Source organism: Squalius cephalus (assembly GCF_949319135.1).
Source record: "Squalius cephalus genome assembly, chromosome: 20".
NCBI classification, from domain to species: domain Eukaryota; kingdom Metazoa; phylum Chordata; class Actinopteri; order Cypriniformes; family Leuciscidae; genus Squalius; species Squalius cephalus.
Window position 1 is genome coordinate 33,037,279 of NC_137141.1, and position 72,089 is coordinate 33,109,367.

The following is a 72,089-nucleotide window of genomic DNA, read 5'->3' on the forward strand; positions in this document are numbered from 1 at the left end:
TAACGGAACCAGGATCCGAGTTTATCCCATGATTAAAATAAAAATAAAATAAAATAAGATGGTGCCCTATTTTGCATAAAGAAAACAAAGCCAGTTTAAGTCTTTTTGTATTGTATTTTCATCGCCATTAAGCACATTTTCCCCTAAATTCTCATTACTGTAATGTGACTGGCTCTTTAGTTTGGAATTTATTTGTAATCTAAATAAAATTCAGTGCACTAAAAAAAAAATTTGGTGTAAAATTAACTTTCAGAAATGTTATGAATAATTACAAAGAAACGGCAAGTAACACATTGGATTAAATCAGAGTTTTGAAGTGTTTCACTTTAAGCCAATTGTTAAGGGGTTCCAATTGTTTTATGCATTTAGTTTTAATTAATACATTTTTTTAATTACTTTTTTATTTTGATTACATTTCATTTTTTAAACAGCCCGTAGATATACTTTATCACTGGGAAAAAACTGAAATAACCCATTAAACATGAAAGCATTATGCCATTTCATAAAGACATTTCTCCTTATATAGAACCTTTTTGGCATAAAGGGTTCTTTAAAATTGAGTCAAGAACCCTAGAGTTATATATAGAATCCCATTAAACCTTTTTTTCTAATGAGAAAGACTGAAATAGTATTTTCTTGTGAATTTACTCCAATTTACACCTTTGAAAAATCATTTTTTGCAGTATACATCAAATGCTACCAAGACGTATTACTGTACAATTACTTAAAGGGTACATAACATGCACAGTTTCACCTAATCTCATGTTAATCTTGAGTACCTATAGAGTAGTAGTGCATCCTTAATATCTCAAAAAAGTGTTTAGTTTTATTATATTTAGAAAAGAAAAATACAGCTTTCCGATTCTCTCCGGAAAAAGCCGAGGTCCTGGAGGCGGAGCTATAGAGTCAAGCGGTAGTGCTTGATTTCTAGCAAAAGACAGAAATCTGATCCAGTTGTACTTACATGAATGGGGTACTTTATCACTGGGACCGCTCCACGTTTTAATAGCAAACGATTTGCAAATCCAGCGTCGACCTGAGCCTTGTTAATAAAACATTCGTCACTGAAACGACCAGAACACACAACCGCACTTCCTACACTCCGTTGCTGCCCCGGAAAAACAAACTGCATCCACTGTTCCTGTAACACTGGGTTCTTTAGAAAACTGAACACGGTAAGCTTTCCCTCACATCCAAATACACACTTTTTTGAAGACATTCTTGAACAAATCCTATGCAGCGCTGCCGATGATTTCCTGTTGAAGCGCGTTGATGTGCGCGGTCTCGTTCTCCTCTGGTCGACGTGCTCGCGGGCGAGCTTTTCCGAGAGAAATGCTCATATAAGGAGTTGCACTCTGATCTACGTCATTAGATCCACGATCTAAAAAAACCAGCCGAAACTTGTACCAACCCGGAAGTAAGATTTTCAGCATAGAAATTCTCCGTTATTCGTCCAAAATATTTTTTTAAAACTTTGCCCATGTTTAGCATGCGAATCCATCTCTTTAACAGTGTAAACAACTCTGAATACATGAAACACCATTGTACCCCCCCTTTAATTTTTTTGCAAGCATCACTATTACATTTGCTTAAAGTTTAGTGTGTGTGTCGTTTTGCCACTTACAATCTGTTTTTATATTTTTATGCAAACAGCCACAGTAGTATTGCTATAAAACTGTTACCTCTTAATTTTGCTCTGGTTATTTGAATGCAGTATTTTTGTTCGAGTTTGTCCTCTTTACTTCAGGCGAACTCGAAACCAATTACAGCGTTGCTTATTTTTCGAGGCAGACCAGCATATCCATGCAATAGTATTAAAACCTTACACAAATAAACCAGAAGACACTCGAGAAGCTCTCGTTTGCCTCTCTAATGGTTCCACTTTTTTTCCATACGAAAGCAAAGAGTGTTTCACTCACAGCTTACATGACTTTTGCTTTGTATTTGGACACATGGAAGTACTTCCAGGCTAGGAAAAACAGGAGAAAGTGAAGTGTTTGTGAGGTCTCGCAGTACATGTTGATTTCTGTGAATGTGTGGAGGGCAGTTAAAAATCCCTCGGCCGTCTGAATGGAGAAGCTGAGCATCAGACGGGCCCTGTTTTGTTTAGTATCGTGTTCGTTGATGGGATGCTTTGACCTTGTTAACTGTTCCATGAAATGTGCCTTTGGAAGCGTGTAAACCTTCTCCAACAGGAAAACCACTGTTAGACAACAGATCATTCATTGTGTGTAAAATGGCAACGCTAGAGTCCGATAATCTCTCTTTTCATCTGAATCCTCAGCTGTGAGCAAACAAAGCTTGCTTGAAGATGGCGAAGACGTGAAGTCAACGCAGCAGGAACGCGATTGGCTGGAGCTTCGTCTCTCGCCTTTAGTTCCTGTTCATCTCTGAGTGAGTGAAAAGAGACTCATCCAAAGTAGAGGACAGTTCAAGACTTATTCATTTAGTACTGCTTTAAAGTCTGGGGTCAGCGCGACTATTATTATTTTTTAAGAAATTAACACTTTTACACTGCAGAAAATGCTTTTCTTACTTAGTATTTTTGTCTTGTTTCCAGTCCAAACATCACACGTTTCTTAAATCAAGATGCATTTTTTGCAAAATTATCTGCCAATGGGGTAAGAAAAATAATAATAATACATTGTTTCTGTTTGAATTAAGATTATTTTTCTGACCCCATTGGCAGATAATTTAGCTTTTTTTTAAGAATCAACTTGCTCAATTTTGATTAAATCCCCCGGAAAACAGGACATAATATCTTATGTCATTTTACCCATCTAGTAAATGCTTCTTGATTTAAGAATTTTTTGGAAACTGGAAACAAGACAAAAATACTTAGTAAGAAAAGCCTTTTTTTGCAGTGTATTCATCAAGGACGCATTAAATTGATCAAGAGTGACAGTAAAGACATTTATAATGTTACAAAATATTCTATTTCAAATAAATGCTGTTTTCTTTTGAATCACATTTCCACACAAATATGAATCAGCACAACTGTTTTCAACGTTGATAATAATCATAAATGTTTCTGCATCAAATCCTCATATTAGAGTGATTTGTGAAGGATCATGTGACACTGAAGACTGGAGTAATGATGCTGAAAATTCAGCTTTGATCACAGGAATAAATAACAGTTTTAAAATATAATTGCATAGAAAACTGTTATTTTGAATTGTAACAATATTTCACAAAATTACAGATTTGTATGTTTTTTTATTCACAAAAATGCAGCCGAAACTGAGCACAAGAGACTTCTATCAAAAACACACACAAAAAAAATCTTCTGATCATTAGTTAAAATTAAATATCTGTTAATTTTTAACATTTAAAGTCAGTTAAAATGAAGTTTTATGGCTTTTAGTTTGTTTTGGGCTCATCTATATGCTAGTGTACTGCTAAAAGTTGCAGATATATGCATTTATAATCTACAGCATCCTCTTCCCAGAAAATCATTTTACACTCAGTGCATTTACAAATCAAAGTCTCAATCAAATGCAAGTAGCAAATCATGTTCATGGCTTTGATGCATGGCTTTATTTAAAAAAAATACCCTTTGGTCTATCCTGCCATAACTTCCTGTTTCAACAGGAAATAAGTCATAAGCCATTTCGTGATGTTTTAATTCACTCCTATAAGAGGCCTAATGAATTCCACTGCATGTCCCATGGTGCATCTGAACCTAAATGTATGTGAGTATTTATCTACGTTAAATTCAAGTATAGTGCATTACAGTCTTGTGTTGAAGTCATGAAGCTATAATCACGTCGCCTCTGATGGAAAGTGTTCGTCTGTAAGGACAGCATTTGTTAGTGTGGCTCATTGGTTGATAAACAAACAGTGGGATGTTTGAAAGCTGATTAACCAACAACATGTTCTTGTAAAGAACAATCCCATAGACTTGCACTGAATATATCAAACAGACTCAGATAGCCATAATGCCCTGTAGTCCATGAAGTTCTGCATGCACGCAGTCGAGTCCGGTGAGCTTTGGCTCCTCATGTCATTCGACTTGGTTTTGCCACCATACACTCAAAGGCACAGTACAAGGAGTCTGAGCTGCACGGTAACAGATGTCACATGTGTTTCGCCGAAGATCGTGAACTGTTAGTAAACCACACGAGCATTCCAGCGAATCCAGCTGCTGAAGCCAGTGAGCAATTCTCAAAGTCATTTATTAGCGCATGTGGGATTCATTATCAAGGAATTTGTTAAATGGAAATGGAAACCGGTAGCAGTTGAATATGCGAATCCAGCGGGGTACACCGCTGTTCCTCTAGTTTACATCACCCGCTCTGTGTGTTTTGGCTTCCATGTGTGTTCGTCTGACCTTTGTTGGCGTAGCGCGTCGTGATACTCCAGGCTGAGTGTGTGTGATGTGGCTTTGGCTTCTGCATTTACTTAGCCTCATGATGTTGCAGACCTGTTTGTTTTTCTTTCTTCTGTGGAACACAAATGGAGAAAGAAAGAACACACTGCTCTTTTCCATGCTAATGATGGGGATGCGTGCTGTCAAGCTCCAGAAACTCCTTAAAACGCTTCATGCAACTGAAGTCGTGTGGTGCTCTGTGTGAGGAACATTGCACATACGGTACAAGACATTCACTTACGATATATTGTGCAAACTATCCCTTTAAAATCTTGTTACAGTATTTCCAGACAGTCCAATAAAATTAGAATTAATTTCTTTCTTAAATGGTGTCTGTGCATATGAACCAATATTTCTTCATAGCATTATTAATATTCTATTATAGTTGTTTTTTATTTAAATTTAGTTCAGGTTTTAGTCATTTTGTTCTGTGTTTTATACTTTATCTTAAACTTATTTTATTTCAGTTAGTTTCTCATGCAACTTTTCTAATTTTTTAGTTTAGTTTAAGTTTTTCATCTAATATTTCTATTTTATTTCATTTTTATTTCAATAGACCATTTCACAGACTGATGATGCATTTTCACATTTATTAAAACTATCAATGTTTCTTTTTTTAAATAATGTAAATTTATAACACTATACTTTAATTACTTTGACATTAAATTACAGAAATCTAGTTAATGTTGCTGTATGAGTGTTTCTAATACATCTCAATATTTTTTTTCCCTCTTTTGGAAAGTCAGAAACACTCACTGATTTTTTATTTATTTATGTGCTACTGGATCAAATGGGAATGCAAAAACTATTAAAAGAGTTCATTAATGAAAAGTTTATGAACAGGTTTAGATTTGGTCTATATAACATCACTGAGATGAATGTCACATTGTAAAAAAAAAAAAAATCTGTCAAATTTACGGTAAAAAAACGGCAGCTGTGGTTGCCAGAAATTGACTGTAAAAAATACGGTAGCAACATTTTAGATTTTACAGACTTAACTTAAATGTACAGTAATAAACCGTATTTAATTATCTGATATAAAGTTAATTTACTGATCTATTGAAGTATTAATATTTGTTTTGTTACCATAGTTATACACTGATAACCACCAATCACAGTGGTGATGAAAATCACATGATGAATTAAAGCTCATCACAAGCAGCGCTTTCACAAGAAAGTTATTTCTAATATATAGAAGCTGCACAACGTCATTCACACAAACACTGAACACCATCATGGTAACACACATGAAATTTTAAAAATGCAATAAACATTAATTTAACAACATTAAATGTAACATAAAACCCTAATGTCATAACTGATTCGAAAAAAAACTAAGAAAACTATGTAGAAACAGTTATTTCAACAAAAATACAACAAATGTGAAGTGTAACGCAGGGAATTGTGGGAATGTCAATTGGTTTTTCACTGTAAATTATACAATGACTTGTTCTTTTTCACTTCCAAAAACTGTAAATTTAATGGTATTTTACAGTAAAATTACATTAGATCTATCACAGTTGTTTACCGTATATAATAAGGAAGCTTTCTGTTAACCAATTAACAGTTTTTCACTGTAGCATTTTTACAGTTTTTGACCGTTAAAATCACGATATTTTTTACAGTGCATATCATCAGAAAGATGATTTCTGAAATACCTGGGTCTCATTACAGAACTCAGAGATGATTTAGAGCGAAGCGGTGCTCAGGAATATCGTGTAAAAATGGGCCGGGTCGTTCCTCGGAGGGGTTGGCAGAGGGTTTTGTTTGTTTGGCAGCAGATCCAGGTCTGTGTAATCGGACAGAGCTCGACACCTGCGTTGTAAATGTACAGCTTTACGTAAGACAGAGCCGGTCATGCTGTTGATCTGAGGAAGTGGCAGCGTCACACTTTAAAGAGCTCGCTGCAGGTGCACGTCTGCTGTCAGCTCTGACTGCGTTTAATGGCTGGTGTGTAAAGAGGTCTCTCACACACACACGGAGTCACTGACGCTGCACAGGAGGAAGGACAGACTCTTATACCAGCATACAACATCATTTGGATAGAATGACTTCATTTGGAGTAGTCTGGTTTGAGATAATGAGACTGGATTTAAATATTTAGTCAAATTCACACTGCACCGACAGACACAGATCAATGCCGGCAATCACTAGAGTACAGCACGACACTTATCAGACATTCAAATTCCCATTAAACATGTTCATTCGGCAAAAACAAGCTCCCACAGACTCCCACAGGAGTGACACTGATCCGACAACACCCGACGAAGTGTGTGTTTCTGTCTGTCGCTGCGTGTGAATTGGCCTTTAGGCTTTAGATGTACAAAAAAATTATGTCCGGAGGGGATGTTTGTTCTTAATGAGTGATTAAACCATCAAAATAAAGGAAATTTTTTTTTTTTTTTTTAAATATGTTAAATATGAGGGAAGAACAAAAAACTAAACTTGGTTAAAGTCTGACAAAAAATGTGGCCAAAAAAGACAGCTACAAGTTTTATTAAAGAAAATGCATAGCATACATTGACTACAACATAATCAGTTATTAATATTTTGTTGGTTTTCTCTTTTTTTTTTTGCATGTTCTTTGTATACTAGCCTGGCCAAAAATGATTTGGCCACAATTTATGTCAAAACTATATCCGCATAAATAAAATAGACTCCAAGCACACAATAGGCTCATCAAATTTATAACACATTTTTAATAATATTTGAATAAAGGTTGAAGGTCAATTTTCCTGTATACTGTATACTAATGCATGCATTCTGTATATGGCTCTGATGTATATGCATACATTTTTCATAGTAAAGAAAAATTATCTTAGAGATCTCATTAGAGATTAGAGATATTTTCCCATTTCTCCTAGACAGCAATAATATATTAAATCAATATTAAATGGAGATTTTTGCTGAAATGTCCTTCAGTTTCAGCAGACATCTGTTGATTTAAAAAAATAAAATATAATAAAACAAATTTCTTCATTTTTTTATATTATTATTATTAATTATATAATAATATTATATATTTTTATATTTATATTATATTATTATTATATAATTTAAGATATAAACTTATATCCATGCTTCTTTTTCAAAGATAAATACTGTTTCTAAGCTTTCTTTTCAGCTGATGTCATCAACATTTTTCACCTTCCAATCAATTCCTGATGGATAAAATCACATCCCACCCTATTCCCCCCCCCTCATCGAATATCCTATTTCACCTCTGAGCAATAACATTTTTCTCTAGGGATTTATTTCTTGAATAATTACCAATTTATGCAATAGTATGATAGAGATGGTTCTGTGAAATAAATCTCAGTTTCAGAGTGCCAAGAACGATATAACATTTTATAGTTACGGCTACTTTTCGTTTCGTTCTTGAAATCCAACACTGCCTGTCTAAATATTTTTGTACCTCTCATTCTGGTGCAGAGCCAAAGACGCCCAGCTGTGTAGTTTACGTTTATTTGTGTGCGATGGCTGATGGTCTCTTCCTCTGGGTTTGTTTATGCGCAATATTGCCCGAGAGCCAATGTCCACACGTCTCAGTTTTTCCTTGCAAACAGTCCCACCCCAATTTGTTTGTTGTTGTGGATACATGTTGTGTGTGTGTGTGTGTGTAAGTGTGTGTTTTCCTTCAGGGCAACAGCACATCTGCCAAAGTCTAACTCAGGTAATGGACTCACACATCATGACCTGAAGGCAGCAAGTGTATAGTTCATAATCAACCATTACGCCATAAACATATGCACCAGCTTTATCTGGCCTGCATCACTTTCTGTTGACACTCGTCCAAACCACTGTCACATCACATCACACGATAATAGCTTGTTAAGTGAATTTACTTCCTCGTAGGGCAAAACCGCAAAACAAAAGCCAGATTAGTGTGTCATATCAATTAAGTGTGGGAGAAGCCTTTTGAACAACCAGAGAGATCAATGAGCTGAATGTTTGTGTTTGTCTGAGTGTTTGCTAAGTCAAGCGCTACAGTAACTATTCCTCATATTTATGATTAAGTCATGTCGAGTCACATTCATTTCTATTGCACTTTATACAATACAGATTGTTTCAAAGCATCTTTACAGTAATCAACAGCAAAGTAACAGAATCAATGATGCAAATATGAGATTTGAATTCAAATGCAATACAACAGAAGGCAATAGTGTTTTAGGTCGAGTTAGTTCAATGTTGATTCAGTTCAGTTCAATAACTGCTGATGTTGCAAAATTTGTTTCAGTAAAACAAAGTCGATTCTATGGAAACTTGTTTCCGCCACGGAAAAAAAAAATTTGTAAAAGATAATTGCGACTTTTTATCTCTTATTCTGACTTTTTTTCTCACAGTTCTGACTTTTTTCTCGCAATTCTGACTTTTATCTAGAAATTCTGACATTAATCTCACAATTGTGAGTTAATATCTCGCAATTCTGACTTTTTTTTCACGCAATTTTGACTTTTTTCTTGCAATTCTGACTTTTTTCTTGCAATTCTGACTTTTTTCTCGCAATTGTGAGTTTATATCTCTCAATTCTGACTTTTTTTCCATGATATTCAGACTTTTTCTCACAATTGGGACTTTTTGAAATTCACTTTTTAATCACGCAATTCTTTTTTTTCCCAATTGTGAGGATATATCGTGCAATTATGACTTTTTTGTGATATATTTTCTCAGCAATTGCGACTTATAAACTCCAATTCTGAGGAAAAAAAGACTGAAAAGAAGTCAGATTTGCGAGATATAAACTCGAAATTGCGAGAAAAGTCACAATTCCCTTTTTTATTTTTTATTCATTGGCGGGAACAAGCTTCCGCACGATTCATAAAGCAGCTCTACAGAAGACAGTAGTGTCATCAGTCCAGCTCAATTCTTTTCAATTTTTTGGTCTTATCCAATAGTGTCAGAGCAGTCAAATTGATAAATGCATTATTAATAAGTATTAAGCGTCTTTTAAACCCCAACTAAGCAAGCCAAAGGCGACAGTGGCAAGGAACCCACACTCCATCAGATGACAGAAATGGAGAAAAAATCTTGGAAGAAACCAGACTTAGTCAGCTCAGTTCTCCTCTGGCCAAGATGAATGGACAGCTGCCATTTAGCAAGTCGTGGACGAATGGCTTATCAATGTATATAAGCTCAATGAAACTGTTTTGAGGTCCTAGCAAGTACTGGCTTGACTAGTGCAAAAAAATTTGCTATAAGCATTTGATGCTTTTTGTTCTTTGCCATGTCTATAGACCAGAAGATCACAGTGACTTGAGAGTACTGGACTCTTTTTGCTTGAATCAGTAAGTAACCATCAATAACATCCTAGCAACCGCATAGCAACATGCTAAAAATCACTCCAAACAACTGAACAGCTGCATAGACACGCCGTGGCAACCACCCATAACATGCTATCATTGTTTGCATGTGTGGACTTTCGGAACTCATTAACAACCACTTGCTGAATACCCTAGCAACACCTCGGCAACCATCCATAACACACTAGAATCATGATGGTGAATTGACAATCTCCCAGAACACCCTAGCGACTGCATTGCAATATGCTGTCATCAATCATGTTTTCTTCACATTTTCATCTTTCATTCATATGATAACATATGTTGCAGGACTGTAGTTCTCATTTGTTACGTTAATTATGTAATGTTTTAAAAACATTATTCATGACTTCAAATTCTTCTTTTTATTTGTTTTGCAGAGAATGTTTCTTACATCAAGCATGCCGAGTCCACCAGAGAAGTTCAGATGATTTAAACGTGCCTGTTATATTCCAGTCCCAGACTCTCAGAGGGATAACAGTAAAGCATTTCTTTACGAGACACTTTAATATCTTTCTTTAAAAGTCTTCTTTTTGAGTATGTCTGCAGTTATGAGTAAGCCCTATAAAATATTTCAACTAATTAAAGCAGTGCATCAACATGCTCATTTAATAAATTCATTCTTTTCTAAACGTTGGACTGCATGAACACATTCCACCTGCCAGACATGCAGACAGGCTGTGTCCAGAATGAAGTATTAGCTTACTTACTGAATATTGTGCAGTATATACTGTACGCTAGAATGTAATGATACTGTAATGTCTTGAATAATGAGGCAAGAACAATGTGTTAAAAGTCTGGCTGATATTATGTAACGGAGGCAAGCCAGTAAGAGCTCTGTGAGTAAACCTCATTCCCTTTGCCTCATGGCGTCCCTGCCATGTCGGAGACACAGGTTTGAATCCTGCTTGGAGAGGGTCGAGTAAGACTGGTTAAATTGGTGCCATGACCCGGGTGAGCGTGAGTGTAATGGAGGGAAGCTAGTAAGAGCTGGGCAAGTAAACTTCACTCCCCTGATCTCAAGAGGCATGCTAGCGACTGACGCTAGAGACTGCAGTCTTTAACGTCCTTGTTAGCGTGCCCGGCCACCTGCCGGAGACGCCAGTTCAAATCCTGCTCCGAGCGGGTCAAGTAGGACCGGTTACATTTGGTGCAGTGACCCGGATGGGAGCAAGGTTAAGTGGGGGTTGACTGTAACGGAGGCAAGCTAGTAAGCGCTGGGCGAGTAAATCTCACTCCCATGGCCTCAAGAGGTGCTAGAGACTGCGGTCTTTGGCGTCCTTGTTAGCACGCCCGCCTCCCATGCGGGAGGTTCGAATTCCGCTCTGAGTGGTTTGAGAAGGACCGGTTATATTTGGTGCCATGACCTGGATGGGAATGAGAGGAACAGAGGCAAGCTAGTAAGAGCTGGGCACATAAACCTCACTCCCCTGTCGTCAATAAGCGTATGCGACTGACGTTAGAGACTGCGGTCTTTAGCATCCTTGTTAGCACGCCCACCTCCCATGCCGGTGGTTCGAATCCTGCTCGGAGCAGGGCGAGAAGGACTGGTTACATTTGGTGCCGTGACCCGGATGAGAGTGAGTGTAACAGAGGCAAGCAAGTAAAAGCTGGGCACGTAAACCTCACTCCCCTGGCCTCAAGAAGCACGCTAGCGACTGATGTTAGTGACTGGGGTCTTTAGCATCCTGGTTAGCTCTCCCGCCTCCCATGCCGGTTCGAATCCTGCTCGAAGCAGGTTGAGTAGGTTCAGTTACATTTGCTGCTGACTTGTTCATCACTATTCCATGCAGTATGTTGTGGTTTTATACTGCACATCTTGGCAGAAATCATAGTTCATCCACATTTCTTCATCATTTTTTCTCAATGTCTTTGAGTCAGCTGGTGTTTTGGGGGTTTTTAGTGGATGCATGAAGTCAGTTCATCTCAAGTTCACACAGGTGTCCTAGCAGTGTAATCACAGGTGTAGATCATCAACATGTTCCACTGTGTGACACAATACTCTCTATCTTCATGTTCAATGCTAGAGCATTTCAGAATGTATAAACATCTTTTCATCAAATGTTTGGCTTCATATCTTGTGTCTAAGTGCGGCTTAAGTGTCCAAATAGTAAGGCTAGTATGGTAGTGTGCTATTCAGAATGCAGCCAGGCCTACGAACAGAACTTTAATATTTCTGAACATCTGCACATCTGCTGGTAAATGGGAAGAAAACAGGAATGCAAATCACAGCCGAACATCTGCTGACCAAAGGCCACATCCCAGCCCAAGAAGAATAAATAGTGTTGGCCGTAATCATCAACAGATATTGATTTTAGATGGATATCGAACAGACACAGCTGCGTCAGGCGGAGAGCGAGAGACCACATACAACGCTCTTGCTTTCATGTCTTATGGATTCATGCACTAAACGTCCGTGAATTGACAAACAAAACAGAAAGATCTGTGGGAAATGTTTCGTAAAACAACAGGCCCAGATGTTGGACTCGGACTCGTGGTAGTAAAACACCACAATGACTGAAAAAAAGAAGAATTCAAGGTTCCACAATTTTGATGTCAACAGATGTGTGCTTTTTCCTCCTTCCCTCCTCTTTCTTTCTCTGGTCTGAACGTTCCTCTTGTTCTGAAACTAAATTTACTCGAACCGAACCCCCTCCCTCGGCTGTGGCCTGCTGCAGCGTTGCACATGAAGTTGTTATTAATTGGACGCAGCTGTGAGTTCCATATCTGAAAACACGTACTGTCACCAGGCCTGTGCGAAAATAAATGGATAATTTGAGGCAATTGTCACTGAGTGTTAAAGAGACACAGAGTGTTTTCAAAACTGCTTTCCCCGCAATCATATTTCTTCACCTGGTACGACTTAAACGGTCATTTGAAAAACTCGCACATTCTTACACGTAGAGAACGAAAACAAAGAATTTGAGCGTTCTGTCTGATGAACTAAAAAATGTGGGCTGTATTTGAAATCACACGCTACACTGTAAAACAAAATAAGTTGTTTTCAAAGTTGTAAAAACAAAGATTATCAGAGTAGGATTTCATGTTTAATTCAATGCCATTTCTTTGTAATTAATTGTGAAACTTACTAACATTCACTAAGTGCATTTCAGCAGTAGGTAAGATTTGTGAATTGCATGCATGGTTTGCTAAAATGTGCAGTACACAACCAGCACACACTGTGTGTAATACTGTATCCCTTAATGCAGTGCACATGACTTGACCTTCCATTAATATCAACCACATTCAATGTAATGAAATCATGTGGCACCAATGTAGCACGATACTGTTTGCATTATATTTGCATACATATTGCTTTTATCCGAAGTGACTTGCCCTGCATTCAGGGTATATCGAACCCATGACCTTGGTAGAGTCATGCTCTACTTTTTTAGCTACAGGTTGTACATTGTATTCTTAAAAACGAGTATGCACTTTGCAGTATGCAGCGAGCTAGTATACTGCTCTGCGAAAGTCTGCGAAACACGTGGGAAGCCTTCAGAAGCAGAGCTGTCCCTAAACTTATGAAATCACAGCATGCACTGCTTGTTTTTCTTTTTCCCCGTCTTTTCTTCTCGTTTCTTCTTGTGGATGCCCTACGTGTCGAGACCATCTTGACGGCCGAGTGTTAGTGTCAGTCCAAAGTTGTTTTAGTGACCCTGAGTGTTAGTTTGAGATCAGTTCTGGTGGGTTAACAATCATGCCTGATCCCCGGGCAGATGACTACTGTGGGAAGTATGATGGAGTAATTACTTGCACATTGATATGGTTTTCCAGGCCATTACATTCTGTGCCACAGGAAGGAACTGCCTTGTTCTGTTTGCCGTATCGCCCATGCCAGATCTTTTAACTCGGCTGGTTTTCCATCAACAGTTGGGCTTGAAAGACCAATAAAAGAGTTAATCAGATGCATTTGTTGACATTTAATGAGGGTATAACTCAACAATCTGCGCTTCGGTTTTGTTTAATTCGTATTTGTTTAATCCCACTCTGCAGCATTAATTTGGAGCGCATTAATCGCATCCTGCAAAGATGTTTTCTGAAAAATGAGGAAAAGATGTTTGTCTCAATGCAGTAGTTTGAAATAAGAACGTGCTTCTCTTTACAGGGGAAAACCAATAATCAGACAGACGTTTTTTTCAGAGATGAGAAGCTAAACATTGCCCTCTCCTGGATATATGACTTGAATCATTTTCTTGATGATCCAGTAAGTAGGGAGCAGATATTTAGGTCCTACGTAGGAGGACATTATTGGAGTGAAGTGCATTTCAGAACGTAGGCAGCATAATTAGACGTTCTTCTAAGATATGTTCTTTTGGCCACAGCATTTTTAATGGAAAACCAAATGCCTCAATGCATTGAAACAAGCTAAAAAAATGGAATGGATGAAGCTTGAGAAATGTTGATTAAAAATATAATTCATTCAATGCTAAGAAGTCTAAATGAAATATGAACGATTTGGTTGGTATCTGAGGCTGCTGTGACCATGCACAGATAGTTATTTAATTTTATTTTTAGAGGTGCATTGCCAGACTAAGGGTTTGGGGTTCAAACAAACAATGGTGCTACAGGCATGAATGATATCGCATTTGCTTGTTGAAGAGAACAAGCATATGAGACCCCTGGTAACTACCCAGAACACCCTAGCAATGCCCCAAGAACCACCCAGGTCACCATAGCAACCACATAGCAACACCCTAGCATCATGGTGGTGAGTTTTGCATGGGCAATTACGCCCTGGAAACTACCCATAACAACCTAGCAACTGCATAGCAATGCCCTAAGAATGCATCGAACACCATTGGAACCACATAGCAACGCCCTAGCAACATGTCAGCGAGTTTTGCATGGGTAAGCACACCCTGGACCCAGAACAAGCTAGCAACAGTATAGCAATGCCCTAAGAATGCATCGAACACCATTGGAACCACATAGCAACGCCCTAGCAACATGTCAGCGAGTTTTGCATGGGTAAGCACACCCTGGACCCAGAACAAGCTAGCAACAGTATAGCAATGCCCTAAGAATGTATTGAACAAGATAGCAACACCCCAGCATCGTTACGAGTTTTCCATTGGCCAACATGCCCTGGTAAATACCAAGAACACCCTAGCAACTGCATAACAATGCCCTAAGAACATGTAGAACACCATAGCAACACCCTAAGAGCCCCCCAGGACACCGTAGCAACCACATATCAACACCCTAGCATCATGGTGGAGAGTTTTGCATGACAGGCATGTCCTGGTACACCTTAGCAACCGCACAACAACACTTTGGCGAACACTCGCAGCACTCAGTGAGATTTGCACAGGCAATAAAATCTAGTGAATTATGCTCTCAGCATTTCCCATATTCACTTTATATATTTATGTTCAGTTGTAGCAAAGAGGAAAGAAATCGTGCGTGAGATGTTGTCCCTTGACGCGCTCGGCTGTCTAGACACACAGGTGCAGATCTCTGGTTCTCCAGGCCCCGTGTGCAGAGACGCTCAGCCAGTGTCTTGTCACAGCGACCACAGCTTCAGCGGGACACACCCTGTCCCACACTGCCTTCCCCCAAAGGCTTTCAGTGTGCAGAAACCAAAGCTAAAGCCATAGACGCTGGGCCACAGCCAGAGGCTGTATTTCAGAAACAGACACGCAGACCGTTGCAGCTTTTCTCCTGCCAGATCACGGCTGAACAAATCTAAACAGACTACAGCTGAGATGCAAATGATACCAAGGGCTTATTTCACAAGCCAAAATGTTTGTAAAGTTTGATACTTGTGATTAGGGGGTTGTTCAAATATGTAACCCTGAGTATGAGAAATAGTAAAAGTGATTCTTTACCACTAAATATGAAATCCAATGAAGTGAAAGTAATTACTGTTGATCAAATGCAGAGGAAAAATAGGCACTAAAAATATCACATTATTGATCTGTTTATTTAATAGTGCTGTAGATTTTGATGAAAACATATTTGAGCTTACAGTTTATTCATCACACTGGAACAGTGTTATTTTAGTACTATTTAAATACAAAGTTCTGTCATGAAACTCTAGATGGCGCAGACTGATGGGTCCTTAACTCAGTCTGCTTGCAATCACATTATCTATAAGGCACAGCTGATTGGTTCCTGCTGTACAGTATGTGTAGCCAATAAGCTCCCTGCTCAACCTTCAAATACTTGTCAGCATTTGCTGTGGCAGTGCAGCACGCTTTCAGAAACCCTCCACCTTCCCCAGCTCCACCTGTAAAGATTGGCAGTAGCAAATCCCGTACTTGCTCTTCAGAAGCAGCAATAATCACCTAGCCTGGCAAGCCAGACCCACATCATGATGTTGGTTCTGGGAACTCACCATTAGCGGGACTCAATCCGAGGGGCGGGATAAACGGTGGTCTTTCAAATTCCCTCTGGACGCAATAGGATAGCGCTTCAACCAACCAGAGCGTTTTCCCACCAGAGGAGCTAGATTAAACTTTTGCCGTATCTGGTCAGCAAAACTACGAACACATCTTCCTTTTTTAAGAATGACTTAAGTGCTGTTCTTTGTTCTTTTCTCAAAGAAAAGCTTAACTCCAAGTTCTTCAGAGTCGCGGCCAAAGCTGATTGGAAAGACCGCTGTTCGCCAACAGCATCTCTTCTTTGTTTTCAAGTAGCAGGGAATTCACTCGGAACCGTCACAACTCTCTCGTCATTATGTTAAGCCCGCCCACCGACTCTATACACGATTTGATTGGCCTGACTAGAGTTTGGTTTTTCCAGCTCGAAAGTCAACGGAGAGTTGCTAGACTACCCTGGCTGCAAAATAAAATTTGCTGCCGCTAGGTGCGTCTAGATTTCTAGGCTAATAATTTCAGCAGCAATAATAATCAGCAGCAGTAGCACTAATAACAGCAACAGCAGCAGAAGTGTAGCAGATGCCTAACCCTAACCCATGCCAAACACTCCAAGAGTTGTCATGACTATTTCAACTTTCATTTAAGTTTTTTCAATTTCAATTATTTTTATAGTTTTGAGTTTGGTTAAACTTAAGGACACTGCACTGGAAATGTAAGGTCAAGTTTAGTACACTGTATTGTGGTATGCATTATCCCAAATGCGCTTTGGTTGAATGCACATTTTTCTCATATTAGATATTCCATTCCCACAATATTACAGCAAAATTAATTAAATTGCCATTGTGAGCATCTGCGTGCAGGGCTGGTGTAAGGAGAGGACACAGTTTCTTCTCTCACTAGATGAGCCACTTTTGTTTTCTTCACTTTGGTTTGTGTGTTTGAACAAGTGCCCTCCTCTGGTCAGACAAAAGCGCCTTGTTAAGCAAAACCTCTGCTAACTTTTATGGGTGATGCGGTCTTGGTGCTATTTGCAAACGCTCAAACAAATTAGAATAACAGCTGTGTGATGCGGGCGCTTTTGGGTTAGATTCTTCATGGCCACACAGTGTTTCAAAATGATATCCTTCAATGCAGCTGTATTTCTGCGGTGCGCAGGCGAGGTTATATTGAGATAACTGGTGACCTGCTGTGTCTGCACTAGTGATCTGACAGCTTCAGATGCGTTACTCAAGACCTGATCACTTCAAATGTTCTAATGTTACGTTTTGATCATAACTCTGAGAGAACCTTGCCAGAACGTTAGTCAGAGTTTTGAGAACATTCCCTGTTAGAGGCAATAATAATAAAAAAAGTTTTTGGGTCACACATAAAAATGTGTAAATGTCATTGCTTTGGATGGCAAACCATTAAAGCAATGGGTGGCAAAAAAATTCATCATTTTTATGCATATGCAAATTGTTTTCAATGTTGGGTAATATCTTCAACAAAGTATTACTATCTCTAAAAGGTATTGAATTACTTAGTACTAATAGCTGTTCAATCTCAGTTGAACAATACAAGGATAGACATGGAACAGCTCCTTTAATTATTTCAAATAAATAAAATAAAATTGCATAAATTATTCTTGAACTGACTAAAGTATACTTCAAGGGAGAAGGTTGCATACATTTTAACATTAGATGTTAAATCTTGATGTTAAATCCACCGTTGTTTTATATAGAACTGTAGTCAGTATACAGTATTTAATGCAATTACATCAGAAGTAACTGTAATTAAATTGCAGACAAATTAAGAGTAATATTTTACTTTTTCAAGGGAAAAGTAATTAAATTACAGTAATTAATTACTTGTAATGCATTACACCCAATACTGCTTGTTTTTATATATTTGTATCTAATGCAAAACATGATGAAATTGTCCACATACTTTTTGGGGCCACTATATTTATCATCTAAGTATCTAGGGTGCATGCAAACAATGCAAAACCTCTTAAAACCTCATAAACGGTGGGTTTTGTTTGATTTCGGCAGGAGTTCACTTCCCCTTTCTGGCCCCTGCAGAAGTAGGCGTTTCAAACAAAGTGTTAGGTGCTAATGAACAGAGCCCTGACAAAGTTTGTTTTCCTGTGGAGAGTCAATGCATATAATGGCTTCATTCAGGTCCTGTGGTTCAGCCATGGAAAGAGCCAGTAAAGAAATCCCATGCCTTGTGTGTGACCTTTCTGAACCTCTCACAAACCTATTTGCCTTTCGGGCCCCGTGGAGGGAGTATATGCATATTCATGAGAAAGCAGGGAACCTGTTTACAGCAAATTGACTATTACTGTAATGAAATAGAGGAATGTAAATGACAAGTACGGTGTGGTGATATGAGCTCTGAATTCCTGTGCATTCATAAATCATGAAATCACTTGCATTAGTTAAATAGTCTGTATATGTAAGAATTTTCATTTTAAACTAAATGAAAATGAAATATCTTTCCTTGGCAACTAGCTGAATTTTTATTTCAAGTGCAAAAATGTTTGTTTATGGTTTTAGTTTTAACTAGAAAAACCCTGTTTTTTAGGTGAAATATTCCTTTAAATATCCTCTTCGTTCTGTTCCCAGTGTCCGGACAGTGAAGAAAATAGTCCCTGTGCAGATTGGAAGAGTTACAAAACTGGTTTGGGTTTCTAAACATTGCATGCCTGGAGTAAACAGGAAGGATTACTGCTGTCATGCACGGTAGGGTTGTACAAACCACATGCTTTTGATGCATTTATTCAAAACTTTACACAAATGACTTACACAAATGTTTTATTCATGATGCTAAATCTGTCGTGCCTGAATCCTCTGGGCTCATTTGAACTACACAAGTCGGTCCAGTCACTGGCACACATGAAATCCCCCAGAATGCAACAGTTCTGCTCATTAGATCCTCGAAATGAACTCAGATCTTCTCAGAATGGATCTATTGACTTCCTTCAGTGAGCGACACCCTGCCAGAAGACAACACACTGTAAAAAATATCACATGCCAAATACAATCACACTGATTCATCTGAATGTATGTAACTTATTTATATATATATATATATATATATATATATATATATATATATATATATATATATATATATATATATATATATATATATATGTATATATCATTTTAAATATTTTGATATAGTAATTTATGTAGTTCAGTACTGTTTCTACTTTATTGTAATTTTTCTAGCTTTTATTCTAATTTAATTCAAAAAGTGTATTTAATTATTTTGTGTTATTTTATTTTATTGTTTTATTGTATTGTATTATTGTATTGTGTTTGTTTTATTTTTTATTTATTGTTTTATTGTATTGTATTATTTAATTTGATTGTGTTTGTTTTATTTTTATTTTATTGTGTTTGTTATTGTGTTTATTTTATTAATTTATTGTGTTTTATTTGATTGTTTATTTTATTAATTTATTTTATTGTTTTATTTTATTGTATTGTATTTTATAGTGTTATTATATTTTGTTTTTTATTTTTTAATTTAATTTAATTTTGTTGTGTTGTTGTGTTGTGTTGTGTTCACCCATGCACAAACTAATGCTCAAACCAAAATACCTGTAAGTGCCAATGCAAGGTGAAGTTCCTCTCGCAGTAACTCTAGAACATTAGTAACTCCTTTGTCACCCTGCAAACAGAAAGATTGATGTCCTGTTAGACATTAGGAATAACGTGCTTGTCCAGTAATTCCATGTTTACTGTGTTTTACCTCACAGGCAAGCGCCCACAGGACGGGTCTTCCTACAAAAACAGCCTTTGCTCCCAGCGCCAGAGCCTTCAGCACATCTGTGCCCTTACGAACCCCTCCATCCATGAAGACGTCCACCTTTCCTTCAACAGCCTCCACTACCTCAGGCAGAGCGTCGATCTGCACTGGCACACACCAGCACATTATGTTACTGATCAGAGGTTGCTCTTTCATTCTCAGGTGTACACTACCGGTCAAAAGTATGAAATAATCATGATTTTTTATTCCTGTTTTATTCCTAATTTATTCCTGTGATCAAAGCTGAGTTTTCAGCATCATTACTCCAGGCTTCAGTGTCACATGATCCTTCAGAAATCACTCTAATATGAGGATTTGATGCTCAAGAAACATTACACTACCATTTAAAAGTTTAGGGAAAGAAAGAAAGAAAGAAAGAAAGAAAGAAAGAAAGAAAGAAAGAAAGGAAATAGAGAAAGTAAGAGAGAAAGAAAGAAAGTGAAAGAAAGAAAGAAAGAAAGAAAGAGAAAGAAAGTGAAAGAAAGAGAGAAAGAAAGAAAGTGAAAGAAAGAAAGAAAGAGAAAGAAAGTGAAAGAAAGAGAGAAAGAAAGTGAAAAAGAAAGAAAGAAAGAGAAAGAAAGAAAGAAAGAGAAAGAAAGTGAAAGAGAAAGAAAGAAAGAAAGAAAGAAAGAAAGAAAGAAAGAAAAAAAGAGAAAGAAAGAAAGAGAGAAAGAGAAAGAAAGAGAAAGAAAGGAAGTGAAAGAAAGAAAGAAAGAGAGAAAGAGAAAGAAAAAGAAAGAAAGAAAGAAAGAAAGAAAGAGAAAGAAAGGAAGTGAAAGAAAGAAAGAAAGAAAGAAAGAAAGAAAGAAAGAAAGAAAGAAAAAAAGAGAAAGAAAGAAAGAGAGAAAGAGAAAGAAAGAGAAAGAAAGGAAGTGAAAGAAAGAGAGAAAGAGAAAGAAAAAGAAAGAAAGAAAGAAAGAAAGAAAGAAAGAAAGAAAGAAAGAAAGAAAGAGAAAGAAAGGAAGAAAGAGAAGGAAAGAAAGAAAGAAAGAAAGTGAAAGAAAGAGAGAAAGAAAGAAAGTGAAAAAGAAAGAAAGAAAGAGAGAAAGAAAGAGAGAGAAAGAGAAAGAAAGTGAAAGAAAGAAAGAGAAAGAAAGAAAGAAAGAAAGAAAGAAAGAAAAAAAGAAAAAGAGAGAAAGAAAGAAAGAGAGAAAGAGAAAGAAAGGAAGTGAAAGAAAGAAAGAAAGAAAGAAAGAAAGAAAGAAAGAAAGAAAGAGAAAGAAAGGAAGTGAAAGAAAGAGAAGGAAAGAAAGAGAAAGAGAAAGAAAGAAAGAAAGAAAGAAAGAGAAAGAAAGAAAGAAAGAAAGAAAGAAAGAAAGGAAGAAAGAAAGAGAAAGAAAGAAATTGAATAAATAATGAAAAAAATATATTTATAATGATATGCAAAATAATTCTATTTCAAATAAATGCTGTTCTTTGAACTTTCTTTTCATCAAACAATCCTGGAAAAAAAATCACGATTTCCACAAATACATTAAACAGTAAAACTGTTTCCAGCATTGATAAAAATAAGAATCATTAATAATAATTGAGCATCAAATCCTCATATTAGAGTGATTTCTGAAGGATCATGTGACACTGAAGACTGGAGTAATGATGCTGAAAATGCAGCTTTCATCTAGCCTGGCTAACGTCAGACCAAGTCTCATTTGAGACTTGGTCTGGGAACCACGTGTTCATTTTCTCGTTTTTGAGGTGTGGTTTACGAATGCCCAGAGCCATTTATTGGGCGCTATGAATGTCTATCAAATGCGCCTGTATGTACTGTAGCTCATAGCCAATCGCTTCAATTATACCAGATGCCGTATGTAGAGTGACAGAAATTCGACGAGGAAAAAGACGATGGGTCAAAGATTTATTTGTACACGATGGCGTTTAGCGAATATTACCGTTTGTGCAAGATAAACATGAGGGTAGAAGGTAACGTCGAGTCTGATATAAACAAACTGCTTCGGTGTCGTCATCGTCTTGCTGCTCCCTCCCCGTTCTGTGATTGGTTCCCTTTTTCAGGGGAAAATTTGGTCCATGGTGTCCAGACTGCCGAGCAGCGTGAATAAAATCGCGCTGCGAGCAAGGCAGTATGGGGAAACCCAGGCTAGCTTTCATCACAGGAATGAATTACATTTTAACATATATTCACATAGAAAACAGCTCATTTGTATTATAATAATATTACACAATTTTACTGTTTTTACTGTATTTTTCATCAAATAAATGCAGCCTTGGTGAGCAGAAGATACTTCTTACAAAATCATAATTATTCCAAACATACTAGTGCATTAAAGTATCAAAAATACACATCTGGTGCTTCTGGTACGGTGGTACTGGTACGGTGTCAGAAACTTCTAGAAGGATAGAGCCTCAGTAGATCAACTCAGCACTAATTATAGATCATAACATAAAACATAAGTGTTGGAAGACCAGGAGCAGATACACCACATCTGCGTCTATATTCAGAAATCTCTTCACGCTCATTTGAGTTCTGCGCTCATAAAACCTTAGTTTGGCATCCACTCTGGTAAACCCGTGACTGTATTTCACACTATCAAAGATGCAATTTAAAGGCCACAGAGGATAGTTTGCAAAGAGGACTTGTGGGTTGGAGGTCTCATTTCTTCAATAGACACTTACGGTGGCTGGGACGCCATCGAGTTGTCTTGCTCCGTGGTTTGACACAAGTATTCCATCCACCCCATACTTCAGAGCTTCTCTGGCATCTTCAGCTGAAACGGCGAGATTCACAATGAGCAGAACATTAATTACTGTGCTTCTTCTAAAGCAGTTTTGCGTTCGCTCATTCTGCAAGGGAGCTGCAATTTGAAGCCAAAATCTTTTGAATTGGCTATGGTGTGCAGTGCTGTCTTTATCTGCATTTAAAGAGGAACTATCATGCCTTTTGGTTTTTTGTCTCTACTAGAACAGGTTTTCCTGCTTGAATGTTGATTATTTTCCTCATATTCTCCATTGTTGCGGCTCCTCTCTTCCCAGTCTGTCAGTAACGCTCTGTTTAGTTCCTGTCTCTATGAAGCCCCTCCTTCTGAAAAGCACACTGTGCTCTGATTGGTCGGCTGGAGCAGTGTGTTGTGATTGGTCGAGCGCTTCGAGTGTGTTTGGGAAATGTCCCGCCCCTTACCATAACCGCCAGTTTAACACACTACTAACTAACTCAACCAGACCCCGTCCCTTTATTCTGCATATGAATTATTTAAATGAGGAATAGTGACGTGTTCGTTCCCGGAAGAAACACAAGATACAATGGAGGCGTTTCAGGGAGTTCAGAAACACTGACACTAGGCACGTTTCCATTACAGATTTGCGCAAAACTTTTGCGATTTTTTTCTAAATATCGATAAAAAACGATTGCGAAATGACGCCGTTTCCATTAACCGATGTTATGTGCCTAAAACGTCATTTTAAAAAGTCATTCCAAAAATCATGGCAAAGGACACTATTATTACTAGACATTATTATTATTAATGGAAGGAAACGTAGGCGTGTTATCCAAGCATTAATGGTAAGGAAAGACCCTTACAGTGAGCGGCACATATGAGGTGTTTCTGGGTTTTTCTCACTCATTTCTGCTTCGAGGTCTTGATTGTGGCATTTCTTTGAGGTTTAGAATTTAGTAATTTAGAAATTAGTATTTCTGTAATTCTTTTGTCTTTTATGAATTTAATAAAGAACTCTGTCTCGTATTCTGTCCAAACACACCACGCTTTCTAAGTCAGGTGACTGTAAATGTGCAAAAACTGTTTCCAGTGCAGTTTTGCGAAATATTCCTTTTTCGAATTGCCTGAAAAACCTCCTCATGCGAGCGTAAAAACTTTTTTGCAATAAATGGGAGTTTTTGCGAAATTGACGTGTTTCCATTAGGCGTATTTTCAATTCGCAATTTCAGTTTGCGCAATTTGAAGGGTAATGGAAACGCGGCTACTGTTATAGAGAAGAACTGGAGCTTTTTCATGCTCAAACAGCAACATTACACACTAAAGAAAGAGGAACATGGAGAAAAGCATAATAGTCAGACGCCAGTTTTTTCACTGGAAATTATCTTCAAAAAAGGTGAAAATTTAGCTTTGCATGTAGTGTACTGTAATGTAAGTCTGTTCTGTTCGGAAAAGTCCCCCAAAAAAGATTAAATAGCGTTTTCCTTTAAGCCGAAGCCAAGAGGAAAGGATGCACTTTTTCAAGGAAAATTATGTTCCACACATGAGCTAAAATAACTAATGGCGTTCCCCAATTACTCCCCCAAACCCTCCCCAAATTTGTCAGGGAATACATTTATATCTTTCGGTCTGTGCTGAAATCAAAATACCTTTTTTTGTGCTCGCTTTTTTCTTTACAGAATGTGCTATTTCCAGAGCCAGAGAGAAGATAAAAGTTTATCTGAAGACACAATAACAGCAGTAAAGCTTGCAGACGTTTGCGAGATAACCTCACCGCTCACGGTCTGGCTGCCTCTTCCTCCCGCGAGATAAATGACACATTATCTTTAATTAGCGGCCCCTCGCTGACAGACGGGGTCAACGTCCGCTTCGTTTTGATTATATTATGCAAATAGCTCGTTCTCTATCAGTGACGATGAACATTCCACACTCTTAAAGGTAAAGGTTCTAGTTAGAACCAGAATGTCAGAACTTTTATTCTGTAGTGTTTTAGAAAACATTGATGGTGTTTATAAATTGATCATAAAAACTTATAATGCAACATCAAGAATGTTTTTAATTTTTCAAAAGAACCATATAACCAAGTTTTGTTTTTGAAAAGAAGATGCTTTCTTGAATAGAACAATTGAATAACATTTATGTAGCTTTTGTAGCTTTTAGTTCATGTCTGTAAGTTTTGAGGTCAACAAATAAGTTTTCACATTTTAAATATATAAAGTTTGCGTAACATGCATTCATCTGGTTGCTTTTTGCAGGCACAATGTGCTCTTCATTGCCCTTAAATTATCCCACAATCCTGATGTGTGCAGTTTGGCGGTAGGTGTCAATTAAATGTATTCATAAACATCTCTTAATTCAACTTATTTATTTATTTTCTTCATTACTTTATTTTTATTTATTTTACTTTATTTGTTTTAATTTAGTTTAATTTAACATTTGTCATAATTTTTTTTTACTGTATTTTTTTTTTTTTTTTTTTACTTTAATATATTATTTTTATTTGTGTTATTTAGCTTTTTTAGTATATTTGTTAACTTAATATTTGTTATTTTATTTATTTGTTTACTTAATGTTTTACAGTATATCTGTTGTTATTTTTTGTATTTTATTACATTACTTTTATTTTAGTTTTTTACTTTATTTTTTATTTTATATTTGTTTGAATTTAATTTAATATTTATTATTTCCTTTAATTTCTGTTTATTTTTTACAGTATATTTGTTGTTTTGTTTAATTTTTATTTTTTTTATATTACATTTTTATTATTATTATTAAAAATGTATTTAATTTGATTTATTATATTACATTATTATTATTATTATTTAATTTGTTTTATTTAAAAATAAACATTGCCACTACATCTTTGTTTGGTTGTCTCTAAAGCTCACTTTAATTGGTTTCAGAATCAGATGTTATAGCGCATTGTGAAGCCTGTCTGAATCCAGCTTTCTTCCTGTGAAGTCACTGACCTACCGGACAGCTTTCGGACACACAACCACAGTATATGACCCGAAACACAAGAGGATCCCTCACCTGTCAAAACGCCCTTGACCACCACCGGCAGGGAGGTCAATCTCTTCAGCCAGGCAATGTCGTCCCATTTCACCGTGGCATCGATGGCCTGAGTCACGTACACCGCCAGGCCGCTGTCCTCCCCATAACCCTCTTTTGAGGAGAACGCTAAATCAGGGGATTCGAAATTGGCCATCCTGTGGGAAAAAAAATGAGAGTGCAAAATGGAATTAGTCCTGTGAGTGTTGTTTTTGGTCAGTGTATGAAAACTGAGCTGGGGTTTTATCCAAACACGGGCGCTCGCGCTCAATGGCACCTTGTTGCCGCTGGTGCGCTTTGATTTGTGGGGTCTCCGGGAGGGTTGAGATGAAGTTCATGTTGTGTCACTGCTGATGGAAACGGAGGCAGTTGTGCTGAAATATACGGTGGGGCCGTGATGCTTTTTTGGATTTCTAATTGCTATAATTCTTCTCGTGGGATCCGGAGCAGGAAGGCTTTACTTTCATGAGGGCATTTTTATAGCGGGCCGCTGTTGGCATATATCTGTAGAACTGCTGATATCTGAATGTTTCCCCACATAAAAAGTATAATGTAGCGAGTGTTGACGGAGCTGAAGCGGTGAGTATAATCCCCATGAGCGGCGTGATCGACTGTACGGCGGCAGTAAACGCTTCCCGTGTTCAAGAGAGAGATTTCTGTTTCCATAAATACATAAAGCTCTTCAGTGAGTGCGTCGGTTTTCAAGGGACAACAAATCAGTAAAATAATATGTCCATGAGTGAGAGAAAACTGAGGCTTTGTTTATAGAGAAACCTCAGAAGAATTGTAAAAAGAGTTGATGTGATCAGTCTTGTGAGTTTTCTTTATCATGCCCCTGAAGAAAAATCCAGCATGTTGGTTCTTATCGTTTTTCCAAAAAGTCTGGTTTAAGTTAGATATTTGATGCTATAAAAATGGGGTCTGGTGTCAAATTTGAGTGATGTGGGTGGTTTCCAGGGTGTTGCTATGTGGTTTATAGGTGGTCTGAGTGGCCGTGAGCTTCTTATGTGATTGCTAAGCTGTTTCCAAGTGGTTTCCATTGTGTTTCTAGGTGGTTTCTAGGTGTTCTGAGTGGCCGTGAGCTTGTTATGTGATTGCTAAGCTGTTTCCAAGTGGTTTCCATTGTGTTTCTAGGTGGTTTCTAGGTGTTCTGAGTGGCTGTGAGCTTGTAGTGTGATTGCTAAGCTGTTGCCAAGTAGTTTCCAGGGTGTTGCTATGTAGTTTCTAGGTGTTCTGAGTGGTTTTGAGCTTGTTATGTGATTGCTAAGCTGTTGCCAAGTGGTTTCCAGGGTGTTACTATGTGGTTTCTATGTGTTCTGAGTGGCTGTGAGCTTGTTAAACTGTATGATTGCTAAGCTGTTGCCAAATGGTTTCCAGGGTGTTGCTATGTGGTTTCTAGGTGTTCTTGGCCGTGAGCTTGTTATGTGATTGATAAGCTGTTGCCAAGTGGTTTCCAGGGTGTTGCTATGTGGTTTCTAGGTGTTCTTGGCCGTGAGATTGTTATGTGATTGATAAGCTGTTGCCAAGTGGTTTCCAGGGTGTTGCTATGTGGTTTCTAGGTGTTCTGAGTGGCCGTGAGATTGTTATGTGATTGATAAGCTGTTGCCAAGTGGTTTTCAGGATGTTACTATGTGGTTTCTAGGTGTTCTGAGTGGCCGTGAGCTTGTTATGTGATTGATAAGCTGTTGCCAAGTGGTTTCCAGGGTGTTGCTATGTGGTTTCTAGGTGGTCTGAGTGGCCGTGAGCTTGTTATGTGATTGATAAGTTGTTGCCAAGTCGTTTCCAGGGTGTTGCTATGTGGTTTCTAGGTGTTCTGAGTGGCCGTGAGCTTCTTATGTGATTGCTAAGCTGTTGCCAAGTGGTTTCCAGGGTGTTGCTATGTAGTTTCTAGGTGTTCTGAGTGGCTGTGAGCTTGTAATGTGATTCCTAAGCTGTTTCCAAGTGGTTTCCAGGGTGTTACTACGTGGTTTCTATGTGTTCTGAGTGGCTGTGAGCTTGTTAAACTGTATGATTGCTAAGCTTTTGCCAAATGGTTTCCAGGGTGTTGCTATGTGGTTTCTAGGTGTTCTGAGTGGCTGTGAGCTTGTTTTGTGATTGCTAAGCTGTTGCCAAGTGGTTTCCAGGGTGTTGCTATGTGGTTTCTAGGTGTTCTGAGTGGCTGTGAGCTTGTTTTGTGATTGCTAAGCTGTTGCCAAGTGGTTTCCAGGGTGTTGCTATGTGGTTTCTAGGTGTTCTGGGTGGCTGTGAGCTTCTTAGTGATTGCTAAGCTGTTGCCAAGTGGTTTCCAGGGTGTTGCTATGTGGTTTCTAGGTGTTTTGAGTGGCTGTGAGCTTGTTTTGTGATTGCTAAATTGTTGCCAAGTGGTTGATATGATCAGAGAAAAAAGATCAGAGTAAGCAAATATGCAATGATAATATGTCCAGTCATATGATGCTGTTAAAATTGCAAAAATCACTTATTCCTTGTGGACAAGGACAGAAACCTCCAGAGCAGCAGAGAGAGTGACAGTTAATCAGCAGGTGTTGATTGTTAAAGAGATGCAGTCAGATTATTACTGATGAAGAATTCACAGTGTTGGTGAGTTTACACACACACACACACACACACACACAGCCAGAGATGTCTGTAAAGCATGCAGCTGGCACACACGCGCGTCACGTGTGGTTGTCTCTGCGTTTACCTCAAATGAGAGGGCAGCTTAAATCGGTTGCGCACGTCATCACGTCGCCTGCCAAGATAAGGTGTGTCCACTGTGACAAAGATCCCCTTATACCCAGCGTCCTCTGCCCTCCTGACCAGAGACTGAGTCAGCGCTCGGTCTTTATAAATGTACAGCTGCATCCAGCGCACCGCTCCAGGTGAGGCCTCCGCGACCTCCTCTATGGTGGAGGTGGACCAGGAGCTCAACATCATCCCCGTGTCCGAGGACAGGCAGGCTGAGGACAGGTCAGAACAGGACACCATGATTGGGATTGGGTTCAAACCTTCAGGAAGGAGTGATCCATCATGTAGGATCTGCTCAGAGATCATTTAGATCCCTCACAAAGTGCCATGCTAACATGTTTCAGTCTGAGCACTACAGTCAGGAGAATTATTACTTCAGTAAAACTGGGCTAGTTTGTATTCACTGATACTGAGGGTAACAATAAGTGTGGAAGCCCATGTCTGCCACAGAAGAAAACAATACATGCGCAATTATGACGTATAAGGTTTAAATCACAGGATAAAAAGTATCTTGTCATTTTATCTCATAACTGACTAGAATGGCATTTTGACTGTTAAAATTATGTTATTTTTTTTTTTTACTTTTGATCTCATTTGATCTAATTTTGACTTTTTATCTCATAATTGACTTGCTATGTCTCATAATAATGAATTAGTGTCATAATTTTGACTGCTATAATTATGACTCTTAATTTGACATCTCATAATTGGCTTAGTATGTAATTTGGACTTTTATGTCATAATTATGACTGTTGTGATTGTTCACTTTTTATCGCATACAACATCATTTTGACTTTTTATCTCAATTGACTTGGTGTGTCATAATTTTGACTGTTATAATTAGGTCATATTAAGACATACATTTTGAATTTTTATCTCATAATTATGATGTCATAATTTCAGCTTTATACCTCATAATTATAAATGTCATAACATTGACTTTTTCTCATAATAGTCATAATTTTAACTTTACATCTCAAAATTATCAATTAGTTTCATAATTTTCACTTTTTATCTGACTTTTTATGCCATAATTTTGACTTTGTCTCATAATCATGACTTTTTATGCCATAATTTTTACTTTTTCTCATAATTATGAATTAGTGTTGTAATTTTGACTTTGTTATAGTATTAACTGTCATAATAGTCTGTCATAATTTCAATATTTTATCTCATAAATTATGATTTTGTATGTCATAATTATGATTTTTTTGTGGGGCAGAAATGGGCTTCCATACTATGGCCACACAAACCTTCAGTATATTAGCTCACACTATGGTAGATGTTGTTCATTACTGTAAGGGATAATAGAGTGTGATTGGGAGCAGGAGATAATGCAGTATGTAGAAAGGACTGATGACGCCACCATGTGGTTGCTTATAGTAATTGCATGTGATGTCAAATAAATGTAGTTGCTGGTGTCTGACCTCTGGCAGTGGCCGTCTCTCCGTCGGGATGTGCCATTCTCTGCATGGCTGTAGCTGCCACACAGATGGGCATACTGACCCTCTGACCCAGGACTGTGGTGGACATGTCCACTGAGGACACGTCTCTGAGCACACGAGGGTAAAGACACCACCTAGAGAGAGAGAGAGAGACAGTTCATACTTCACAAATAACAAATGTAGATGATACCGAGGCTGGTTAATTGTCACAAAATGCCATAATTACACCAACCATTGGGTTTGTCCATATTTGACCCAAACATGTGTTGATACAGCCCAGCATTTTTCAGTGTATGAAATAAAAAGTTAGAATAATGAGCAAAAGGGAATTCTGAGATTTAAAATATATGTGAAATTATGATATTCATTCAAAACTATGAGATTAAAAAGTTGATGATTATAGTACATGGGTATATAGTGGTATGTAGTATAGTATATTCCATATTATTGAGGATCATATTATACTATATGATGAAGAGAAAAAATACTTTTTACTCCAGTAATATCTTATAGACACAATCCTTGACTAAAAAAAGCTATTGAACATTTCTGTTATTGCTCAGAAAAAGAAAAAAAAGAGATGAATTGTTATTTAAACTGTTCATTTTACGCATTTACCCCTGCCGCGGGGCATGTTGTCACATTATAGGGGGTTGTGGAAAACTGGTGATAAATGAAATTCAATCTAAAGTGAAATGGTTATAACTCTTAAAAACTCTTTTCAAAACTCTTTTTTTATTTTTTATTAAATGATGTGTATTTTTAAAGTCATCAACATTATATAATTTGGAAAGTTTGGTTCCCATACTAAAAACTGTTTATTTATTGTTTGTTTGTTTATCTATCTCTTCTAGGTCAAAACTAACCCAAATCCACAACATGAATTTAAAATATATTCCAGGTGATTTTCAGCTAAATGCATTCAATGAAACAATTCTGAAACACAACTACAACCAGATTGTGGGAACTCTGCTTTTAAATAGATCATATGTTTGCTTATTTCGTCCTGTATTACCTGTGCACCGTATTGCCGTATGAATTCACCCTTGACTTTTAATATTTGTGTTGATTTCGTGACTCATGGGGTCGACTGACCACAGCTCGCTTAACTTTCACAACGCGTGTCTGTAACCCTGAAGGACGTCTTGTTTGCACATTTTATAAATATGTATATATATGACTAATATAAAGTGTCATTATTCATCTGGACAGTGCTGTAAGTCGTTGAGGTCTGCTCACCCACACGCGCGCTTCAGGCCAAGATAAACGCACACAATTATACCTGGCCCACACTGCTCTAAAATTAGGCCAAAACATTTAGAACAAGTGTAATACTTGTCAACATTTTGATGGACTGACTCGAACTATACAGACTGACTGTTTACTTGATGAACAGCCAGAGTTTTGCATACTAAGTCATAATTATGAGGTTGTGTCATAATGATAACATTAAAAATGTAATTTTGTTTTGAATATTTTTATCACTTTAAAACTTTTTGTCAAAATGTAACCTTTATATAATTAGGAATTAGTTTGCCATCATTTTGACTTTACCTCATAATTAAGACTTTTTGATGAGATCTATGTCATGATAGTGTATTTGTTTGTCATAATTTTGACTTTTTATCTAATTTGATCTAATTTTAAGATAAATTCTTTTTAAAGAAACGGTCAGTTTGTTGTAGTCCAGATGTCAAGGTTTGTGTCTGTACAGAGATTGACTTTTAAACTAAAATCCTCCCTGAGAGACATTGACTGTTGACTGTGACAACTAGCCCCAGTCTCACTTATTATATGTCTTTGTATCAGATAATAATTGGGTCTTTTGATTATGCATTTGTTGTTGATTTAGCAGACACGTTCTTGTCTCGATCAGCTTGGAATATGTTTGTATTTCACCGGGAGAAACGGCCGTTTACGTGTTTTGCTCGAGGGCTTTGAACCTTCAACCCTTGGGTTGCAAGACCAGCCTCTGGTTGCACAAAACCTTAAGTTCAGAAAACCCTTAGTGGTAAAGAGTTTATATTTATAACTAAGGTTTTCTTTTGTGCAGTCATGTCTTATATACATTTTTAGTTACATAAACAGCTTGTTAGTACAGAGTATCAGATGCATTATTTTTGATTGAACAGTGACATAATTCTCTTCAACTGGATTCATGGAAGTTGATCTTTAAACATTATTTTGTGAAACATTGTGTTGATCTGACATTTAAATTCTTGATCTGTTGTTAAAGGGAAAAGTTGACCCAAAAATGATTTTCAAAAGTTGATAGTTGACTGACCTACATAGTACGGGGGGAAAGTCCTATGGAAGTCAATGGGCCCCATCAAACGTGTTGTTTCCGACATTCTTCAAAATATCTTCTTTTGTGTTCAGCAGAAGAAAGAAACTCAAACAAGTTTGGACCGATGACAGAATTTTCATTTTTGTGCCAATTATCCCTTTAAATAGAGAGTAATGAGAATTAAAGGGATGGTTCGGAGTAAAATCAACCTAGGGTCCTTTGCACCATGACCTCGAGCCAAACACCCCCCCAAACCCTAAAGTTAGGGCTTATTTAGAGATATCAGCCGGATGGGAAGTACACTACCTCCTTCTGCATCGCTTTCTGCCAGGACTTTTTTTTGTGCTTTTCCCAAACCACTGAAGTGACGTCGACATCCGGGTTAGCGGTAGCATGAGCCGTCAGGCAAGTGTTATTTAAATAAACTCCTGATGTACTTTCAAACTATTTGTACTACTGTAGAAGTTTGGTACCATTCTGGGCATTATTAGTGGGGTAATTTACCAGATAAAGCTTTGGATCCGTTAGCGCCTGCACTAAGCCATCCGGCTGATATCTCTAAATAAGCTCTAACTTTAATAAGGCTTCTGGGGGGGTGTTTGGCTTGAGGTCATGGTGCAAAGGACACTAGGTTGATTTTACTCCGAACCATCCCTTTAAATACAAAGTAAAACAGCAATACATTAGAAAAAAGTGTGCTTAGTCAATTGAAAAACATGTTAATGCTTTTAGAAATAGGCTTTATTTGAGTTAAAATAGACTTTGGTGTTAGATTGAGGGGCCGTTTGCACGTCACCATTTCAACTAAAAACTTTTTTTATGCCTTTTTGCGTTAATTTAGTGTTTTGGTTTCAAACAGGTTTCAAAGTGCAAGTTTTTGATAATTATACCTTTATTTTCACTGTGTAAACTACAAAAACATGAATTTGTGAAAACGGTGTCTGAATCTGAAATCGCCCCCTATACCCTATAAACAGCCATTTGTATTGGTGTCCGAAACCATAGTGGACATTATCGAGTGCACTTATTCAATCCCACAATGCACTATAATAATGAGTGTACAGCTGATGTATGTTCAACGGCTGTCCGAATTCGCTCACTCGTTTTCATTCACTCCTTCAAGTGAACTGTATTAGTGGATTAACATAGGGAATAGTGAATGAGAGTATAGGGCGCGAATTCTGGCCATGAGTATTAAAGGGATATTTCACTGCTGGAAAAATGAATGTGTATTTAAATTGGGTCATTTATGTAGTAGAAATGTGAAATTATTTTAGAAGTTGGGGCCTTCTAGACTGAGAAAAGCCAGAAAATGTATTTTTGGCTCATGTGGATGAAAGACAACAACTCCCAGAATGCACTTGCTTCGCTGCCCTACGAGGCCACTCCCAAGCCACGCCTACCGGTTACAGAGGGCAGTATCGGAAGAAATGATACAGCTAGGATACTAGTCGACTCGAAACTGAAAAGACGGCGTTTTATCGTGAGATCCCCCTATGGGCGGGTTGAAAACATGAGGGACGAGCTCCTCCTACTGGCTGTAGTCTCTCGCCTCTGGACAAAAGAGCCTCAGATGAGCTAAATGACGATTTTTGCGTCATCTGAGGTTTTTTTCCAGACACACAATACAGAAATCTCTCGTCTCAGGGGGACATGAGGGAGGGAAGCACGGTCACTCGAAAATACTACCGGGTTTCTACTGATACAAAGCGTAATGCTAATCGGTGAAGTATCCCTTTAAGTGTTCAGCCTAGAGGTGCGTATTGGGTCTTTACAGAGTGACATCGCCAACTACTGGCCAGGCATGAATAATACAGCGTTTCGTGGATCTGTGTAAACGGGGGATCGTTTTGATAACATTGTTGTCTGAGTGCGAAACTTTTCAAAAACACAAAGGGAAAAACTTTTTCTTATTTAGTACATTCTTGTCCTATAATTATACCCTTACTTTCACTCAAAAAATTTTAATTTTACAAATAATTACAAAAGAACAGCAAATAACACATTGAGTTAAACATGAAATATTGAAGTAGAAAAACTGAACTTCTTGTAAAACATGCTTCAATAATCATTGCTTTACTTATAAATTTGAAAAATATTTTTTTATAGCGTATGACCTGGACATGTTATTATATCTGTAATCATGGCTTGTAAAATCGAATGACACTTATATGACAGTGATCTCGTACCTGGCGAACGCTGCTACATTATCACGCAGAGTCTCCTGCTCGTCGGCTCCTGAGAAATAATAATCGAATACTGACTTTGGCAAAAGTCTTTGAGCTTGAAGCTCATAATCGCTAACACACACCAGCGTGTCTGACATGATTCCACTGATGAGACTCAGACCTCTTCAACCCGCTGTATTTCACCACTAATGAATAATTAACTTTTCAGAAGGGAACTTTCTGCTAATGTTTATCCAGCATCGGTCCCTTTGCCCCGTCACACACAGCTATAGCGACTCACAAATATGTGATTAACCAACACAAAACTGAGTAAAAGTCAATATGCTCTGGTAAAAAAATAAATAAAAAAATTACTCATATGCATGAAATTAACAATTGCATATGACAGAAAAAGGATTGTGTGTTTGAGTCAAAATGTGAGAAAAAAAAATATTTAATATTTTTTATGACAGTTAAACACAAAAAAATGATTTCTTAGCATTTTTGTCTTGTTTTCCAGTACAACTATCAAAACATTACTTGAGAAGCAAAATTACTTCAGATTATAAATCTTGTTTTTTGACAAATGTATCAAAAATAAGTGAGTTTTTGCTTAAAACAAGAAGAAATTTCTGCCAATTGGGTCAGAAAAATAATGTTGTTTTCCCTTTGAATTAAGTTGATTTGTTCTCGTTTTAATCATAAACTAACTTAAATTTTGGTACAGTTTCCAGAGAACATTACTTAATATCTTGCGTCATTATGCTTTTTGATTTAATATATTTGTACTGGAAAGCAGGAGGAAAATAATTGTTTGCAGTGTTCATGATGTTTTAATAATTCATATATATATAATATATATAAAGTTCTAACAGTACATGTTTTTTTGTGTGTGTGTGTCTTAAGTGTCATCAAATAATGTTATATAATGTCTTAATAGGCTTTATTCTTTCTATTCAGCTTCATCTTAAAATATATATATATATATATATATATATATATATATATTTTGCATATTCCTGACAGGTTAGGTGAGATTCTCCGTGACGTAAGTTTAAATGATGGCAGTATGTTCAGATTCAGTGTGTGTCTGTGTGTGTCTGTGTGTGTGTGTGTGTGTGTGTGTGTGTGTGTGTGTGTGTGTGTGTGTGTGTGTGTGTGTGTGTAGGATGTTCAGATGAGCCTCCTCTGCAGCTTTACATAACAGCTTCTCAGAGCTTCACAACTCAACTTCACATCACTCCACAGACATCCATCACTGATGGAATCAAAGGATCAGTCCACCAACTATCAGATGCTCAGTTGTTTACTGTGTTCATTAAACTGACTGCTTCATAATTAACTTCCATGGAATTTTTAAGTATGGGAATGTGATGAAAACGTGACAACCCTGGACCCCTGGACCACAAAACCAGTCACATGGGTCAATTTTTTAAGATTTATACATCATCTGAAAGCTGAATAAATAAGCTCTCCATTGATGTATGGTTTGTTAGGATAGGACAATATTTGGTCGAGACTCAACTATTGAACATCTGGAATCTGAGGGTGCAAAAAAATCGAAACATTGAGAAAATCTCCTTTAAAGTTGTGCATTTATGTTCACGATTGTGCTGCATTCACTCACAAATAAATGTTTTATATATTTACGGTAGGAAATTTACAAAATATCTTCATGGAACATGATCTTTACTTAATACCCTAATGATTTTTGGCATAAAAGAAAAGTCTATCATTTTGACCCATACAATGTATTGTTGGCTATTGCCACAAATATAGTGTTTAATTATTCAAAACACATGTCTGCTTTTGAATGCCTGTCAAAGTAAATATATGCTTTTTTTGCAGCTGAATCACGATTGATGTAGTTATGATGTTTAACAGTAGCTTCAGTAACTGACCCATGTCAACCAGGCAACCCTTGAGCTCTTTTTACAGATGTACGTCGACTTGTTTTTCTGTGTAATCATTGTTTTTCTTGTATATTTTAAACATATATGGGCCAGATTTACTTAACAGGGCAAATTAGCGGGTGTGTGAAAGCTCTGCTACTGTTTGACAATGCACAAATTCAATGTCGTGTCAGATGCAAAAGTCAATCTTTTTTGTGTGTGTGTGTGGCTATAAATAATGGTGCAAATGCCACTACTATGGATGCGTTTTGGTCCACTTTTTATACCCTTCCCTCACTACCTCGTTCTTGGAGATACAGTAATGTCTGGAACGCCACTTAAAATCGCCATGAAATCAAAATCGAAGTTTTTTTTTAGGATGAATATAGTCTTACTCTTATCTATAAGCTATAGTGTGCTCCAAAACAATGACAGAATTGACCTTTATAAAATTTACATTACAGCACAGAGCGGATCATATGATTGAGTCACCGCAGACCATTAAGATCGGATTCGGACCCATTTGAATGCTGTATTTTAAAGCGATATGGAGGAGATTAGGAGGAGAAACGGTTAGAGATTAGGAGGAAACTGCAGCTTTAAGGAGCTCAACGGCTCTGGCAGAGCTGTGATATAAATGAAACAATATAGACTATTTTATAAAATGGAGGAGCTGTTCGATATGCCCCGCTCTGTCCTCCTGTTTCAGTGGAAATTAATTGAACATTGCTGCGCGTTTCAAGGCACTTTTGTGGGCCTTTAAATTCGGACATTGACCTCTGAACTCTGGGTGCATTGATCAACCCCAACCTCTGAGAGACACAAAGTCACTTCCAAGATATGTATGTCCTGCTTCCAATGAGCATAAACGTAAAATCAAACTTTAACATTAGATATTAAGTTTATTTAATAATAACTTCGTTTTTGCTTTTCGTCAGCTGTTTTCAAAGCAGTTTTTTTGTTTTTATTCAGTTTTTGCCATAATTGACACAAAGACACAACATAGTGTCGTATCCTGGCGACATCATGTGGTCAACATGTGAATGCGACATAGGCTACTCACTGAGGTCTGAAGTGGGATATTTTATTTGGGAAAATTGGGATATTCCCACGTCCAACATCGTCTTGCATGTACTGTAGCATCTTGCATTCAGAGTTGTGTGACAGTTTTGGGATAGGCTACCATAGAAATTAATGAGAAGTGCCTTGAACCGAATCCTACCCGTGAAATTGTCCGTGACTTTTCTTATAAAACAGTATTTTTTGGGTGTAAACTAATGTTTAAGAGCAAACATGTTGAAGACTAGCCGATGGCATGTGTATTCATTAAATAAGCTATTTCCTCACAAAAGTGTTTTATTCGTGTAAGCCTCTCCTCCATTGACATCCATTAAAAAAACGGCCTCGTGTCTCCTTCCCTGCTACCTTTACGATTTACGCGATAAAAGGTTATTTTCCATGTTAATCAGAGTGTTTGTCCTAGCCAGCCGCGACGGCGACGATTCTATTTTAGAAACGGTTTCTATTTTTCTACGACACTGCTCTGGAACAACAAACACAAAATGTGGCAATTATAATCTCAGCTACTGTTTATGTGCTTTATTTAATGTTAACAGCGTGTAATGTGACGTTGAATAATATTTAGTGCTCCAGCTTTGTGGCTGTAAAAGCAACAATGGATAATTCACCTCAGATATTGAAATTAAACAAATGGAAACAAGAACGTTCAAACTGTGAACAAACAAGTGTATTCTTTGACAAAGATTGTTTTAGTAACTCAGTAGCCTATGTATTTGAATAATGTTTAAATGGTGTAATATTTGTGAATTTGATTATGTAGCGACTTATCCATTTTCTTGAGAGTGCCGCCAAGATTCCCGCCTCCATGTGGTTTTGCCACTACCTCGGTCAAAATCGAGGGGTCGAGGGTCTGTCCAAATAAACTTCCCTCATCCACTTGACGAAGTTTGCGGGAAATCTTGATGAATCCCCGGCGTCGGGTATTCCCACAAGGAGAAGTGCTTCGGGAAGTTCGCGAGTGTGTCTAAAAGTGGAGTTAAACGCAGCCATTGACTACCGCAAACCTTAGTAAATCACGTTTCATTATTCATTTAAATACTCTCTGCCCATACATTTTTCATCTACAAAGAAACTCCAATGAATGCATATGAAATAGCCTACTGTCAGACGCAAATTCTACTGTCCATGCCTTTTCAGAACTAATTTTCTCTGTCTTTAGTAAATCCTGACAGTAGTTTTTTTTTTTAACACCAAAAGAGGGTTTGTGCTGTAAACTGTTAGTTAATCTGGCCCATAATGTTAAATGTGGTGATGCTTTCGAAATATATGTCAGGTTTAAGTCAGTAATGCAGTTACAATGGAAGTCTAAGGGGATTTAGACATTGCACTGGGATTAATGCAGTTATTTGTTTTAATGCTCACATGGCAAACTAAAAGGTCAAAACACTTAGTATCAAGTCAAACTGTTTAATGAACACATACAACCATCAGTTATGACCACATTACACAATATTAAGAATAAAACAATCTGTCACACAATACAATGAAATTGACCAGATGTTCAGCATACAAAGAATTTTACAGATGCACTGGTGTGTTTCTGTGCTGGTTTCCAGTTATAAAACTGACAAAAATCACCAATATTTATTTGCTACACTACACAGATTTAAACAGTCTGTCAATAGTATAAAAAATTAAAGGCAATTGACTGTCGAGCCGCCAGTCAAAGACTGCACCAATTTTAATACCAAAGCCATTGTCAATGTTTTACTGTGCAAATTATGAATTTCATTTGCAATTACAGGGAATACATTATAAATCTACACTGTACAAAACAACGTCGTCATACCATTGAGAAATACTTATCCTGAGACCTGGTGCACAAAAACATCCTTCTGATAATCTGCCGTGTTTATGTAACAATGATTATGGACAGTTTGTGCTGTTCAACACTATATGAATTATGTGTGGATGAATGCAATAGTGCAAAAAATTCTCTTCATATTTATCATACTTTAAGAACCATTCCTTCTGAAAACAGTCAGGATTGTAAATGCAGGAATTCAGTTTCGGCACAGGAATGTGAAACATAAATAAACATGGAAGTGTTCATTAATACAGCAAATATAGAATAATTAAGAACTACGAAAGTAAAACAGCAGTGTAATGGATGAATCATTAAACCTGCTAAGAACATGTCCTTCATATTTCACTCAAAATTTTTTTAAATAATAATAAAAAAAAAATAGATATAATAGGATCATTAAGATGTTTTGCATTGTGAAATTGTCATGCAGTTAAGCACATTTCTCCCAATAAATTAATATTAATATAGTCATTATTGTAATGCATCAGTACAGTTCTGTAATTCTCAATTTTTATTACTGTAATACAGTATTTATTTATAATATTTTACAGTATAAAACAGGATATTGCAGCAAAGATATAGAAATGTAAAAATGACAGTTATACAATTTTTTTAAATCAGCATATCGGCAGTACAACAAATACTACCATGATGAATAGATATTTTGTGCTTAATCATAATAAAAAATATCTCAATGTAAAAAAACAAAACATATAATATTAATACTTAATATGCTGCATTTTTTTTCTTCTGATTTTGAGGTAAAATATGAGACAGATATTTCTTGACAGATTTTGTGAGATTCGTCCAAACACATCGTAAACATCTTTTCATCGTAACTTCAGCATTAAAATGACTCGTATTTTTGGTGTTTGTAGAAATTAGAAAAGCAAATCTAAAAGAAAGTCTGTCATTGTTTGGCAACTTTTAGCATTAACTTAAAGCAACTAGTCTTAAAAACTGAAATGAATTAAACTGGAGCGAGAAGCAGGTAAAATGCGAGGAAAGCGTCAAATGGGCAAACCGTGTTCTGCATGAATGGCGCAGAGATCAGCCGATAGCTGGCATTGCTTTGCATATCTGCAGATATGGCTGCTTCCTCTGGTTTTTGGCGGTAACCGCACCCGGTTGAGATGAGCACATTAGGTTCCCTCGGCAGTGTCCGGTCCCTGTGGTTTGCGTTTCCTCACTGAACTCTCTGCTGACGGCATCTGCTCACTGCCACTGCCTGCTCCGTCTGTCATCACTCCTTCTTCTTCAGTCGAGTCGTCTCCAGACACTCTCTCACTCTCGTTGTCCAGGTCAGACGTGTGTTTCTCCTCCACCTCTTCCTCTGACACTTCCTCTTTCACAATCACAACTGCAGAGGTACAAAGATTGAAATGATTCATTGTAATAGGGAAACGGCTCTCGACTTTATTGACCAAGTATAGTAAGTTGCACTTACAAGTAGAGCCGGGCGTTACTATTGAATATGCACAATATATTTGCAATGATTTCAAAATATAGCAACAATATTTCCATCTGTTCATCAGTTCAAAGTGTCAATTTCAGTGAATCAATCACTCAGTGTGCATATATATATAATTATATGTTTGACTTAAGTACAAACTGTAGCGTATACTGCAAAAAATGAACAAATAAAATGCTTTTTTCCCAGTATTAATATCTAAACATTATTAAATCAAGATACATTTACTTGAGAAGCAAAATATTAAAATATTAATTCCTGTTTTCTAAACAAAGTTAAAAAATTAAGTGACTTTTTCCTTAAAACAAGAAAAAATCTTATCATATTTTCCCTTTGAATTATGTAATTTTCTAACCACATTGGCAGATATTGTTTCTTTCTTTAAGCTTAAACTTAATTATTTTTGATCTTTTTGTTCTTCCAGAAAACAAGAATTAATATCTTATGTATTTTAATTTTTAAATAAATGTATCTTCATTTAAGAAAGTGTTATTCCCCAGTACAAGTATATACACAAAGAAAATCATAATCAGTGAATATTTAAAATAAAATAAAATAGTATCACTTTACATATTAAGGGATTCATTTGTTAACATTAGTTAAATACATTGGTTAGCATGAGCTTACATGACACTTCTAAGGCAATTGTTAATTGCAACATTTCCTAATACTTTATTAAAATCAAAATCTGTATCTTTTCATATTTATTAAACCTGAGCTAACATGATCTAACCATGAACAGTTGTATGAATAAATACTGTAGCAAATGTATTGCTTATTGTTAATGTCAATTAATGCATTCAGTCATGAAACTCTAGAGGGCGCAGGATGATACGTCCTTTACATACAGTCTGCAAGCAATCACATCATTAGCGCATGGCACAAGCTGATTGGCCTCTGCTGATCCTGCAGCCAATGAGATTACTTGCTCAACATTTGAATAGTCTGTTCATTGTCCTGCAGCAACTGAACCCCTCCACCTCCCCAGCTCCACCCGCCTAGATCTGCTACAGGATTCATGTATGTCTATCATATCTTACTCACAGCAGCATGTGTGTGTGTGTGTGTGTGTGTGTGTGTGTCTGTGTGTGTGTGTGTGTGTGTATCTATTAGCAGAAGCATGTCCATCCTTACTCTGGAGCAGCAGTGATAATCAACAGCAGCATAGCAGATCTAATCCGCCAAGATCAAAAACATGAACTATGACATATTCAATAACGTGCTAAAACCACTGCGAAAGTTGAACTATTGTGAACTAATGGGACCTTATTGTAATGTGATACCAAAAATAGCATGCAATATATAATGATAAAAGTTGCAATCAGCAGTGTGATATTCAAAGAAAGTTTAAACATTAGAAACTGCAACATCTGTAAAAACATTTTACAGTCAATAAAAGCAAAGTAAGTAATAAACGTGTTTCTAATCTCACCTGTTTTGTCTTCTCTGCGCTTTGGTCTGGATGGCCAAATGCAGTCAGCGATCAGAACCAGCATCTAATCGAGATATTTACCATTAGATGGAGTCATTATTCCAAACCCACCAGTGGAAGTTCACTTTTAAAAGTTTGATCCATGCGAGAACCACCCACAGTATCCTCAAAAGAGCCGCAGAATCGACCACTATTACGCAACTCAGTTGTATAATGTAGGAACATCTTTATTTCAACATGCATTATATAATTCCTTCTGCAGCAAATCATCATGTGTCTGTATGTGCGATCTGCTTCATAGAGCGCTCGCATTAGATGAAGTCAAGTGCACTTTGTTGGGTCCCTTTGGTAAATGGTCTTTTTAGATCTGTACCACGGATGGTCCGTTTGCAGGAAGATTTATGCATGAGATACTTTCATGCATAGAGTCAAGTATATCAATTTATGCTTTAAACATGAATAATACATTAACTGTGAAAATTATGTTTTTAGACTTACCAGGCCGAGTATCAGTCCCATAAATAGTGTGATGATGGCAAATATCACATAAGAACCCCAAGAAGGAATGCCGAGAGCATTTGTCAGGTACGTGTGGATTTGCTGTGTTAAATGGACAACAAAGGGATATATTCAATATGCGTAAAATATAGTTGTTGTTTTTTTCATAAAATAAAGCTCTGTTCAGTGAATGAAAGCATAAAGCACCAAAAACGACATAAAAGTATCAGTAACACTTTACAATAAGGTCACATTATCTAACATGCATTGAGTTACATTAACAATATGCAATACATGTGTTACAGTATTTATTAATCTTTGTTAACATTAGTATAAAAATACAACTGTTCATTGTTAGTTCATGACAGCTCAGGTCCATTAAATTATATAGTACATGTTGAAATTAACAATAACTGAGATTTATAAATGCTTTAGAAGGATTTTTCATTGTTAGATCATGTTACGCTGCAAAAAAATACTTTTTTTGCCAGTACAAATATCTAAACATTCTTAAATTAAGATACATTCACTCAAGAAGATAATAAATCTTGTTTTCAAAAAAAAATTATCAAAATGAAGTGAAACTTCGCTTAAAACCAGAAACAAGATCTGCCAGTGGAGTCATCTCGCTTTCCCTTTGAATTAAAATGTATTTTTCTGACCCCTTTGGCAGATTTTTTTCTTCTTATTGTATGCATAAACTCAAGTAATTATGATGATATGTTTTTCAGAAAACAACGTCTTCAGTCTTATGTCATTTTGCTTCTCAAATAAATGTATCTTGATGTAAGACATTAAATAAATAGAATTTTTTTTTTGCAGTGCATGTTTCAATTATTCAGTTATTCACTAGAAATAATTATTAATGTAAACAGGGTTTGAAATTAACACTCGCCAAATGCGGGTAACGCTGGAAAATCACTGGAAAATTTGCTGTGTTACTTCTTATGTTCACTCACTTTGCTGGAGAAGTTTGTGTAAGCCAAATCTGTGCAGATTTAGAGCAAATACTCGTGATTCATCATGATATATTAAATACAGCGTATTACGCAGAATCTGCTCATATCTGGATTACTTGAACACACACGTCACTACACAACAAATAACGGCACGCTTGTTCATTTGCATTGAAGCAATAGAGAAGATTAAAGAACATTTGGTTAATAGAAAATACAGTTATTTTACAACATCCTAAATTTTTTTGGTGTTCTTTGTTCTGTATTGATCTGTCCATCTAAAACATATTTTTGGTGATGAGGATGAAAGAGGAAGCTAATTAATGTATGAAATCCAAAACTATATATATATATATATATATATATAAATATATAATAACTAAGCTGTGACGTAGTTAATCTGGTTAATTTCTTATTGGCTAGTAGAAGTTCTGAATGGCCGGGAACTTAAACATTTAGTAGCCAAATTGGCCGGTGAGTGAAAAAGTTCATTTCAAACCCTGAATATGAATAATAAAAGTAGTGCTCTATGTCTCAAGTGTTTGCTGCAGACTGGGAAATTGATGCATCAATATAGTTATATGGTCTACTTTGATATTTTTATGGTGTTTATCGTCCTTTTTGGACCAGCGTAAACATCTTTAAAATATATTATTTTGTGCTCCATGGGAAAAATGAAGCCATAAGGGATTAGAATGAGCAAATGATGCCAGAAATGTTTCTTACTCGGATCCACACGGAGAGACGAAACAGATTAGCCATTCCTGACATTCTGTAAAAGAAGAAAATGTTATATCCAGAATTTCATCATGCAAACACATCAGCTCTTTCGCAGACAGGAAAGGTTTTATTTACAGAAGAGAGGATGGTGACTTCCATCCTGGCACCGGCTCAACCGTCGCCCACTTTCTGTCCACAACATAAGCTTGGATATCCTCAATAGTCCGCGATGAAACATATTTGCGGAAATTCCCATCTTTAGCGCTGTGGGTGAGATGGGTTTTTCTGTTATACTACAATGAAATACATTTGCACTGTTTTAATTTTTAAAAAATGGTCCATTTTAAAGCGAGTTTTGTAACATAACACCAGAGGGAATATAAATTCAGCCATCTGAGGACTTACTGAAAAATAGTCGGCAGTGTTGTAACCAGAAACCTCCCACTCAGACCTGCAGAACAAAAGAAGAGAGGACGGATATATTGATGCAGGAATTCGAGCACATCCTATACTGGGCGTAAAATTCCCTTCGGCATGGGAAGGCGGTATACGGTCTATAGCGGAGCTGAAATATGAGGAAAGCCTGACAGCTCTCTGACAGAGACACAGTAAAAGGTGTTTTCTCTGAGATTTACAGGAGAAACACCATTCAGACCCGCTGAAGGTGGAGGAACAAGACTACATTTGCATCATTAGTGGCTTAAATGCAATCTTTGCTTGTCTTTAAATTGTAATTGTGTTCAAAAGGGAATCGTCTAAACCGGTCTGGATATAATGGGGACCTATCATGTTATTTCACCATGTTCCTCTTTCTTCAGTGTGTAATGTTGCTGTTTGAGCATGAAAAAGCTCCAGTTCTTCTCTATATCAGTGTCAGTGTTTCTGAACTCCTGAAACGCCTCCATTGTAGTCTTGAGTTTCTTCCGGGAACGAACACGTCACAATATTCCTCATTTAAATAATTCATACGCAGAATAAAGGGGCGGGGCCTGGTTGAGTTAGTTAGTAGTGTGTTAAACTGGCAGTTATGGTAAGGGGCAGGACATTTCCCAAACACACTTGAAGCACTCGACCAATCACAACACACTGCTCCAGCCGACCAATCAGAGCACAGTGTGCTTTTCAGAAGGAGGGGCTTCATAGAGACAGGAACTAAACAGAGCGTTACTGACAGACTGGGAAGAGAGGAGCCGCAACAATGGAGAATATGAGGAACATAATGTGTTGTGAGCTTTAATATTAAAGGGCATACTAGGGCCTATTTAATATTAAAGGCTTTCATCTGCTTATGATGTCACTCAATGATGGTACACAACAAACATGGCTGATAATAACTGCAGTAGGAATTCAATTTAGTGACATCAGTCATGTTTAAAGCACAACTGTATTAGAGTTAATTTGAGCCACATGACAGCTCTTAAAGCGAGTCAGTGAAGACTAAAGAGCTGTGTGTGTGCAAACAATCCAGCAGTGTTCCTTCCTTCTGAAACGCCAGACACACTGCAGATGATCAAACCATGAGCAAACCAGGCATTCACACTCGAGGCATTCACGAGGCATTCACGCGCAGAATTACTGTCAGTTCAACAGCTCTGAATGTGGCTCGTTCTGTTTGATAGTGTTAGCTTTTGTTTTAACTCAACTGTTGCATTAATGTGAAGATGTTTTTGCATTGATATCAGACGACTTGTATTCATCGACCCCCCCCCCCCACACACACACACACACACACACACACAAATCGGTAACACTTTATTTTAAGGTGTAAACAGTCCTACATGTACAGTAATATAGTAATAACAGTAAATTATGCATAATAATTACAAGTAACTAACTCTAAACCAAACCCTAACTGTAACTCTAAAGTAAGTACATGTAGTTAATTAATATAAGTAATTGCAATGTAACTACATCACCTTAAAATAAAGTGTATTCACTGGATTAGCCAAATTATATGCATTACCATATGGTTACTTAATATTAAGTAGCAAAATAAATATTTTGTTTGCATGCCATAAAATTATCCATACTGTTTTTTCACACTGCCCCTAAGATAGAAAGATGGCTGGTCAGTCAGACCTGGTTGTTGAGTAACGTCCACCCTGCCCACTGATATGCCTAGACTTTCACTTTGTCTTCCTAGATTCTCCCAGTCTGCTTGTAAATGTTGGCACGCCGGGCACCAAGGCGCATAACTGTAATAAAACACATGAAACAGAGCAGCGATTCATTTACATGCATGCATGCATGCATAAATAATACAGGCTATAATTTCACTTCCTGCATTCTGGATATAAATGTGGGCGTAACCCTGATGATGTGATCATGTTCACTGTAGGCCGGTTTAAACACAATAACATCCACAATATGTGTGCATATTAATATCTGTAGATGCTTAATGCATAACATGACGATTTGCGCTTATTTACATGCATAGTATTGCAGCAGAGTTTATACACACTTCCGGTTGCAGCTCAACACGTACTTCACTGCATTTCAAACATTGTTATTGTTATTATTTCGACACACTAACAGTATAAACTGATACATTGTTGCAGCGCGGCAGATCAAAGCGTCATAGAATCGCGCACGGATGATCTGATCACCGCATCTCAATGATTCACACTAGAATCCTGTCGAGATCACACACACACACACACACTCACAATTTGATCATCCACTCGCCCTGCAGGATGAGCGTCCAGTTCGCATCGGCCACTGTCAGGACATGAGTATCCTCCGTCTGAGCGTTTACACGACACACGAGCAGCAGAAATACAGCAGAGATACACATGAAACATGAACTTCTGCCATATTCATATTCTTGCAGTTCAGCGCGTGTCAGTCCCGCCATATTGCCGCTGCAGGAGCACATGATCCAGCAGAAGCAGGAAATACAGCAGCAGAAGCACAACTCGACAGATGTGCAGGATTATACGCGCTTCTGCACACACACACTATACTATTATATACACATTCATCTTTATATTATTGTTAAATAATAATTCAATAAAAAATGACTATATTATTATTATTATTATCACATGTATTATTACAATATTATTACACTCAGTATTCGTAAGAATTTATGAAAATATGCAAAAAACACTTGCACAGTGTTATATATTTCTTTCAAGTATATACTTCCATTATCCTAAATGTTTCCAAGAATTTGTAAATTCAGAGAAATTCACAATTTTAAAAAGTGCCAGTCCCTGTTCACTTGTCACCTTTCAATGACGTAATATCCGCGTTTTCCCTGGTTTCCGCTCATACTGCCATAGTAACCATGGCGACAACTGCGTAACGTCTAGCGGCACGCTCAAGCTGTTGTTGTTTCGTTCAAACATTATGGATCATGGCAAGCAGACTTTGGGACAAAAGGAGAAATAAAACGAGGATCAATATCGGCGTGGTGTTTTCGAGATGCCGAGAGCTAGCGTCCGCGGCTAACTTCCATTTGACAGAGACGCCGCTCTTGCATGAGCTTTATTAGACAGGTGAGCAAATGTACATAAAACAAATCAATATATATAGCTCAACATGATGAAATGTTAGAATATGATCAGTATCTTATTCTAATGTTGATCTCACGTGTGGCGCTGATATCCGTCTCTCATTAGCAATCGCGCCCTGCTTCACACCACAGTCATGTTAAAAACATCAATGTTTTCACTCATCCATAAACATTATTAGACCCATCAGCATGACAGCAAGTCCCATCATTCCACTTATCACTGCGTCATCAACCTACGCCTTTGTTATTGTAAGAGGTTAGTGACCCCTAACGACGGAAAAAAAACATATTTTATCTTTAATTAAAAATAATAATAATAATAATTATATATATATATATATATATATATATATATATATATATATATATATATATATATATGATCATTTTTATTTTTATTCATGTAATATAATATAAAAAAATACTCTCTGTTAACCAGGAGCTCTTAAAGATTTTAATTTGATGGCTGATCTATTTTGGTGATTTATTTGAGTGTTTGTTAATGTGGCAAGAAACACTCTGTCTACAGTATATACAGTAACTATAGGCTTTACAATAGTGTTCTCAGAGAAACCTATTTCAGGGTGTGTTATCTAATCAAACCCACACACTATGAATTAGGGGTGGATTTTACCAAGTTACGTTATTTCCTCTATGTGAGCACTGGAACTGCCTTACATAACACAACTGGTATGTAACTTGCACAAACCTGTTTGCTTTAGAAATTATAAAAAACTAAAATGCTCAGATGACATTTTGGCCTAAAAATTTTAATATATTTTGCTCCAGTGAGAATTTTAACCTCCTCTGTTAAATCACACCTGAAACATGTAGCATATATATCAGCTAAATTCATCTTTATGTACTTTAGTCAATACAAGCTGATATAAAACAACAACATAACTGCTGTTTTTCTTCCCAGAGAAAAAAGATGCTTGAGTGTGGCTTATATAATTATAAACAGTAATCATATGGTGTATCTGACAATATTAGTATATCATAGGCCTAATTATTATTGCTGGTCTGAATTAATATTGGTGCAGTCTAATTGTAACATTCATTAACTGAACATAAAGGACAAGGGCATTTTCTAGAAATTAATCATGTTGTTTTGCATTAGCTAAATAAGCTTAATAAGATTTGTTTATAAGTGATAAAAGAAGAGGAGATATTAATATACTGTATTCAGTGTTGAATTGTATAGGATTTAGATTCCCAGATGTGGAGCAGGGAAAAGACATTTATGATTTAAATATGATCGCATTACAAGACAAATGTATGATGTTGTCCATAACAAATATATATTTTTTTGTTATTGCATTAAATATGTTTATTTAAATATTAATTATATTTTCAGGACACATGTATTTTTTCACAGCAAAAAAAAAAAAAAAATGTAATTCAGTAAAACAAATACCATGATGTACTGTATAAATACTTTACATTTTTTCACATTACAATAGATTCTGAAAGTAAGTGTGTACAAGTGCTTAAATGTCATGAAAAAGGTCAAAATGCAAAAAAAATACTTAAGAGTCTAGGCTTGGATCATTATTGCTCTGATTATTTTGTTTCTAGCATGTTATGTTTGTGCTGGAGGAGACTTTACAGAGTGCTATACTCTTGCATTGTCAAAATAAGATCTTGATGGAAATAACATCACAACATTTATCACATCCCAAACACTTTCAATGAGTTTAAGCTCTGGACTCAGAGGAGCAGATTCATGTGTGAAAATGATTCTTCATGTTCCTCACAGTCTTTCTTTCACAATCTGAGCATGATGAATCTTGACATTGTCATCCTGGAATATGGCCATGATGTGTCTTCATAGGGTTATAAGAACTGTTGCCAAACAGATAAAATGCTGGAAACATAATAATCACTGCAATCATAGACTCTTAAGTATTTGCCTATTCAAATGCAAACAGCGAGGCAGTTTATAGCCCATACATTATAATATCCCTTCTATACTGCAGCATGCTGTATTGTGCTTTTCATTAATAAACTTTGATTTATTTGCAATTGTTGTAATAAATAAACCAATGTCTTCAGTGCTGAATTATATAGGGCTCCCCAACGTGTCCTGCCTGGATTCTCTTTGCAGAGGTGTTATGAAATGTTTAATTGTGAGGGTTTGTTGAGCAGGGGAGGGACGCGCTGCGCACTAGGAGGCGCTGGATCTCAGCGCGCGCATGAGTCAGTGTGCGGAGGACTCACACACACACACACACTCTCTCTCTCCATCATTTATGAACGCTGGTTCTCTCTGCTGCTCATTTGCTCCTTCCGTTCTGAAACACAAATCTGCGGCGTTCAGTGAGTGAGACCGCGAGCATGTAATGTGTCCATATGCCAAGGGCATCCGCGTGCGTAAAGCGCTTCCATTCACCACAACTGTTCCGCTGTCCTCCTGTGCGCTCCGCTTTGGCTTCTTCCCGGAGAAGAAAGAAGAGTGACTTGATTTTCCCCACGCTGTTTTGGGTGTAAATGTTGAAGCTTGAATGGCTGGAGCTCAACCTGGCGTTCATGCGCTTCAACTCAAGCCGGTGCGCGTGTCCGAGAGTCTGAAGCGAGGCAGTAGGTTTATGAAATGGGATGAGGTAAGTCACTATTAGCCTGTGTGTCTGCGGCTGTCAGAGGGTGAATGCACATGATGATGATGATGGTGATGCTGCGGTGAACGCGCGTGGCGTTTGGTGTGTTTGTTTGTTTGATCGCTCGCGCGGATGTTGCATTGTATACATGAACAAGTCCAACATTAAACGCCGCAGACCCGCTCAGTCAGCTCCTGATCGACCTTTATTGGCGTTAGAGGGGAGAGAAATGAGCCAATAAGATCAGTTTCCAGTTCTCAAGTCCATCAGCATGTTTCACAGACTCCATCTGTCCGAGTCTCTGCAGAGGTGCATGAGAATGACATCAGGTTACTTTATGTGCAGTCATGTTTCGCTGCATCTCAGCCCTGCTGTCACTTCACAGAAACCTAATGCACTAATGCAACAAGCTCAGATGATTCCTCTGTAATATGAAAACCTTAACAATGAAGCATGCATTTGGAGACTGAATGTGTCGCATTTTGTGTGAGTGCTGCATGAGCATTGATTGAGCACCAGCACTGGATGTTCACATTCACCTGTTGGATGAGAGTTTGCCAGCAGGAAAAACTCACTGCACTCTGAGAATTGAGACACGTTGATACAAGACAATTGTCAAATATTTGTTCTAAAGCATGCATTGACAAGATTTCAGTTTTTCTTATATTGCACATGCTTTATTTTGTTACAGGTTTTAAGAATGTCCTCCCCAATATTGCATTTCATGGTTGATCAACTATGTTTTTAATGACCAATTCTTGGACTTTTAGCAGAGCTTGAATATTTGGTTCTATTTTTAATCAAACATTAACTGTAACTCAACTATTAAGAGGTTTTGATGAGGTTTGGTAAAATTATCCAAAGTTAAACATTTGTTGATGTTGGGAACATCAGTACTTTTGTCTATTTGGCAATGCTTTAAAGCGTAATATAAAAGCCATTCTTGGTTATTTTAATCACACAGGCAACATTCCTTTTAGAAATTTGGTCCAAAAAAGCTGCTATTAGTGCAACTCTTGGTAGTGCATTTAAATCTGATACCATTTTCAGCATTTTCTCTAATTTAAAACATTGCAAATTGTGAGCAGACAAGAAACATTAGGATGCATTTGTGAATGTGTTGGCGTGTTTCTCTTCAGCAACTGGAGATGCATGAACAAAACCTGAAGATCATGTTCTCCAGAAAATCTGACCATCAATATCTCCATCTAATTATTTGACCTAGAGAAAGTGCAGTTTCTTACTATTCCTGGTTTTACTTTATCCAGGTTTAAAAGTAACAAAGCCCCCATATTTTCAATGAGGTCTGATTTATTTTGCGTTCCTTTACAAGCTTAAATCACTTCAAATAAATGCAGTATTCTGGAGGAGTCTGACTGCTATCAGCATCATAATGCCATACAGCTTTACATGAGCTTATGCTGAAAATGTTGACGTTTAAAAGCTTTTCACTGCAAATAAAACTGGAAATCTTGGCCTGTTGCTATGGCAACTTTCATGCTTTATATTCCCGTCTTCCTGGCCTGCCTTACATTAAGACATGCTGCGCCGCCCAACTTAGATGTGCAGTTAGAATGTGTGCAGACCCACGCAAGATCTAAAATAACACAATCAATTCCAGATCTCTTTCTGAAGGGACGTCTCTCCTCACAGCACAGCTGCTTGTCTGTTCAGATGATCCGCTTAAAAGCGTTTAAAACGGGACCGACGTCTCGTTTCCTGCCTCTTGAAATTCTGTGACTTCCACCAGTGGGAAATTATCACAAGCCAGCATGAATCACGCTAATATAGAGCACTTATGCAATGTCTGAGTCAAACCTCGACTTTCGGTCCGTCCCGAGACCGCATCGAGAAACATGTTTTCAAGTGGATTGCCACAGAAATCCCATGTGTTTTCTTGCGCGAGGCAAGATTAGGCTTTACCTCCCACAGAAACATGACGTCGGTTCACTGAAGACTTTGATTTTGCTGCGCTTTTTGTTCAGTGTGCTTAAAATAACTCCTCCTGCAGTCGACTTTACAGACCCTTGATATCAAAATCATGGGTTATATTCCATTGGTTAGCTCTGAGCTCTTCTATATGCCGGAGTGAAAGGAAACTTTTAGCATTTGAAATGATATCTTTCTCCTCCAGCTGTACCGATGACATCATTTTGCATTCAGATCCATAAATGCATGATGTGGATTGTCCAAGATTGTGCAAGCAGTAAATCATGGTTTATGTAAACTAAAGGTTTAGAGTTCAACAGTGCCTGTCCACTTTTAGAGTATATTTTTTTTCCATGGGGATTTCAAAAAAGTCTTGGTTGAAGCGTTATAAGCCATAAACCAAACCAACCAGCTTCAAGGAGAATCACAACTCTACAAACTTTGTGTTTGAATAAAGACTGCATACTTAACAGCTTTAATGAGGGAAAGAACTACAATCCCATGAAGCATTGCAAACAGCCTAATCAAATTAAAAATCGAGAAATATAAAACATTTAAAGGAGAACTCCGGTCAATTTTAACATTGAGCTCATTTTTTTGTACATTTGGAGTGCTGTCAGTACAGAGAACAACGACAAAAATCGGTGTTGCCTACACCGTGTTATCCTCTTTTTAAAATTTGCACCCTGTTGACTTCAATGGGGCAAGTACTAAACCTGCTTTTAGCCTCTTAACATCCTTGATGTGTCATTACAAGTGCACAGGTCATGTGAGTGATTCCTTCAGAGTGAACGCGGTGAATCTGACTGCAGTAGATGTGAAAGATATGAATAAAAATGATGTTATTTCAGCCAGCGCTCATACCTGTATTTACATCCTGTTTTCGGGTGAAGTCCACAGTAGTCGATTGTCGAGTTCGGGCGCATGATCGTACGTACTAAACCAATGCGCGTGAACTCGACAATCGACTACTGTGGACTTCAACCGAAAACAGGATGTAAATACAGGTATGAGCGCTGGCTGAAATAACATCACTTTAAATCATATCTTTCACATCTACTGCAGTCAGATTCACCCGTGTTCACTCTGAAGGAATCACTCACATGACCTGTGCACTTGTAATGACACATCAAGGATGTTAAGAGGCTAAAAGCAGGTTTAAATATTGCCCCATTGAAGTCAACAGGGTGCAAATTTTAAAAAGAGGATAACACGGTGTAGGCAACACCGATTTTTGTCATTGTTCTCTGTATTGACAGCACTCCAAATTTACAAAAAAATGAGCTCAATGGTAAAATTGACCAGAGTTCTCCTTTAAAGATGCATATATTTAAGTATTTTAAGAATATCTTCAGCGTCTTGAATTTCAACCCTGTTCCAATAGGAAATATGTCAATGCTGGGAAAAAAGTGATCTTTTCGCGGGACCTTTAATGCATGCTGTGAATATGTTGGCCATAACCATGTTTATATTATATCTGCTGTGTATTTAGACTTAAAAATGTCATTTCTCTGCTCAGGATTCTTCTACTGTGACTCCAGTGACGTTGCGTGTCGATCCGCAGGGATACTTCCTGTACTGGACCGATCAGAATAAGGTAACATTTCTCAAATCAGAAACCAGTGCAGTGTGATTGAAGCGTGTGTGAGGATTACTATTATTATTTGTTTATTTACTGGGAAGTGCTTCCCAGTTTTGTGTGCAATATTTGTTGATCAGGTTGTCAGAGTTATTTATCATTACTATTATCTTATTATTTGTTAGTTTTAGTTAATTTTGTTGTTTTGATTAGTTTTTTTAATATGCCTATTTATTTTTTATTCATTTTTATTTAAAGTTTAGTTTTCGTTAAAAAAAAGGGTAAACTTTGTCTTTAGAACTAACTGGAAGTATTTTAATATACATTTATTTATTTATTTAGCTTTTTTTTTTCAATTAACTACATTTATTTATGTATATTTATTTAACTTTTTATTTCAATGAAAGGGGTCATGAACTGCATTTTTTCATTGTTTTATAATGTTTCCTGGGGTGTACTTATAATGTTAGTATGATTTTTACATCAAAAATGGTCATAATTTAGAAATAAAAGGCATTTTCCTAGCCTGATTTTAACGCTCTGTTTGAAGGGGCGTGTCTGTGTGAGACATCAGTGTAAACACCCACTGCTGTGATTGGCTAACAGCTTTGCATATAAAATAGCTGAGTATTACATGTGGAACTCTCTCGAAAACTTTTAGCACGTTTTTACTAATATAGCTCTCAATGTTAACTAATCGTGGAAAGTGTGATTATAGCATTATATTGAGATCTATAGCATCATATTTACATTGTGGCATTAAAGGTTGCAGTGATGAGCATTGTAGCCAATCACAGACATGTTGGGCGCATGAATGCAGTGATCTCGTCATTGCAACTCGATTTCTGCACACTAACACATGCTTTCATCACAACTAACAGTGCAAACACGATGTAAATAAGAGATTTGTTGATTATAACTGGAGTTTTGGCGAGAGTCCTGTTAAAGTCGCGCTGTTTGATTGACAGCTCCAGCGATTGCAAAGGTAGCATTCTTTGATCGCTTTCTATATATAATTTAATCACAGTTTAAATAACAGATTATTTTCATAGTAAGTGAAACGATGTGAAGTTGACCGTTAGGTCACTGGTTTGATTTACCGACACATAGAAAAAAAACATAACTGTACATGAATCATTACACATAAGAAATCACTGGTCACAGATCAGGCATTAGAATGAACACGGTAACTTGCATGTTGTCGCATTACTGTCGAGTCCATATCGTAAAAGTCTGTTTGTAAAGCCTGCGCCGAAATAGCGACTGATTTACCAAAGAATCTACAGTGACATGTAGGGCTGTCGCGGTGAAGGAATTTCCCTTGCGGTAATTTTGAGTGGCTCAATAGCGTGGTATGCGGTATTATCGCCATTTATTTATTTATTTATTTAGATATATTTATATTTATTTGTTGCTATATAAATAGGTTTTACCATGTGGTCAGCATGCACAAAAACGAGTAGCCTACATTTTCAGTAACCAATGTAACCGAAACTAAACAGCGTCTCTGCGCATTGAAAGGCTGTCAATCAGCGCGCATTACATTGTTACGGCAATGGACTGTCTTTGAGTGAATCATTAAACCGTTCATTCAACGAACACGTTCAAAAACGCTGATTCTTTAAAAGATAGTAATGAAACAAGTTGTTAAGCTCCACTTTTCAAGGCTGAGCTGACCAGCAATGCGTCGCATGGGTAATGCTGAAGCTGACGCTTAAATGGCATTGATTCAATGCGTGACTCGTTGCTTTTTGATTCCCGCGGCTTCCTCGCGCTGTGGATGCTGACCAGCGCTGTCGCTGATGCCATTCATGGTAAATACCCTTAAACGTTAAGAGGATGACACGACAAATATTTCGCTTTCCTTGGACACGGAAAGCTTTTCACGCATATATATGACTTGACTTGACCTCAAAGACAGACGCAGGTAATCGCACGCGCTCAGTCGATCTCTCTGTACAAATCACCATGATAAAAACAGTCTTGTTATCATTATTAACTTATTTAACATTCAATACACATGCACAAAGTTCAAAACAAGAAGGGTATAGCCTTATGAAAAAAGAAAACATGCGAATATCGCGGTTGCTACGGTTACTTGCATTCCTCTGCGGTTGGCTTCTCAGTAGCGCGGTTTTACAATTTTGCGGTTATCGCGACAGCCCTAGTGAAATGTACAGAATACAAATAAATAATGCTCAACTGAGACATTCACATTGTTGAAAATAAATAACCACATTCCTAGCATTAGGATTTAGTAATGTTATTTGTAGTCCAGTGATGCTGTATCGCTCTTCTCTCCTCCTCATCCCACTAACACGCCAGTGGGCGGGGCTAAAGTTGCGATGATTAAGTAGGCGTGGATCTTCTTCTGCAGAGGCGGTCTTTCACATTCCACAACAAGTCGTTTTCTTGGCTTGGTTACGATAAAAGCTGTTTTTGGACTAACAAGGAAGTTTTCAGTTCTGAAACTTACAGGATTTTCTTATAGTATGAAAATTTGGTTTCTCAGTTCACTACACCTTTAACATTGCATTTATTTATTCATTCATTTAACATCTACTTTATTTCAATTAACATTACATGTATTTATTTTTATTTATTTAACATCTAATTTATTTCAATTAACATTACATTTATTTATTTTTTATTTATTTAACATCTAATTTATTTCAATTAACATTATATTTATGGATTTAACATTTAATTTATTTCATTTAACATTACATTTATTTATTTTTATTAGGGCTGTCAAACGATTAATCGCGATTAATCGCATCCAAAATAAAAGTTTGTTTTTACATAATATATGTGTGTGTACAGTGTATAATTATTTTCTATATAAATACACACACATGCATGTATATATTTAAGAAATATTTGCATGTATATACTGTGTGTATATATTTATATTATATATAATTTATATTATATATAAATATTTTATATATAAATAACACATTTTTCTTAAATATATATGCATGTGTGTGTATTTATATATAGAAAATAATTATACTCCATACACACACATATATTATGTAAACACAAACTTTTATTTTGGATGCGATTAATCGTTTGACAGCCCTAATTTTTATTTAACATCTAATTTATTTCAATTAACATACATTTGTTTATTTTTTTATTTATGTAATATCTAATTTATTTCAATTAACATTACATGTATTTTTTCATCTTGTCGTGTAATTTATGTCATCTAGCTTAAATGTTTTTAGTATTTTTAGTTTTGTTAATGATAAAAACACTGGTCTGTGGGCTAAAGAGACCCTTAAGTGTCCTGAGCATTAAAAAGAGCCATTACACACACTGCACATCTCATCAGAGCAAAACTGTTCATTTTATCTGGTGTGGTGTCACTTTCCAATGTCTGTCTGTAGGGAATGAGGTTGAGTCTATTGTCCAGATGGAGCACTGACAGCCAAATGCTCACATAGCCTCAGAGTTTGGCTAATAGAGGCGTCCCACTTTCAATGAAAGCTTTTCATCGAAGTATGGATGAATTTTTAATTTGAAGTGTTTCTGTCCGTCCATCGCTTTCTGCAATTGATTTATGTACCTGGAGCTGCAGATTTGATAAACAGCATCTAATAGATTGTGCTCAATAGTAATTGCTCTGAAATGATCTGAATAGAGTTGCGTGTGGGTGAGGAGCAGAACAGGAAGTCACATAGTATTAAAAGGCAGAACTGCTCAATGGGACGCCAGACAATAATAACTCAAAATCACAAGCACGTTTGGTAAGATAACATCAGTACAGCAGCAGTGAAAGCGTCAGAGAACACAATCTTATCTTATCATAATAAGTTAAGCTCATTGAGCTGTTTAAATGTTTTCAGCAAATGAAGTGCTCACCTGCCACACATTGAAAAAAAAAACATTGATTTTGAACTGTAAAAGTATGTTAAAGGATTAGTACACTTTCTTTGTCAAAGTCTTTGTCGAGACTTTGAAGCTGCATTGAGACGGACATTTGAACCTTCAAACAATTGATTGCCATTGAAGTCCATTATGGAGAAAAATCCTGGAACGTTTTCCTCAAAAACTTTAATTTCTTTTAGACTGAAGAAAGAAAGACATTGATATCTTGGATGACATCGGGGTGAGTAAATTATCAGCAAAACATTTTTTGAAAGTGTACTAATCCTTTAATTCACCTCTTTTGATAAGCCTGAACTGGCTTTTATGGTTTATTTTTTTTATTATGCAACTCAACATAAATTCAAAACTGACCCTATCCACTTTCATAATGCATGTTTCTGGTCTTGCATGTTAATTCAGGGAAAAAAAGTCTTGAGACCTGTAGACTAAAAAAAAAAGCATTACAATTGCGGTGTAAATGTATGCATAAGTTGATCTACAGCGAAGGCATCAGGAAGTGAGGTCATGTCAGTTGAGTGTGGATTTGGCAGCATATTCTCTTTTTCTCCTCTTGCCCTTTTATATAAGAGAATCGATTATGATTCAGTCGAGTAGACGAGTACAAGTGTATTCCAGCAAACTCCATCATATCATTTGTCATGTGAGTCAAGTGCAGAATGTGTGAAAGCAGCAGTGAGTAATATCAGAATAATGTTCATATGAGTGACTCAATCTTCTGAGACCAGATGGTATTGAATAAAACATAGCTAATTGTGACGGACTCCGAAGGACTCGCAGGACACCAAAACTGTGTTGAATTATTGCCTGAAGCACAGTATCTGTGCTTATAGATATTGATGAAAACAAAAGTAGGGCCCTATGACCACTGACGGAATCGCAGAATCAGTCATGAAAAAGGAATTTATACTGAGGAATTTCATTGAATTTGTCAAATTTTTCATGAATGAATAAAAAGCAGATCCATTAATGCATGAACTTCATCCTCAGAGCTGTTTTGAGAGTCATTTCATGTGCATATTTGCTTTTCGTTTGAGAAAAACTATCATCATATCATAAACACTCAGAAACTCAAAGGTCTTAACGGCAACCCGTCAAAATTATGACAGAAATATATTACTGTTGTACAGCAGAATTAAGCTATACGTCTCAATGTAATAATAATACTAACACCAATAATAATAACAATAAATTATTATTAAACTTTATTTTTTAAGGAATAATCACAAATTTTCTTAAGCTGTTGCATAACAGTAAAGCTCAGTTGTGCAAAAAAAAGTTTGTTTAATTTCATATTATTAAAAGATAAATTAAAGGAATGTTTTTAGGCCTTTATTTGATTGATTGGCAGAAAAATAAAAATACACAACAAATAATAATAATAATAATAATAATAATAATAAAATAAATAATAAATTGTTGTATTTATGAATTCAGTTAATTAGACATGCTTTTTTATTATCAAAGTTTAATTAAACCTTTAAAATGGAATCCAGAAAACTTAAAACAGAAAATCATAATTTGGTGAAAAATAAAATGGAATTTGAGAAAAAAAAAAAAAAAAATTCATAGGGCCCAAAACATAAATTTTTTGTTAAACTTTTAATAAATTGTTGTTAAATTGTATACGTTTCATGATTTCAATTAATTAGACATGCTTTTTGATTACTAAAATTGAATTTTTCCATTAAAATGGAGTCAACGGGGGGAAAAAACAAAATCCAGAAACATTAAAACTGAAAAACGGAATTTGGAAAAAATAAATAAAACGGAATTTGGGAAATTTTTTTAATGGATTTCATAGGGCCCTACAAAAGCATGTCTAGGTCACACTAAATATGAACACATTCTTGTTGTTCACCCTGATATCATGTGTATAATATGCATGCACATGGACAGAGAAACCAGAGGTCACAGTTGTTTTTTTAGATAAAATCAATGAAAGCAATGAAAACAAACCGACAGTTTTTCCTGTCCATAAAATACGTGAGGAATTCCAGAACAGCCGCCTCTGGCCAATAGTAATGTAAAAGCATCCAGGGTTGTTATGCAAAGCAAGCATCTATTGAATCAATACAGGATTTTCTATATTTAGATGCACTGCAGGCCGGAATGTCGCCAGCGAGAGACGAGGAAATCATTACAGTCACTTACAACCGGCTTCATTATTGAACATTGTAGCACGTTTGTGAGTTTTCTGTGGATAGAGAGTCAATAGACTGCGGTTTGCTCTGCTGAACTATCAGATATTTGATCATGTAGTCTCAATGGATTTTCAGCGAGCACAGAAGCAGGAGTCTGAGTCGGCGACGTCTTCTGCAAGCTGATTTCACGGTGCCTGGTGCCTGTCTTCAAATTGCTTTAGCCCAACTCCCCGTCACAGACCACCTCCATCCCCTGTTGCCATGGCGCTGGTGAAGCGCTCGCCACCATACTCCAATTTTCATATTTGAGCCGGTTGACTGCAGAGATGCTTTCATTATTCAGATAGCCTTGGCAGTTACTTGCAATTATCATAAATATTATATAGTCATATTATGGGGAGCATTGAATTGCATGGCGTTTTAGTTGCATGTTTTACAGGCACCCTCACATGATCAGAAAATATAAAACTCCATAAAAATATCCTACAGGCATTGTTCGGTTTCTCCTCAATGTCGTTTGTGCATCATGTTTTCATTTCGAAGTTATCTGACGGTCTGAAGTAAATGTGAGTTGAGTTGGGAATGACCTCGTGGCCTAGTGAATATTAAAGGAGACGTTCTTGTGTAAGTGTTTTAGGTCAAAGCGCTGAACAAATGACATCCAGGTTGTCTTTATATAATCTCCTGGAGTCTGCTTGTCCTCATCCTCGACTGTGTCACACACGCAAAAGTGTGTCAGCGAGGGGTGGGGATTGCAGCCCATACAAAATGCGTTTCAGGAATGAACAGAAGTATAATATAAAAATAATGATAATGGATGGATTTTGAAATTATAATAGATTATTATGTCAGTTTAAGGGAAAGTTTTTAATCACCTGTAGTCAACCGATGTGGATTTTTTAAATGTGGTCTATATTATATGGAAGCATGTTTGCACCACAGAATAAAAAATAAAAAAGGTAATTGCGACTTTTCATCTCACAATTCTGACTTTTTTCCTCACAATTGCGAGATATAGTCAGACTTGCGTGATATAAAGTCGCAATTGTGTGTTATAAAGTCAGAATTGCGAGATACAGTGAGAATTGTGAGATATAGTCAGACTTGCGTGATATAAAGTCGCAATTGTGTGTTATAAAGTCAGAATTGCGAGATACAGTGAGAATTGCGAGATATAATCAGACTTGCTTGATATAAAGCCACAATTGTGTGTTATAAAGTCAGAATTGCGAGATACAGTGAGAATTGTGAGATATAGTCAGACTTGCTTGATATAAAGCCACAATTGTGTGTTATAAAGTCAGAATTGCGAGAAATAAACTCGCAATTGTGAGAAAAAAAGTCTGAATTGTGAGATAAAAAGTCGCAATTACCTTTTTTATTTTTAATTCTGTGGCGGAAACAGTAGGTGGCGACACGCATCTGATTCATTCATTCCATCGATTCGTTCAAAGCACTGATTCATTCAGGAGTCATTGAATCATTCATGCAACCGAGGCTGCGTTTAACTCCACTTTGGCCCGGTCCCAAATGGCACCCTAAACACTCGCAGTCTTCCTATCGAGGATGCATATCGACTGCAGAGCATCCTTCTGAAAGCTAAAATTACAAATGGGACACCCTTTGGTCTCATGGACTTCACGATCACGCGGCCGCCATTGTAAGTCCACAAGACCATTAGTGCTTATTAAGTGAGTCATTTGGTACAGGGCCTTTTAGACATACTACAGCTTCACTAAGCAACTACTACAACTTCCTTGGGGGAATCTGCACCGCCGTTTTGAAGTGCATTCAACTTCGTCAAGTGGGCAAAGAAAGTTTATTTAAACAGACCCTCAACCCCTCGATTTGACCGAGGGAGCGAGTCTACTCATATGTACACGTCGGGCAACTACATAGACTACAATGCAACACGATTATGACGTCAGTGCTCACACTTAATTTACCCACAAGTGATCAAGGGCTTAGGATGTTTCATTTACTGTAAACCCATAGCAAGAATGCCACCAGTAGCAGGCACTTGTGTATTTAAGCAATGACATTCATTCGAGTGAACGAGACGGAGGGACGTTAGCGAGATCAGTGTGAGAAATAACTGACTAAAACACAGGCTGAAATCGCATACTCTCTTGAATAGGTACTTATTTCGAATAAGCAATTACTTTGCAGCCGCTAAAAAAGTATGTTCTATATAGTATGAAGTCTGGATTACATTAGTACTATGAATGTAATCCATATGATCTACATCCGCCATGTTGTCATTGTCACGTGACCTTCCAGCATCAGTTGTTGCTTCTCTGTCACAAATCCTCTCCTGAGGCCTCATGGGTTAGTAAAGTGTCCATCAGATGCACACTTCAGAATCTCACCGGAAGTAGTTGATCATCCGGGTACATTCACCTACTCTTTTATAAGTACTGTAAATTCAAAAATACTTATTTTGTCACATACTGTTTTTTGCTTACTGTATAGTAGAGAAGTATGCGCATATATAGAAGTATATTTTGGATGCAAACGCAGATCGTTCCTGAATGAATCAGTATTTATGAACGAAAGTTCAACCGTGTTGAGTCATTGAATCGTTCACTCAACCGACTCATTGGATCATCCCAGAACAAAACACCACAAAAGTGTGTTGCTGTTACAACCAGTTGCGGAGATGGAGGACACTACACTACGTGCAGTAGTGATGTTACATTTGGCGTATCGAGTACGCAGCGCAATTTCTCATGAAGCTCTGTGCCGGAGCGCGTATTGTTTTCAGAGAAACACGTGATCAACGAAAAACGAAGCCTCACTTTCTTTCCAGTCACGTGAATGCTTCACTTTGGTGTCGGAATGCTTGAACCCAGATCACTACTCTACAGGTTTTTTGAAGTTTAAGTCCATTTACTAACTTTTTTTTTTTGTAATATATATAAATAAGCCTACAGCCTATGTTACATGATCATATATTCTGACACATAGACAGCATATAGAAACCATAAAATAATTAGACCAACATTTACTTGCATCAAGCAACTCTGTTTTTTGTTTTTCTCTATTTTTATTTCTGTATAGTATTAATATAGTTGTTTCATTTATTTTACTGCCACACTTTAATATGTGAATTATATTATCAGAAAACAGAACATTTAGCGTTGTCAGGCTTTTATTTGTGCTTAATGGATAAAACAACTGCGGCGCGCACTCAGCTGCTCATAAACATGGCTGCTATAAATCTGACCTGCCACAAGATGGCGCTGTTTTCGACACGCTTGGTGCTTCGAATCTTTTCCCGAAACATTCAGGGGAAAGCCTCAGTGCTTCTTGAGGCTTAATTTGTCCATCCCTAACGTGCAGTAGCTTTATTAAACTCAAAGTCAAACTCACGGATACTCAGGGACAAGATCGGGAACAGAACAACCAAAACAAGTAACGTTAATAACTGACAAAGAACCAGACAGAACACAGGGTTTACACAGACAGAAGCAAATTAACAAGACAACACCTGAACTGAACTAACAATCAATCAAAAACCATAGAAACAAACAGGCAGGGGGCGGAGAAACACAGAACCAAACTAATTGACAGAACACAGACAAAATCCTACGGCAGTTCTGTTGTGTTTGTTCGGAACAATTTTCGATAATGGAGGGAAAACAGATTGTATCTGGCGATACTGAGTCTAAAATGTAGGTGTCTCAATATTAACTTCTTGTTTATTCAAATGAGGCATATTGCAATCACAATATTTGTGATATTCATATAAGGAAACAGCACTCCCTCCCTGTGCTAAAATGCTTAAATATGGTTTGGCTGATTTAAGTATCTCTGTGGCGTGACATTATTTTCTCTTAAAGTATAGACCTCGTTTACTATGAGATCATAAAAAGCATGCATAATTAAAATAAAGGAATTTGAAAAATGCTTAGTTTTGGAGTAGGGTGTCACTACAGGGCACGGTTACATCCCCATGTGTTACAAATGTTGTTCCCTGGACCATACGAGGATATTCAGGTTTTACCATCATAAAAAATGATTGATCTATTTTTATCCTCATTCATCGCTGTGTTGCATAAATGAGAATAAAGAGCAAATGCCTCTTTGTTTTGTTCAGCTCAGTTGTAGCTCAGCCATGCCAGCAGAATGCCGTCAGCTTTCAGTTCTGCTGCAGCTGTCAGAAAGCATATCTATCAGCGTGCCCATTACACACTGCAGACGCAAATAATGCGGCGCTCTGGTTCCTCATCATTTCCTTAGGAATGTATTTTTAAGAGAGTCATTCGATTCTTTCTTTGATCTGGATCTAGTGTGTAAATTAAACAATGTGTTCTACATTTGCTAAATTATTAATCCTTGATTTTCCATCAGTGTTTTCTCTGTCAACACTCTCCATGCTGTTGCCTTGTGTGACATCTGAATGGCTTTTGTGACATTTAACATAATATTGATTTGCTCCAACAGCATGAAATTGTTTTTGTGAGCTGTGACATAAAATCTGCCCTCCCTCTCTCAGGAAACAGACCTATTGGACATCAACTACATCAAAGATGCAAGGACGGGGAAATGCACCAAAACGCCAAAGGTAAGACCATATTCAATGCATCCTGCTATTATTAAACAAACAAACTATGCCAAACAACATGCCAAACAATAGCAATGATATTTCCAACGTTTTTTAAAACTGAAAAAGGAAAGTTCAGCAGTGACACAAGCAAATCCTGAGTCTAATTCAAGTCAACTTCTTATCCACCTTTTAAAGTCAACATGAAATCAAAATGGACAGTTCTTGTTTTGTTTTTCTGATGACTTGTTTACTGTCGTGAGGGCGGGGTAACCTGTCAGTCACATGAGATCGACCAATAGCAAACCACAACCATTCAATCAGCTCCCAAATGGACAAAATCAAGACCCACCCTGTACATTTGTTCTTGTTCAAGAAGCCGTTTCACACAGATGTCCGTCACAACAAGGAAGAAAAAACTATTACAATCTTTAAAGGGGTGATTGATTATGATTTGAGTTTTCTAACTTTAGTTAGTGTGTAATGTTGCTGTTTGAGCATAAACAACATCTGCAAAGTTACGACGCTCAAAGTTCAAAGCAAAGGGAGATATTTTCTTTTAAAGAAATCGCTTTTTAAGGGCTACAACAAACGGCTGGTAGAGACTACAAGACATTCCTCCAGGGTTAGTGACATCACAAACCCTAGAATTTACATAAACCCCGCCCCCAGAACACGATTTATGGATTATCAAGACAGAATATGCTAATCAATGACTAGAAGATAACTACACATAAGCTTCATAAATTCATACCTTTCAGAAATGTCCTGTTGCTTCTACATGTTGTCACTTCTTCTTGAGTCTCTCCATCTTTGTCTGACTCCGGTTTGAACATAAAAGGCTAAAAGTTTTTGAAATTTTCAGTGCATGTCTGTGTGAGGTAAAAGGACACAAGCTGTTGAAGCTCCGCCCCCTGTGCCGGGACCAGCAGCTCATTTGCATTTAAAGGAACAGACACAAAACAAGGCGCTTTTGCTCACCCTCAAAAAGTGACAATTTTAACATGCTATATAAAAATATCTGTGGGGTATTTTGAGCTAAAACTTCACACACACACTCTGGGGACATCAGAGACTTATTTTACATCTTGTGAAAAGGGCATTATAACACCCCTTCAAACGCAAAGGGGAGCGGCCATTTGTAACTTGAATGTGCGGCACTTTTAGTTACTTTTAGGTGTATGAAACAGGGAGTTATGCTGCTTGATACTGCAAACTGGTATTTCTTATCATAATTTTAAATTATTATAAACACAGTTTGCAGTGCAAATAGTCTTACAATTTTCTGCACTTCGTTATGCTTCTAGTTATTTAATGGCTAATGAAACGTGTCGCACATTCACCCGAAAATAGATTAGGTCTGCGGTGTAAAATAAGGTGGATGTTTTTCTATATTTTGATAATGTTGCGATGAACTTTAATTATATATTATTTATACATCAATCAATGTTTTATAGCCAGTAGTTTTATTTTTCATGATTAGTTCATTCACAGTGCTTGAGTAGTGTTGTTCAACAAGAAAAGAAATGCACAGTCAAAACGAAAATATTTGAATGTTTTAATTAATCTCGGCACTGGATGTTTTGGCTTATAACTCATTGAACGCATTTTTCAGATTTCTGTGGAGTAAATAAATGAGAAAAATACTTGTGGGATGCTGGAAAAGATGTGTGTCACTGTTAGAGTTGCAGGACTAGTAACACCAGTAACTTTCTATCCATTCTCCTTCATTCACTTGCATCTGTTTATAAGTATGTCCTTGTAATGGAGGTTTAGCTGTTACTACGGCATTGTGCTCTGTTTCCCAGGCCCTATATAGGTTAATAGCTCTTGTGGGTGATAAGCATCTCTCTATGAGGGTAATGGTCTGTGCAATCTGGTGTGGAATGGCCACAGGCAGACAGACATCTGCACCCACGCTATATCTGGATCTAAATATGGAGCCCGTGGGCTGCGGGTCTCCCAGGTGAACTCTTTCCTGACGCTCATGGACGTTATTTGTGTGTGTGAGATGAGAGAACAGGCACTGGTGCCAAACGAAACGCACAAATGCTATGAAGAGTCATTTCATGCGTAACGTCACAGTGGTCGTCAACAGAAAGCCTGCTTTAGCTTGAGTTTGCGCTGCAGATCCATTGATTTTGTTGTGGATGGTCCATCAAAAGGATGTTGAGGAAATATGCAAGCGTTTGGGAAAGTGTTTGATCACGCAGCCAAAAATTAAGAATATTTCAACGCTTGCAGAAAGAAGCTCTGATGTAGGCATCCGTTTCAGGTGGTCTAGTTGTGCTTTCCAGTTTCCAGAGTGTTTGGCATGGTAATTCAATTCAATTCACATTTATTTGTATAGCGCTTTTCACAATACACATCATTTCAAAGCAGCTTTACAGAAAATGCATGAGTCCACATTACAATTTACAGTGATCTGTTATCAGAGGTAACTGTCTTAGTTGTGTATTTCAGAAATGTAGCAAAAAAGGTATTAATTTAAAGGGGTGGTTGATTATGGTTTGACTTTTCTAACTTTAGTTAGTGTGTAATGTTGCTGTTTGAGCATAAACAACATCTGCAAAGTTACGACGCTCAAAGTTCAAAGCAAAGGGAGATATTTGCTTTTAAAGAAATCGCTTTTTAAGGACTACAACAAACGGCTGGTAGAGACTACACAACATTCCTCCCGGGTTAGTGACATCACTAACCCTACAATTTACATAAACCCCGCCCCCGGGAATGCGATTTATAGATGATCAAGACAGAATATGCTAATCAATGACTAGAAGATAACTACACATAAGCTACATAAATTCATCAACTAACCATTCAGAAATGTCCTGTTGCTTCTACATGTTGTCAATTCTTTCACTTCTGGCCAAAAGTTTTTGACATTTTCAATGCATTTATGTGTGAGGTAATGGAAGCTGCTAAGGTCGAGCTGTTGAAGCTCCGCCCCCTGTGCCTGGAGCTGCAGCTCATTTGCATATAAAGGGCCAGACACAAAACGGTGCGTTTTTGCTCACCCTCAAAAAGTGACAATTTGAACCTGCTATATAAAAATATCTGTGGGGTATTTTGAGCTAAAACTTCACATACACTCTCTGGGGACATCAGAGACTTATTTTACATCTTGTGAAAAGGGGATTATACCACCCCTTTAAACAATGTAATAATTTTAATGCAGAAACAATGAGCTCATTGAAGTAATGAATACTTGTTTGTTATCATGATCATGTAACACTGAAGACTGGAGTAATGATGCTGGAAATTCAGCTTTATTTTAAATGATAATAATATTTCACAATATAATGGTTTTACTATATACTGTAAAAAAATCTTTACTTATTCCAAACTTTTGACCAGTCGTGTACAGTATGTGTTATGTGTTATTATTTGTTAATTTCTTAGCCTGGTCTCTCTCTCTCTCTCTCTCTCTCTCTCTCTCTCTCTCTCTCTCTCTCTCTCTCTCTCTCTCTCTCTCTCTCTCTCTCTCTCTCTCTCATGATATAAAGCATCTTCTGTGAGCGAGTGCGAGTTCGGGACTTGAGTGTCATGACTGAGAGTGATTCTGGGAAACGCAGTGTGCTGGTGTCAAAGCCAGATGAATAAATCTTGCAGCGGAGCGTTTATATGACTGCGTTCACGAGCCACAACAGACCGTCCATCCACCCCTGGATGTAGAGGTCGAAGCCATTTACTCAGACTGAAAATGAGACGCTGTATCATTCTGAGAGAGTGAAGGAGCGATGCTCGAATGATCGATTGAGCCACTCAGCACCCAATAAGACATAATGCATGCTGGAGAAATGCTATTACAAACTAAACTCTGCTTTAACCCTTATAACACTTCTTCAGGAATACAACCACTTTACTATAGACAAGATCTGACAAACAACTGAAAATGAGGTCTGTGTTCGAAATCAATCCCCCCCCCCCATACCCTCATTCACTATTCCCTACATTACTCCACTAATATAGTCCACTTGAGTCCTGAAAAATATGAAAATATCACAGAAATGTTTCTTGAGCATCAAATCATCATATTAGAGTGATTTCTGAAGGATCATGTGACACTGAAGACTGGAGTAATGATGCTGAAAATTCAGCTTTGATCACAGGAATATATATATATATATGTATATATATATAGAATATAAAGAAACTTTTTGAAATATATGTATATATATGTATATATATGTATATATATATATATATATATATATATATATATATATATATATATATATATATATACATATATATACATATATTTCAAAAAGTTTCTTTTCAAGTAGTCAAGTAGCTCACTAACTCTTCTAACGTAATCTTTTAGGTTTTGTTCGTCCCAAAGTAGCTGGTGCCTCCTAAATGCAAGCTGTTCACCTTTACTGCTTTATTGAGAAAGGAATTTGAATGAGATTTTAATCAGTAATACGCTGAGACCATGAACAATATCCTGCTGCTTTTGTTTGGAATTGCTTGTTTATGTAAGTCATTAAAGATGTGTTGTTAATTGAAAAGAAGAAGGATCGTATTGAGTTGTTGTGCGCTTGTGAAGCCGACGGCAGATGAATACAGAATAGACCAGAAGAACTGTTCATCTTTCCCTCGTTCACCAGATCTTTAACGTTCGGGCTTCTTGGCTGCTCGTTAAAGCACACAGCGAGAACAATGACATCCTGATACTTATTCCATTGAAAAATGGAGAAGATAACGAGACGTTTATGTCATAAATGTATATGATACATATTAAAACCAAGCAGATCGTCTCAATAAGTGGTGGTTGTTTACATGCATCCATCTGTTGAAAAGCAACCAGAGCTTTGCTAATGGCACTGCTGTTGTTAATGACCATATGCTTCATGGAAAGACTGTTCCCGTTCTGCCATGAGTCTCACAAGTGCTCTGTAGTTTGTCCAAGTCTGCATATTAATGCATATTTATCTCCAAATTTTAAAGGGCAAATTTATTTATTTTTATATATAATTATATATAATTTCTTATATATATATATATATATATATATATATATATATATATATATATATATATATATATATATATATATATATATATATATATATACTGTATAAACAAATATAAAGTAAAAAAAACGAAATTATATATAATTTCTTTTTTTACTTTATATTTGTTTAAATATATATATATATATATATATGTATAAACAAATATAAAGTAAAAAAAACGAAATTATATATATATATATATGCATGTATGTATGTATGTATGTATATAATGTGTATATATATATAAACATTTTGTCATATACATTTGTACTCTAAAGTTTACATACACCTTTAGTTTACATACAAATGTTAATTATTGTAACAAAATAAGAGGGACGTTACAAAATGCACGTTATTTTTTATTTAGTACTGTCCTGAATAAGATATTTTACATAAAAGAGGGTTACATCCACAAGACAAAAAAAAAAAAAAAAAAAATATATATATATATATATATATATATATATATATATATATATATATATATATATATATATATATATACACTCACCTAAAGGATTATTAGGAACACCTGTTCAATTTCTCATTAATGCAATTATCTAATCAACCAATCACATGGCAGTTGCTTCAATGCATGTAGGGGTGTGGTCCTTGTCAAGACAATCTCCTGAACTCCAAACTGAATGTCACAATGGGAAAGAAAGGTGATTTAAGCAATTTTGAGCGTGGTATGGTTGTTGGTGCCAGACGGGCCGGTCTGAGTATTTCACAATCTGCTCAGTTACTGGGATTTTCACGCACAACCATTTCTAGGGTTTACAAAGAATGGTGTGAAAAGGGAAAAACATCCAGTATGCGGCAGTCCTGTGGGCGAAAATGCCTTGTTGATGCTAGAGGTCAGAGGAGAATGGGCCGACTGATTCAAGCTGATAGAAGAGCAACTTTGACTGAAATAACCACTCGTTACAACCGAGGTATGCAGCAAAGCATTTGTGAAGCCACAACACGCACAACCTTGAGGCGGATGGGCTACAACAGCAGAAGACCCCACCGGGTACCACTCATCTCCACTACAAATAGGAAAAAGAGGCTACAATTTGCACAAGCTCACCAAAATTGGACAGTTGAAGACTGGAAAAATGTTGCCTGGTCTGATGAGTCTCGATTTCTGTTGAGACATTCAGATGGTAGAGTCAGAATTTGGCGGAAACAGAATGAGAACATGGATCCATCATGCCTTGTTACCACTGTGCAGGCTGGTGGTGGTGGTGTAATGGTGTGGGGGATGTTTTCTTGGCACACTTTAGGCCCCTTAGTGCCAATTGGGCATCGTTTAAATGCCATGGCCTACCTGAGCATTGTTTCTGATCATGTCCATCCCTTTATGACCACCATGTACCCATCCTCTGATGGCTACTTCCAGCAGGATAATGCACCATGTCACAAAGCTCGAATCATTTCAAATTGGTTTCTTGAACATGACAATGAGTTCACTGTACTAAAATGACCCCCACAGCCACCAGATCTCAACCCAATAGAGCATCTTTGGGATGTGGTGGAACGGGAGCTTCGTGCCCTGGATGTGCATCCCACAAATCTCCATCAACTGCAAGATGCTATCCTATCAATATGGGCCAACATTTCTAAAGAATGCTTTCAGCACCTTGTTGAATCAATGCCACGTAGAATTAAGGCAGTTCTGAAGGCGAAAGGGGGTCAAACACAGTATTAGTATGGTGTTCCTAATAATCCTTTAGGTGAGTGTATATATATATATATATATATATATATATATATATATATATATATATATATATATAAATGTATAAAAATGACCCCGTTCAAAAGTTTATGAACCCTTGATTCTTAATGTGTCGTTACCTGGATGATCCACGGCTGTTTCTATGTTTTGTGATGGTTATTCTTGAGTCCCTTTTATGTGTTGAACAGTTAAACTGACCAGTGTTCCTCAGAAAAATCCTCCAGGTCCCGAAAATTCTTCCCTTTTCCAGCATCTTTTGCATATTTGAAAAATATGCATACTTTGTCTTCAATACTTTGTCTTCAATGTACCATTGAAAAAGAGAATATATTTCAAATACAATAAAGTATTCTTTTTTTTCAATAGGGTATACTTATAAATACTATATAATACTTGATATAAATATAAAATATATTATGTTCAGTTGTGTTCAGCACTTGTTTCTTATGCGTGTTGGATAGTGTTGTCTGCATTGCAAATAACTGCGCTATCAGTCGGTGCAATTTGCTCTTATCCATGCAACTGCATATATTTTTAGTTCAAATAAAGGCACCACCCCTTTTTTCTTTGGGTAATGAGCCGTTCAAGCATGAAGCAGACAGAAGAATCAGTGGGACTTCAGCCAGAACCAAGAGGATAGCCTTTGATTCCTGCCCACTGCTCAACCCAGTGCCTGGAGGATCAGCTCCACAACACCAGTCCTCCTTCTGCAGACACACTGATCTCAACACAGCTTCAGGTCCACCACTTACACCCACTCGCAGGTTTACTTTACAATCCATGCTCACGGTGTGTGTGAAACTCAGGTGATAATGTGCTGTAATTAGTCACTGTTGCTCATTCTTACACTCTTGAAAATGAAGTTTGGGGTTTTCACAGGAATGCCATAGAAGAACATATTTTTGGTTCTCCAAAGAACCTTTCAGTGAACAGTTTTAAAGAGCCCCTTTACAAAGTCTTAATGTTGTTTTTGTCTCTACTAGAACATGTTTTCCTGCTTGAATTTTGATTATTTTCCCCATATTCTCCTTGTTGCGGCTCCTCTCTTCCCAGTCTGTCAGTAACGCTCTGTTTAGTTCCTATCTCTATGAAGCCCCTCCTTCTGAAAAGCACACTGTGCTCTGATTGGTCGGC

General features: G+C 37.0%; 3 protein-coding genes and 1 long non-coding RNA gene across 4 annotated transcripts in view; 2 read left to right on the forward strand and 2 right to left on the reverse strand.

Annotated features, from left to right (window-relative positions):
• Positions 1-10,244, forward strand: part of LOC307147691 — a 46,638-nt gene extending 36,394 nt beyond the window's left edge. Inside the window, exons 2-3 of the long non-coding RNA XR_013819350.1 lie at positions 2,285-2,394; positions 10,068-10,244. This is a non-coding gene — a long non-coding RNA (uncharacterized lncRNA). The remainder of the gene's footprint in view (positions 1-2,284; positions 2,395-10,067) is intronic.
• A 7,330-nt stretch (positions 10,245-17,574) lies between these two features.
• hao1 (hydroxyacid oxidase (glycolate oxidase) 1) lies at positions 17,575-34,353 on the reverse strand. Its single transcript, XM_079852570.1, has 8 exons — positions 34,171-34,353; positions 29,677-29,828; positions 28,206-28,461; positions 25,508-25,683; positions 22,440-22,531; positions 19,752-19,910; positions 19,601-19,670; positions 17,575-18,987 (listed from the first exon to the last, which is right to left on the reverse strand). Exons 1-8 carry the CDS (start codon positions 34,305-34,307, stop codon positions 18,920-18,922), a joined length of 1,110 nt encoding a protein of 369 aa, XP_079708696.1. The 5' UTR covers positions 34,308-34,353; the 3' UTR covers positions 17,575-18,919.
• A 4,161-nt stretch (positions 34,354-38,514) lies between these two features.
• Positions 38,515-46,870, reverse strand: tmx4 (thioredoxin-related transmembrane protein 4). The gene is made up of 8 exons (XM_079852578.1): positions 46,672-46,870; positions 46,085-46,200; positions 44,411-44,456; positions 44,141-44,269; positions 44,012-44,057; positions 42,330-42,431; positions 41,832-41,895; positions 38,515-40,288 (listed from the first exon to the last, which is right to left on the reverse strand). The coding sequence occupies exons 1-8, from the start codon at positions 46,857-46,859 to the stop codon at positions 40,071-40,073; spliced, it is 909 nt and encodes a 302-aa protein (XP_079708704.1). The 5' UTR covers positions 46,860-46,870; the 3' UTR covers positions 38,515-40,070.
• A 2,857-nt stretch (positions 46,871-49,727) lies between these two features.
• Positions 49,728-72,089, forward strand: part of plcb1 (phospholipase C beta 1) — a 73,476-nt gene continuing 51,114 nt past the window's right edge. Inside the window, exons 1-3 of the mRNA XM_079852521.1 lie at positions 49,728-50,125; positions 53,568-53,645; positions 64,164-64,232. Coding sequence (XP_079708647.1) covers positions 50,027-50,125; positions 53,568-53,645; positions 64,164-64,232 — 246 coding nt within the window. The 5' untranslated portion in view covers positions 49,728-50,026. The remainder of the gene's footprint in view (positions 50,126-53,567; positions 53,646-64,163; positions 64,233-72,089) is intronic.

What these genes read in the sequence shown, in the direction of transcription:
- hao1 (XM_079852570.1), bottom strand. Translation starts at nt 34,307, where the DNA reads ATGTCAGACACGCTGGTGTGTGTTAGCGATTATGAGCTTCAAGCTCAA. An exon ending in AGAGACGGCCACTGCCAGAG is followed by an intron (nt 28,462 to 29,676) that starts GTCAGACACCAG and finishes ACCTGTCCTCAG; the next exon opens with CCTGCCTGTCCTCGGACACG. An exon ending in TCGATGGCGTCCCAGCCACC is followed by an intron (nt 19,911 to 22,439) that starts GTAAGTGTCTAT and finishes GTGCCAGTGCAG; the next exon opens with ATCGACGCTCTGCCTGAGGT.
- tmx4 (XM_079852578.1), bottom strand. Translation starts at nt 46,859, where the DNA reads ATGGCGGGACTGACACGCGCTGAACTGCAAGAATATGAATATGGCAGA. An exon ending in GGCGAGTGGATGATCAAATT is followed by an intron (nt 46,201 to 46,671) that starts GTGAGTGTGTGT and finishes GTTTTATTACAG; the next exon opens with TTATGCGCCTTGGTGCCCGG. An exon ending in ACACTGCCGACTATTTTTCA is followed by an intron (nt 44,270 to 44,410) that starts GTAAGTCCTCAG and finishes TCTCACCCACAG; the next exon opens with CGCTAAAGATGGGAATTTCC.